The following is a 72,089-nucleotide window of genomic DNA, read 5'->3' as shown; positions in this document are numbered from 1 at the left end:
AGGAACCTGACTTCCTGACACGACCCATAGACCAGATGTGTGATGTCAGAACTGTACACCCTCACCTAATGATATTTAGCATCCTCTAACTAAGAAATTAACAGAAAATGACATCATGTTAAGCAGAAAAAAATAATTGTCACAGAGTGTAGCAAGGAGACAGGTAATGGGGGTTTGCCATTTATTCTGGGGGAACAATGGATGGCCTCAGGTTGCTCCAGGGGAGGTTTAGGTTGCATATTAGAAGAAACTTCTTCCCTGAAAGGGTCCTCAAAGACTGGAACAGGCTCCCCAGAGAGGTGGTTGAATCCCCATCCTTGGAGGTGTTTCAAAGAGGCAGAGATGTGTTGCTGAGGGACATGGTTTAGCACCAGCCTTGGTGCAGTTGGAAAATGGTTGGACTTTTTCAAGTGGTCTTTTCCAACTGGAATGATTCCATGGTTTTATGACTTTTTATATATATATATATATATATATATATATATATTTCTACAGGGATTATGCTGAGCTGGAAACATATGTGTCATGTGAGGTACACGAAGCACAAGCAGCTTGTTCCCTGAGAGGATCCAGGGACTTAGCATTTCATAGAATTACAGAATCACAGAATGGTCTCAGTTGGAAGGGACCTCCAAAGGTCATCTAGTCCAACCCACTCTGCAATAAGCAAGGGCATCCTGAACTAGATCAGGTTGCCCAGAGCCCTGTTGAACCTCACCATGAATATCTCCAGGGATGGGGCCCCAAACACCTCTCTGGGCAAGCTGTTCCAGTGTTCCACTACCCTCATGGTAAAGAATTTGTTCCCAACATCCAATCTAAGTCTACTCTTCTCTAGTTTGAAACCATTGCCCCTTGTCCTATCACTACAGGCCTGTGTAAACAGTCTCTCTCCATCCTTCTTGCAGGCTCTCTTCAGGTACTCCTGATTCAAAGCATCTTATGATATTGTGTCTAGTTCTGGGCTCTCGAGTTCAAAAGGGACAGGGAACTACTGGAGAGAGACCAAAGCATCAGTGTGAGGAGGAAAGTCTGAGAGACCTGGGGGTGTTTATCCTGGAGAAGAGCAGCCTGAGAGAGGGGAGCTGAAGGGTGAAGGTCGTGAAGATGGGTCTAGGCTGTTTTTAAGTGGTGATGAGTGACAGCACAAGGGGCAATGGGTCCAAACTAGAACACCCGAGGTTTCACTTCAACTTAAGGAGAAAATTCTCTGCTATGATGGTGCTGGAGCCCCAGAGCAGGCTGCCCAGAGAGGTTGTGGAGTCTTCTTCTCTGAAGAGCTTCCAGACCTACCTGTGATCCTGTTCAGCCAGCTGTGGGTGACCCTGCTTTAGAAGGGGGTTTGAACTGGATGATCTTTGGAGGTCCATTCCAAGCCTTGCTATGTTGGGTTTCTGTATAACACTGGACTATATACTAAGGCCTCTAGCCCATGTTATTTTCTCTTTGGAGACTTGAAAGTACAGAGAAAAGAATGAAAGCTTCAAATTGGGGAAAATCCAAACAACCCAAACCCCCACCTTCTGTTGAAATATTTCTTGTTTTCTGCCTAGCTTCACTCTGTAAGTGCCAGTATGGTTGCTTACTGTGTGCATGTTAAACAAAGACAGGAATTTACATGGACACTCCTTTGTTCTCAGAATCAAAGCACATAAACAAGACACTCTAAATGTAGTTTCTGTCAAGGCAGATAGAGAGTATGTTTACACTGAGTCAGTCATGATAACTTTATGGAGAATAAACTCTCTAAGGACAATTTATTGGACTGCGTTCTGCTATCTTTTGTTTAGCAGCTCCCTTTGTATTTGGGATGTCAGGAGTTCAGGAAGAACCAAGAACTCTGAGTTTGGCCCAACGCTTGGAATCATGTATTCCTTGAAGTACTTGGAGTAGTTGCATTTAAAAGCTAAATAAAAGGGCTTGCAAGCAACTGAAATATGAAGCAAGTAGCTTGGCCAATAGCTTCCTCCTGTGAGAGTGCTTTAGTAAGTGCCATTTGCTTGATTTACGAACCCGTTTGGAAATAAAAATAATTAGATCTAATAATAAATGTTATATTAGGAAACATGATTGCTAATTTTACAGCTGTATCCTGAGCTCAGTCACTTTGACCTTGATGTGCAGTGCAACAGCTTCAGAGAGGCTTTTTTTGTTGTCATGCAGATGATGAAATATTTCAAAACCCACTGAAGAGGAAAGAGAGGCAGAGAAATGGACTTTCTGTCAAGTTCAATCTTTTATCTCTGCTAAGTGCCCTGTCAGGAGCCTTTGTTTTTTCTACTGTCAGGATGGTGGAAAGATCAAGAATCATGTTAGAAAAGGGCAAGCATCAATCATGTGTGAAAAAGGATCAAAATCAAAGTAATCAGACAAACACATGTTCTAGGTGAAAGTGTAGTTTGGGTGAGAACCTGAAGATAAATGAGGTGAGAATAAAGATAAACCAGAAGGGACCCTGAAGCACTAGAGAGGAGACATACAAGCAGAGAAAGAATGAGAAGGGAGCGATAGGTAAAAATCTCCTGGGAAGCCATTGGTCACGCCATGCATTTAAATGGATGGATCGGGACAACCAGATCATAGAATCATGGAATGAATAAGGTTGGAAAAGACCTCAGAGATCATCAAGTCCAACCTGTCACCCAGCACCTCATGACTAACTAAACCATGGCTCCAAGTGCCACATCCAACCCCTCTTGAACACCTCCAGGGATGGTGACTCCACCACCTCCCTGGGCAGCACATTCCAACAGCTAACAACTCTTTCTGTGAGGAACTTTCTCCTCACCTTGAGCCTAAACCTCCCCTGGTGCAGCTTGAGACTGTGTCCTCCTGTTCTGGTGCTCATTGTCTGGGAGAAGAGACCAACCCCCACCTGGCTACAACCTCCCTTCAGGTAGTTGTAGAGAGCAATAAGGTCTCCCCTGAGCCTCTTCTTCTCTAGGCTAAACAACCCCAGCTCCCTCAGCCTCTCCTCATAGGGCTTGTGCTTGAGGCATCTCCCCAGCCTCATTGCCCTTCTCTGGACATGTTCAAGAGTCTCAATGTCCTTCTTAAATTGAGGGCCCCAGAACTGGACACAGGACTCAAGGTGTGGCCTCACCAGTTCTGAGTACAGGGCAGAATGACTTCCTTGCTCCTGCTGGCCACACTATTTCTGATGCATGCCAGGATGCCATTGGCCTTCTTGGCCACCTGGGCACACTACTGGCTCATGTTCAGCCAGCTGTCAATCATTACCCCCAGGTCCCTTTCTGCCTGGCTGCTCTCCAGCCACTCTGACCCCAGCCTGTAGCACTGCATGGGGTTATTGTGACCAAAATGCAACACCCAGGACTTAGACTTGTTGAATGCCATCATGTTGGACTCTGCCCATCTGTCCAGCCTGTCTGGAGAGCCCTTCTACCCTCTAACTGATCAACACCTGCTCCCAATTTGGTGTCATCTGCAAATTTACTGATGATGGACTCAATCCCCTCATCCAGATCATCAAAAAAGATACTGAACAGGATTAGGCCCAGCACTGATCCCTGGGGGACACCATTAGTGACTGGCTGCCAGCTGGATGTGGCACCATCCACTACCACTCTCTGGGCTCAGGCCTCCAGCCAGTTCCTAACCCAGCACAGAGTGCTGCTGTCCAAGCCATGAGCTGCCAGCTTGGCCAGGAATTTTCTGTGGGGAACGGTGTCAAAGGCCTTGCTGAAGTCCAGGTAGACTACAGATCTCTTAGGCTCAGCCCCAAAAGAAACATGGATATTGCTTGCAATGGGACAGTCACCCACTTGAGGGAGAATCAAACCAAAGACTGAAATTCAGAAGTGGTGAGGAAATAGCTGGGAGAGGAGGTGCAGGAAGGGTGTCTTCATTTTGTCGTGAGAGTGTGTGCTCATCAAATAAGCCACTAGTGAGGCCTCCCTTTGAATATTGGGCTCAGTTTTGGGCCCTTCACTACAAGAAACATATTGAATTGCTGGAGTGTGTCCAGAGAAAGGCAACCAAGCTGATGAAGTGTCTGGAGAACAGGTCTGGTGAAGAGCAGCTGAGGAAATGGGGGTTGTTTAGTTTGGAGAAAAGGAGGCTGAGGGGAGACCTCACCACCCTCTGCAATGACCTCAAAAGAGGCTGGGGCGAGGTGGGGGTTGGTCTCATCTTACATGCAACAAGTGATAGAACAAGAGGAAATGGCCTCAAGTTGTGCCAGGGGAGGTTCAGGTTGAATATTAGGGGAAAAAATTCTTCACAGAAAGGGTTCTCAGGCACTGGAGCAGGCTGCCCAGGGAGGTGGTGGATTCACCATCCCTAGAGGTATTTAAAAGCCACATGGCTGTGGTGCTGAGGGATGCGATTCAGTGACAGTAGCTTAGCAGTAGTGGTGTGACTGTGAGCTCTAGGTGAACAGTTGGACTTGATGATCCCAAAGATGTCATCCAACCTCAACAGATCTATGATTCTAGCTGAAGTTCTTGAAATGTCCTATACCATATCTTCATGAAAGCACTGTGTGTGTGTGTTAGAAAACAGCAGTCTGTGCAACAGGATAGAAAATACAGAGCAGGCAAGTAGTTATAGTTCCTACAGCCAGGACCCCTCCTCACTGCTGAAGATGTGCAATGAAAAAACACCTGACCTGCTTGAACTGTGTGCAACAAGGAACATCTATTCGAAGGAGCTGCTGCTGCACAGACAGTTTGTGTATGCCACCAGACTGTTTCTGCTCTCTCTAATTTCTCTCTGTACATTTTGTGAACCTTGATCTCAGTGTTTCAGTTTGCTTCTACAGAATCATTCTCTTTTTGCTTTTGGCACAGGAGTCATAAATGAAAACTTGCTGAGGTTCTTGGGAGCACATCTTTGGTATTTGCATTGAGTAGGTTAAGAGTGGAGTAACCAAAACACGTCTGTATTGCTCTTGAATCATGAGCAAGAAGGATAAAGAGTGTCAAACTTCTAAACCTCTTCCATAACTTAACCCCCTCCATTAACACAGGTTGGTATTAGGATGAAATCAGCTTTTAGTTTATTCCATAAGCCTTAGCTGGTGTTTGGTTCTCTGGGAGTTACATGAGTTGCTCTTTTCACCCACAGGCAGATGTACTGTCTTCCTACATCTGCCTCAGGAGTGAAAGAACAAGTGGAGGATGAGAGCACAGCCCTCTCTTCAGCAAACCTCTGGCCAAGGCAAACATGCTGCTGTTTCCTGTTTGCACTGACCTCAAGTGCTGCCTCTATGGTGTCCTTCTGCAGGATCAGTTGGAGCAGTGGATTCCATTCCCAGCCTGTGTCTGCTGGGAACACTTCTTCCTTGCACTGTCTTTGATTTATTCCCCTCAACCACGCAGCATGATTCCCCTTCATCTCAATCTAACTGGAAGATATAGGGGATCATAGCCACCTTCCCATTCCATGCCCCACCCACTAGTGCCAGAGGAGGTTTAGGTTGGAAAAATTTCTTTCCTGCATGAGTGATCAGGCATTGGAACAGGCTGCCCAGGGAGGAGGTGGAGTCACCAGCCCTGGAGGTGTTCAAGAAACGTGTGGACATGGCACTTTGGAACGTGGTCCAATGGCCAAGATAGCGCTGGGTTGATGGTTGGGATTGGTGACCTTAGAGGTCTTTTTTCAACCAAAATAATTCTCTGTTTCTATGGTTTGTGAGAAAAATACGAAGTTCGTCACCTGGGCTGGGGAGTGACTTACTCTCACAGTCACCCACAAAAGTAGTTATGTAATCTTTTGGACAAGGTCTATTTGTGCAACATTAATGAAGAAACCTCTGAAGTGTTGATTCTTCTGAAGAGAGCCCTGAGGCTGTTTAGCTTAGGGATCTTCTCAATGCTGATCAATAGCTAAAGGGCAGAGGGCAAGAGAATGGGTCTGGGCTCTTTTCAGTGGTGCTCATTGATAGTACAAGGGGCAACAGGTATAAACTAGATCACAGATGGTTTCACTTCAACTTAAGGAGAAACTTTACTGCTGTGAGGGTGCTGGAGCCCTGGAGCAGACTGCCCAGATTGGTTTTGGAGTCCTTCTCTGGAGAGATTCCAAATCCATCTGGACATTGTGATCCTTGGCAAGCTGCTGTGGCTGACCCTGCTTTAGCAAGGGGGTTGGACTAGATGAGCCCCAGAGATTCTTTTCAACCCTTCTGCTGGGATTCTTGTTGGTGGAAGTAGACTCCCCTCATTATCTGCTCTGCCTGTCAACACAATGTTTTACAAGCAGGCTCATTTTGGCAGTGCACAAAAGGATATGCACGTGCACATTGAAGAGTGAAATCAAACCCCATGGCTTCAATTCTGGAGCAAGAGGTTTTGTTTTACTAACAAAGCTTATGGGCATATAATTACATTTTATTGTTTGGTAACAAATGGCAGCCTTGTCATACTTGGCAGATTTGTGAGAAAAAAACACACAAAATGGTAGAAAGGCAGTTTAGGGAAGGATGATGATTCAAGTTCCCAGTTGTTTTCAAATCTGAAAACAATACAGCTTTTTTTTCTTCTTTCCTTTGGTATTTTTTGTTTTTTTTAAAAATATAGTCCTCCAAGTCACCCACTCTCATACATTCAGAACTGGAATTCTTATGCATCCCTGAAGCAGGGAGGGGTTTAGTGCCCTTTTCAGCACAGGGAAATTAAGAAAGGAAGGCAAATGATAATAATAATAACAGGCAGAATAAAAGGGATGATCTAATTTAGAGATGAAAAGATTATAGAAGGAAGAATGACAGCTGATGAAAGGCATGAATGAAGCCTGAGGAGATCTCATCTTCACCTTGAGCACTGGAAGCTGTCTGCAGCTGAAATGTCAAGGGTGAAAAAAGTGTTGTGTGATCAGGGGGTAAATGCTTCCTTTATAAGACTTAGTCCGAGCTGGGAAGGCACCAGGTTTTGTTTCATTTCAGCTCCACACAAACATGTTGAGTCCTTTGGGTTGCCAACCCTCCTCCACCACAGTTCCCACTGCTTTCCCCATTCTCACTACCTTCATCTCTTGATTTCCCCTGCTCAGGAGCAGGCAATTTCTGTAGCACTTCCCCAGGAGTTTTAGCAGAAAGGTAGAAAGAGAAGATCCCAAGGACAGGAGCAAATGGGAGGTGTTTTAAGTCCTTGGTCCTGGGATTTGCTAAATGTTTGGGCAGTGATCTTGCAAACTCTGATGTAGTGTCAGACTGAGCAGGTCTGTTAAATTACAAGAAGAACTTCTGTTCCCTTATGGATGTTTCTCTCAGGCTGCTTCAGCTAACAGAATAAATCATTATTTCTCTTACTCTCTTATTTCTCTTCTCTTCTCTGTTGCACGAGGCTCAACAAGGCCAGGTGCTGTGTCCTGCACTTTTTTGTTTGTTTGTTTTTAATTTGTAAATGACATTAGAGTCTTTTCTTTTTTATAGTAGTAATAGTAATAAGCTCACTCAGTGAGACTGTTCTGCCTGAACACTCTTCTAATAACTCCTACAGTTTAGGGAGTTGTTAATCTTTCATCTTCTTTTTCATTTTAACTCCACTTAAAAGTAGCAACTACAAGCTATGCAATAAGGAGTTGCCTCTGAAAAGAGCATTTTTTTCAGACTGCCTTGCCTGAGGCTCCTTACTTTTGAAGCAAGGCAATACCAATATTTCAAGACATGCAATTTACAGTCGCCAGACCTATTGAAAGAAAAATGTATCACGCAGTATCACAGGACATTAGAGGTTGGAAGGGAACTCCAGAGATCATTGAGTCCAACCCCCCTGCCAAAGCAGGATCACTTAGGGTAGCCTGCACAGGAATGCATCCAGGTGGATTTTGAAAGTCTCCAGAGAAGGAGACTCCACAACCTCCTGGGCATCCTCACTGTGAAGAAGTTTCTCCTCATGTTGCGGTGAAATCTTCTATGTTCAAGCTTGAACCTGTTGTTCCTTGTCTTATAACTGTGCACCACCGAAAAGAGCTTGGCCCCCTCCACTTGACACCCACCACTCAGATGTTTATACACATTGATGAGATCCCCTCTCAGTCTTCTCAAGACTAATGTATTGATTATTTGTACTTCCCACAGGGAAGAAAAACCAAGAAGTCTGACATATTAACAGAATAAACTAAAACACGGATTTTCTAAGTGCTGTACTACCTGATTCACTACCCAGTATGCTTTTGTGTGATAGTGCCACCCAGCTTTAGCAGGAATCATAGAATCAATAAAGTTGGAAAAGACCTCAGAGATCATCAAGTCCAACCTGTCACCCAACACCTCATGACTACCTAAGCCATGGCACCAAGTGCCACATGCAATCCCTTCTTGAACACCTCCATTGATGGTGACACCACCACCTCCCTGGGCAGCACATTCCAATGGCCAATTACTCTCTCTGTGAAGAACTTTCTCCTCACCTCAAGCCTAAACTTCCCCTGGTGCAGCTTGAGACGGTGTCCTCTTGTTCTGGTGCCAGTTGCCTGGGAGAAGAGACCAATCCCACCTGTCTACAACCTCCCTTCAGGTAGTTGTAGAGAGCAATAAGGTCCCCCCTGAGCCTCCTCTTCTCCAGAATGTGTCAATGAAAGGGAAAAGTTCTGTGAGAAAGTAACATTGTCTACAAAACTTCAGCTGATGGGTGGCTTCTTAGCTTCAGGGTAGGTTTTGTAACTCAGACAGGAGGATTTGTCCCAGAATAGTCAATGCTCTGAAGTCAGAACATTTACTGCAGATGTGGGAATATGAGTTTGAAGTCTTAGGCCTTAGGCACGGCAATCTCAGCCTCAGAGGACTGTTACAGTTTGTCAGCCACTGCTCAAGAGTGTGGTGCTTGTGTGAAATCAGATATGGTGCTGTACCCTCTCTCTGACAGTGGCAGACAGCTAGGGAAATAATAACAGGCAAATATTGGACACACTACAGATTCTCTGTTCCAGTGGTTTGCTGAGATAGAATCATAGAATATTAGAATCATAGAATGGCTTTGTTTGGAAAAGGCCTTTAAGGTGATTGAGTGCAACCATTCTCTGCCTATACTAAGGTTGGTGCTAAACCATGTCCTTTAGCATCACATCTCTGAATCTTTTAAACACCTCCAGACACAGGGATTCAACCACCTCACTGGGGAGCCCATTCCAGTATTTCATAGAATCATAGAACTATTGAGGTTAGAAGAGACCTTTAATATCATGAAGTCCAACTGCTTCCCTAGAGCTCACAATCCCACCACTACTGATAAGCTACTTCCACTAAACCATGTCTGCCAGCACTGCATCCATATGTCCTTTCAATATGTTTAGAGATGGTGACTCCACCGCAGAACTATACAATATAATCTGGTTGGAAGAGACCTCCAAGATCATCCTGTCCAGCCCTCGACACAGCTCTAAAGGATCCATATTAAACCATGTCCCTAAGCACCAGGACCACACACTGCTTAACACCCCTGGGAATGGACTGCCCTGGGCAGACCTTTCCAATGTTTGATAAGCCTTTCAGTGAAGAAGTATTTCCTAATATCCAGCCTAAACTTCCCCATGTGCATCTTGAAACCATTTCCTCTAGTCCTGTTGCTTGATACTGAGGAGGAGAGGCTGGCCCCCTCCTCACAACTACCTTCAGGGAGTTGCAGAGCTGTGAGGTCTCCCCTCAGCCTCCTCTTCTCCAGAGTGAACAACCCCAGCTCCCTCAGACTCTCCTCATAGGCCATGAGCTCCAGGCCCTTCATGAGCCTTGTTGCCCTACTCTGGATACCCTCCAGCACCTTGATGTCCGAGTTCCTGCCCTCTGATTTTGGACTCTGTAAGTAAGGAATAGAAAATCCAGTACTTGCAAGTGCACAGCTATTTGCTCCTTCTCTTCCGAGAGCTGCCACCAGCTGGCTTCGTGGCCCTGCAGCTGAGCCAGTCTATGAGAAGGACACAGAGCTACTTATCTTCCATAGCCTAGCCCTAAAGCAACACTGGCTGTATTGTCAGCATCAACACGGTGTGCAAACAAAATTTATTTCACAGGCTTTCTTCTTGAGAAGACAGAAAGAGGCCAGTGGGTGATGCTAAATCAAAGGAACATCTGAGACTGCTACTTGCTTTAGGAAGATGATGGTAAGTGCTGTGTGAGCTGAGAACTGTCAGATCAGATCCAGACCGATGTCAGGTACTGATGGTGAAGAAGACGGACTGCAAAGACCAGTGACAAAATAAAAACTTCTTTTGCTAGTGCAAGCATTCTGACTGTGCCATTTCTGCAACCCCGGTGGTTGGTTTTGATGGGAAACACTACACAGCGTGGGTCTTTTATCTTGATAGCTTATTACTTGTGAGCAGATTCTGCCAAGCATACAAACCATCCAGAAAATACTGGATATGCCTGTTTCTGCTTGGAAATCTTGCAGGACTGCCACATTTCCCTGCATCTCTTGGATAATAAAATTGCCCTTCCCTGCTGTAACATCCCAGCACTACAATCTCATAGAGTGGTTTTGGATGGAAGGGACCTTTAAGATCATCCAGTTCCAACTCCCCCGCCATGCGCAGGGACACCTTACAATAGATCCAATTGCTCAAGGCCTTATCCAAACTGGCCTTGAACACCTCCAGGGAGGGGGCATCCACGACTTCCTTGGGCAACCTGTTCCAGTGTCTCACCATCCTCACTGTAAAGAATTTCTTCCTAATATCCAGTCTAAATCTACCTTCTTCAAGCTCAAAGACATTGCCTCTCTTCCCATCATTCCAGGCCCTTCCAAAAGGCCCCTTCACGTACCAGCAAGGTTCTCTAAGGTCTCCCTGGAGCCATCTTTTCTCCAGGCTTAACAGCCCCAACTCTCTAAGCCTACGCTCACAGGGAAAGTGCTCCAGCCCTCTGATCATCTCTGTGGCCTCTTCTGGAGCTACTCCAGAAGTTCGATATCCCTCTTATGCTGGGGTCACCAAAACTGGACTTCAGGTGGAGTCTCACAAGAGCAGAGTAGAGTGGGACAATTGCCTGCCTCATCTGGCTGATCACAGTTCTTTTTTTGATGCAGCCCACCACATGGTTGCTTTCTGGGCTGCCAGTGACCATTTCCAGCTCATGCTGAGTTTTTCAACTAACACCCTAAGTCCTTGTCCTCTGAACTTCTCTTGAGCCACTCTTTGCCCAGCCTGAATTTGTGCTCGGGAGTACCCCAACACAGATGTAGCACTTGGCCTTGTTGAACTTCATGAGACTGGCATGGTCCCACCTCTCAAGCCTGTCCAAGTCCCTCTGGATGGCATCCATTCCCTCCAGTGTGTCAAACAGACCACACAGCTTGGTGTCATCCACAAACTTGCTGAAGATGCCTCTATCCCACTGTCCATATCACTCTCAAAGATGTTAAACAGCACTGGTCCCAGTACCCACCCCTGAGGGATGGCATTTGTCATTGGCTCTATGTGGACATTGAGCCACTGATCACAAGTCTCTGAGTGCAGCCATCTGGCCAATTCCTTATCCAGTGTCTCACCTGTCAAGTCCATGCTTTTCCACACTGGAGACCAGGATGTTGTGTGTGACAGTGCCAAATTCATTACACAAGTCTAGGTAGAAGACATCACTTGCTCTTCCCTTATCCACAGATGCTGTAACTCTGTCATAAATGGTCACCAAATTTGTCAGGCATGATTTGCCCTTGGAGAAACCATGTTGGTTACCAGCAATCACCTCCTCTTGAAGAGTTCTGATGCTTATGCATTGCAGCTGCAGAAAAACCTCAGCTCTCCACAGCACAATGTTTGAGACATTGCCTTACTGCTCACAAGACAGGCAGCACACCTGTAATGGGACTGTCCTAACCTTGCCAAACAGATGAACTCTCCTACACACTGTATCCTGTAGTGGGGATGCATGAGGCATCGTTAATCAACGCCATTATTTGAGATCTGTAAGGCTGTCTCCTGCCACTGTCTCACAGCTTGCTAGAGTAGTTTATTTCATTATGTCATTCCTGGAGGTGAAATGTCTTATGCTCACTTTTATGAGTAAATGATTATTGCTGACCCTGGGCTCCCAGACTATTAAGTCTTAACAGCATCTCGGAGATTGTCTCGGCTAATGCAGAAATGGGAGAGATGGGAAGGCCATTTTCCTAGGTCAATGGCAAATAGAGTTTCTGAGATAAATGTGTGTTCAATAGCAGAAGGTTGGGGCTTTGCAGCTCTTTCTGGCAGCTGATGGAGCATGTACTTTCGAGTATAACTCAATGTTCTTTTTGGCCACATCCTCTTTCAGAACTAAGTGCCCCTAGTTTGTATTTCCATCCTGCACTTAGTGTCATTCACTCTCTGTGATATGTTACCTCAGCGGGGCTGCAACCCACTTGCTTGCTATCAAGAGTAAGGCAGGCTTCCATTAGTTTAAAAGAAGCTCTTTACAGCACACCTAGTCTTTGGTACCTATACATCCCGGCGCATCCAGTCCAGCCGTGGGCTGTAGGCCACCAGCTGCTCTCAGTCATCCAGCACAGCTGAGCTGAGCTGGCTCCAGGTGTATCCTAGAACACAAGCACCACATTCAGTGTAAAAGAGGAAGTTTGCTGAGGAGAATTGGGCTTTGTGTTGGAGTATCCTGTTTGGGCTTCTTCTTACCTGCTATCTCCTCCTGCTTCCAAGGATGGCTTTCTCATTTGTGGCAGCCGCACGCTCACTGAGCTAAGTATAGCTTTGTAGCACTTCTGTTGGGATTGGTTTTGTTATTCTGTTAAATCCATTTTCACAGGTCTTCTCTCCTTTTCCCAGTTCCCCTTCTCTGTTGGTGAGAGGCCATTGGTGACAGAGCAACTGCTGTACTTTAGCCCTAGATATGGACTAAAGGCAAACACAAGCACTGCAATAAAGTTTTAAATATCATATATGAAAATCATAGAATGGTCGAGGTTGGAAGGGACCTCTGGGAATAGAGTCCAACCCACCTGGGAAAGAAGTATCACCAAGGGCAAGCCACAGAGAAACACATCCAGGTTAGTTTTGGCAGGGCACAAACTAGAACACAGGAAGTTCTACCTAAACATGGGGAAAGAACTTCTTTGCTGTGAGGGTGTGGGAGCCCTGGAGAAAGCTGCTCAGAGAGGTTGTGGAGTCTCTTTCTCTGGAGAGATCTCAAATCTCCCTGGGCATTGCTGTGGGTGGCTCTGCTTTACCAGGGGAGTTGAACTAGATGGTTCTGTATGGTCCCTCCCAACCCTGGTTCTGTGGTTTGCATTTTTAATTTTTCTCTTAATTTTCTAAACCTGACAGGCAGTGTGTTTTGCTGTGGAAAGTTCTTTGATGTCATTAAATGCCTGAATAATGTATAACATTTTTATGTGTGTGTGTAACATCTTGTATAGCATGAACACTTCTCAACTGTCAGATTTTTCTGGGGGGTAAAGTGAGTTGTCATTGAGGGGGAGAATGAGAAGACAGGCATGGGATAGGCAGTAAGCAGGCAACAGCTGCAGTCTCTGGGTAATGGCAGGAGCAAGAAGACTGTGGGGAGGCCTTCAAAAGACCTTCCAGCTGGGAGGAATCTTACAAGGGCTTGTACTGATAGTACAAGGGAGAATGGATTGAAGCTTGAGAAGGGTAGACTTAGACTGGATATTGGGAAGAAATTGTTTACAGTGAGGGTGGTGAGACACTAAACCTGTTGCTCAGGGAAGTTGTGGATGCTCCTTCCCTGGAAATGTTCAAGGCCAGGTTGGATGATCATCCTGGTCTAGTGGAGTGTCCCTGCCCATGGCAGGGATTTGGAACTAGATGATCTTTAAGGTCCCTCCTAGACAAGTAAGGTGAGAAGGTGGTAAGAGTAAAGAGCACTATGGGCAGTTTGGGGAGTTGTTGCTCTAACCTGTGTTGTGGACCCTGTAAAATTGTGTCAAGGTCCTGAGCTGTCACGAAGTACCTGCTGAATTTAGGATTGCAGTGAAGCATGCAAATGTTGGAGAGACAGGTGGTATTTCAGACATGGTGTCTCCATGGCAATAGAGTGACATTTAATAATGTTAAGTGGGACTATATAATTTTAACCAAGGTGTTTACTGCTTAACATCTGCAATTAGCTGTAATTTTACTTAGTGAGGGGCATCCTCGTACGTGACGGTTTTAAGTCTTGGGTAGTGGGCGAGAGACAAAGTCTGAATGGAGAAAACAGCTTTTATATAACAAGAGAAGAAAGAACATTTCTAGCTAAGTCCCTGTCATGATTTAGCACCAAACTTGGTAGGATGGGAGAGACCTTCTTGCTCTCTACAACTCTGTGAAAGGAGGTTGGAACCTGGTTCATCTCTTCTCTTTAGTAACAAGTGACAGGATGGGAGGAAATGGCCTCAAGCTGCACCAGGGGAAGGTTTCAGTTGTATACTAGAAGAAACTTCTTCACTGAAAGGGTTCTCAAAGACTGGAAGAGGATCCCCAGGGAGGTGGTTAAATCCCCATGCAAGGTGTCAAAAAGCTGCAGAGATGTGGTGCTGAGGTGATTTAGCACCAGGCTTCACAGAGTTAGAGAGCTGATGATTGGTAGAGTTGATCTTGATGATTTTAAAAGTTTTTTTTTTTTTCCCAACAGAAATGATTCTGTGACTCTATGATTTAAAAGTGCTAAGCATCTTTGATGCCCCTTGAAGCTTGGCTCAGTGAATATGACTTTTAGACTGAAATGATATGACTGAGAAATGTTTATTCAGAGCAAAAAAAAAATGATAATGTGTCTCTGAACTGTGATGTGTATCATTACATGTCTCTGTTTCAGAAGCTCCCCCTTCCCATCCAAAAGCAGGGCTCTCATACATCTCTAGCATCTGAATTTTATTTACACTGGGACAGAAACATTATCAATGTACTGCAACAGAGCACAGCTGAAAGGTTAGAGGAGGGCAGATAAGAGAAATGTCTGCAGAACCATGCCTGTGGCTTTTCCCTTGACCTCCAGCATGTCATTGCTCCCTCTGACACAGGGCCGTAATTTCTTGTTGCCTTTCAAAAGCTGAAGGAGAACAGTAGCGACATGCTAGTTCTATTTGTGTGTTTAACAAAGTTGCAGTGAACTGTGTCCTTTCCACCTTGAAGAGGGAAGACAAGGAATACTTCCCTTGGTGTATTGTGTTATGAAATCCTTTGGACAGGAACTCAACCTTCAGAAATACTGGAGAACCTTGCTGGTGGGTATGAATTCACCTCTATCTCTAGCAGTGAGATTTCACCTGATACATTCTAGCATCATATCACAGTATCACAGTATAACCAAGGTTGGAAGAGACCCCAAGGATCATCAAGTCCAACCTGTCCCAACAGACCTCACGACTAGACCATGGCACCAAGTGCCACGTCCAATCTCCCCTTGAACACCTCCAGGGACGGTGACTCCACCACCTCCCTGGGCAGCACATTCCAATGACGAATGACTCGCTCAGTGAAGAACCTTTTCCTCACCTCGAGTCTAAACCTCCCCTGGCACAGCTTGAGACTGTGTCCCCTTGTTCTGGTGCTGGTCTTTTCATCACTATGCTGTTTTGGTAGCTCATACTTCTCTTTGGCTGGCATACACTCAAATTAATTTCCTCTTCAATTATTTCCTGTTGAGGTAGTTACCATTTATGGTAGGATTTCTCTTGTTAATGAAAAGCCCTGCACTTAATTGTATGTTCAGCACGCCTTACACCTCTCCTTAAGGCCATGAATTCTTACACCTCTCTGATCTTTTTCTGTGTTACCTACCTGAAAGGAGGTTGGAGTATGGTGGGGGTTGGTCTCTTCTCCCTAGTACCAGGTGACAGAACAAGAGGAAATGGCCTGGAATTGTGCCAAGGGATGTTTAGGTTGGGTATTAAAACCAATTTCTTTCCTGCAAGTCTGGTCAGGCATTGGAACAGGCTGCCCAAGGAGATGTTTGGAGTCACCACCCCTGGAGGTGTTCAAGAACTGTGTGGACATGGCACTGTGGGACATGGTTTGATGGCCATGGTGGTCTTAGGTTGACAGGTTAGATCTCAGAGGTGTTGTCCAACCAAAGCAAATTAAGAACTGTTTATTATGTTGGCAGGTCTGTTAGGGGGAAAATGGCAGGTAGCCTCAGCCTCAAAACAAGCTGTTGAATAACTCTGCCAATATGATTTCTTCCAGTTCAATACTTCTCCTTTTAATACCTCTTCTTCAACTAACTCCCTTATATATAATTTACAGCAGCTTTATTTTGTCATACAATCCCATTTGTTACTCTGGTGGTTTCAAGTTCTATTAATAAGAAGTCTTTCAGGTAGGTTTTACTAATAAGAAGTGGTTTTCATTAAGAAGTTATTTTGGTGGGTTTTGGTTTCAATAATAACAAGCAAGTGTCAATGCAAGTGAGACAAGGGCCAGAACCTTTGTTTTACTTCATGGAAGCTTGAGTTTTAAACCATCCAGAGATCTGAAACTTGTGGTTTTAGTCTGGATACACAGAAAGCTCAAGGGCTTATCAGAGCACTTCAGTAGAAGGAGCTGCATTTGTAAATCATACTACAGCTTAGGAAATTTTTTTCCTATTTTGGCAGCATTCCCCCTGGTGAAGTTAGAAGCTTTTTGCATAATGCTGCTGTGACCATTTTTTTGAAAGTCCTGAACACTGTGAAAAATATTTGGAAGAAAGGTCTGAAACGTAAACAACTTCCAAAACTCTCAACAAGGCTGGGGAGAGGCCTTGCGCACAAGCCCTATGAGGAGAGGCTGAAGGAGCTGGGGTTGTTTAGCCTGGAGAAGAGGAGGATCAGGGGTGACCTTATTGCTCTCTACAGCTACCTGAAGGGTAGTCACCATCACTGGAGGTGTTTAGGAAGAGACTGGATAGGGCGCTTGGTGCCATGGTTTAGTTGATAGATGGTGTTGGATGATAGGTTGGACTCGATGATCTCAAAGGTCTCTTCCAACCTGGTTAATTCTATTCTATTCTATTCTATTCTATTCTATTCTATTCTATTCTATTCTATTCTATTCTATTCTATTCTATTCTGTTCTAAAAAGGAATTTCTTTTGCTTGCTAACAAATATGCTAACAGCTATCTTGTTTTCTTTTGCATTTACTGAATGTCCACACAAAAGCAATCTTTTGTACCTTCATGGATTTAAAATTTGACATCACCTCCGAATTTCAGGAGCTGTGGCTAATACAGAAAGAGAAGGGAAAAAGAAGGGAAGTGGGATGTGGCTTTCTTGGAAGCAGAGAGTGAAAGGATACAGAATTTATGTGCTATTAATTGTGGGGAGAACAAACAGCCAGAAATATTATATTCTGGCAGTTGCCTAAAGGGCTTCTTGGAAGTGTCTGGAAAAACAACAAACCAACAAAGAATTGCTATCACTGAGTAATTAAGGGTCAAGTTTAAATGGAAGCTTGGCTTTAGTACACATTAGAGTAGAAACAGCTTTAGCCATGGATGAATCAAGATTTGGTATCTTTTCTCAGATACTTTGCCTTTCTCCATGCACCCAAATAGATATTATTAGCTTTTTACCCTTGAATTAAAGGTTATGGATCTAGAAACTGTAGCCTAGGTGAGATAAAACTAGTCATCCCAATTATCCCTTTCATTTTCTTTCAGCTGTGGCTATATTTCAGAACTGATAATGTATCTGGAAGTCTGGCTCTTTTAAAACTTGTCAAACAGACAGCTGTTTTTTTTCCTGCTGTTTCCTGTAGACTTGTTTTTCCCAACTGAAGTTTTGTATCCAGCAGAAGCCATATTTCATGTTATGTAGTTTTGTTTTGAACCTCTAAAGGCCCCTACTGAACTTGCAATAGGACTTAAACACACTGGGACCACTTGGCTTGGAAATTTCCTAATGCTCAAAGATTCCTACTTTGGAAGATGCAGCCTTGGCCAGCCTGTTTGTCCTGTTAAAGGTTAATAAGACAATGGTGATGTTTAGTGCTATTTCAGAATTGGAAGAGTCAAGTCAGAGATTTGCATGATTGTTTTATTCCCATTTTTAACAAGCTTGAAAGGGAAAACTCACTTTGCATGGCTTCTGGTCAAATGCTGTTCTGACTGTGTAATCTCTGCCTTTCTCACTGGGAGCTCTGAGGATAGGAAGACTTCACAGAGGGACCTACCTGGACAGCCTGGGTCAGGGGGCTGAAGCCAATGGGATGAGACTTAAGATCTGGGTAATGCGCTGGGGTAACAACCCCATGAATGCTCCAGGCATAGAGAACAGTGTCTGGAAACAGCCCAGCAGAGGAAGATCTGGGGGTGCTGGTTGACAAAGGGTCTAACATGAACCAGTGTATGACCAGGTGGCCAAGAAGGCCAACAGCATCCTCGCCTAGATCAGCAATAGTGTGGCCAGCAGGACCAGGGCAGTGATTATGCCCCTGGACTCAGAACTGATGGGGCCATGCTCTAAGTATTGTGTTCAGTTATTTGGGTTCTCAAGGACTTGAACAGGTTTCCTCAGGTAGGTGGTTGAATCTCCACTCCTTGAGGTGTTGAAAAGACACATATGTGGTGCTGAGGAACACGGATTAGCACTGGGCTCCTTTCCAAGAGTTTCCTCTCCAAACTAAACAACCCCAGTTTCCTTTGCTACTCCTCACCAGCCCTTTTTTCCAGACCTTTCACCACCTTTGCTGTCCTTCTCTGGACCTCCTCCATCACTTCTATCTCCTTCTTGGAATGAGGGCCCTGAACACTGAACCCAATACTCCAGGTATAGTCTCACCAGACCTGATTTCAGGGAGAATGTGTCATGTACTTGCAATATCTCTTAGTCAGCTGAGATGATGATTGGCAGGAACAGAGATGCAAATGTTCCTTTGCACATAAAAGTAGCACTGCTGAAATGCCAATCATTTACATGAAAAGGTTTTGTATCTGCAAAAAGAGAGACAAAGGCAACACAAAGGAAGACAATTTCAGGATTTGAGCTCATGTTCTTCTTTCTCTACAAAGTGATTTCATTGCATACCTGCTTTTTGCAGCAGGAATAAAGAATATATTTTTTTTAAAAGAATGAATTTCAACAAAGGAGTCAATGCCCTGTGCAGTTCTGAAAATACTGGAGGTGACTTGTGCTTCCAATTAAGTAATAACAAGTAATCATTAGTAGTAAATGAGTGCATGTTAGAGCATACTCTGTGTGGCCATGCAGCCAATTCCTTTTCCACCCTTCAGGTCCACGTTTTTCCAGTCTGGTGACCAGGATGTCATACAGGACAGTGTCAAATGTTTTACACAGGTCCAGGTAGGTGACATCAGTTGCTCTTCCCTTATCCCCTCATGCTATAACTCTGTTACAAAAAGCCACCAAGGACATTGAGACACTTGAACACGTCCAGAGAAGGGCAACAAGGCTGGGTAGAGGCCTTGAGCACAAGCCCTGTGAGGAGAGGCTGAGGGAGCTGGGATTGTTTAGCCTGGAGAAGAGGAGGCTCAGGGGCGACCTTATTGCTCTCTACAACTACCTGAAGGGAGGTTGTAGCCAGGAGGGAGTTGGTCTCTTCTCTCAAGCAACCAGCACCAGAACAAGAGGACACAGTCTCAAGCTGTGCCAGGGGAAGTTTAGGCTGGAGGTGAGGAGAAAGTTCTTCACTGAGAGAGTCATTTGCCATTGGAATGTGTTGCCCAGGGAGGTGGTGGAGTCACCATCCCTGGAGGTGTTCAAGAGGAGCTTGGATGTGGCACTTGGTGCCATGGTTTAGTCATGAGGTGTTGGGTGACAGGTTGGACTTGCTGATCTTTGAGGTCTCTTCCAACCTTGGTGATTCTGTGATTCTGTGATTTACCTCATGACCTGGAGGTGCATCTCATCAGATCCCATGGACTTGTGCACCTTTTGTGTTCCTTAGATGATCTCAAAAGTTTTAGTTACTGGTGGTAGAGGTGATTCTCCTTGGCTGCATTTTAGGAATTTTTTGTATGGATTTCTTTTCCTTCCAATAATGAATGGGAAAAACAAAATTGCAGTTCACTGATTTAGACCTTGGAGTCCAAGTTATCCATGGGTGGTCAAGAAGTCCAATAGCATACCTGAGTGTGTTAAGAACAGTGTGTCCAGAGGTTCATCTCTCCCTCTGTTCAGCCCTAGTTAGACCACATCTGGAATCCTGTGTACAGTTCTGGGCTCTGCAGTTCAAGAGGGACAGGGAATTATGGGAAAGAGTTCAATGGAGAGTGATGAGAATGGGTTAAGGGGCTGTTTGGTCTAGGGAAGAGAGGCTGAGAGGGGATCCTATCAATGCCTACAAGTATCTGAAGGGTGGCTGTCAGGATGAAGCCAGTCTCTTTTCAGTGATACCCAGTGACAGGACAAGGGGCAATGGATTTAGTCTCAATCACAGGATATTTCATCTCAACATGAGAAGAAAGTTCTTTACTGGCAAGCTGATGGAGCCCTAGAGCAGGCTGCTCAGAAAGGCTGTGGAGTTCTGCTTTGTGGGGGGCTGGGACTCTGATCTCTGAAGGTCCCTTCCAACCCCCAGCATTCTGTGATCTCTCCACTTTTGATTTGGTTGTTCCATTCACTGGAAACAAAAGTGTTGAAATGTATTTTCAGATCAGCTTTGGAAACCCTTTTCCAACGGTCTGTTCATAAACAGATTTACTCACAGCTTTAAGGAAAATCTTTAATTTTTCCCCTGACTTGTTTTTCTGATGGGAATTTGAAGCAATTTAACAGCCTGAAAATCCTGGAGTTACTGCCCCTTCCTTATAAAGAGCAAAATAATGATTCTGAGTAGTTCATTTAGCTCTGAGGCATATTTTTTTTTCCTTCTTAAGAAATTATAATTAAATGTCTTTTTCATGAAATAGTTTGCACTGATGGAACTTAACAGCAGGTAGAGCAAGGAAATAAAACACTACACCTCTGCATTTTGTTTGTAAATCCCTATGTCATTTCTGGCTCTTGGCAACCATGAAATGGGTTTTTTGCAGCAAATGTCCCTTGCTGTCAAACAGGGTATTCCTGTGTTTTGTAGATGCAAAACAATTATTTTGTAGGATTGTTTCAGCTGGAAAAGGCCTCTAAGATCACTGAGTCCAACTGTTAACCTAACATGGCCATGGCTATTAAACCATGTCCCAAAGTTCTGTATCTGCAAATTTCTTGAACACCTGCAGGGATGGTGATGCCTGGGCAGCCTCCCTGGGCAGCCTGTTCCCATGCCTGACCGCTCTTGCAGGAAAGAAATTTTTCCAAATCTCGAACCTAAACCTCCCCTGGCACAGTTTCAGGCCATTTCCTCCTGTTCTATCACCTGATCCTAGGGAGAACAGACTTACACCCACCTCACTCCTGCCTTCTTCCAAGGACCTGTAGAGAGCAATGAGGTGTCTCCTCAGGCTCCTCTTCAGCAGACTAAACAAGCCCAGGTCACTCACTTCTCACCAGACCTGTTCTCCAGAGCCTTCACCAGTGTTGCTGCCCTTCTCTGGACCTGCTCCAGCATCTCAATGTCCCTCTTGGAATGAGAGGCTCAAAAACTGCACCCAGTACTCCAGGCGTGACCTCACTGGTGCTGAGTCAGCAATCCTTTCCCTAGCCCTCTTGGCTACACTACTGCTGATCCAGGCCAGGATGCTGTTGATGTTCTTGGGCACATGATGGTTCATCTTCAGTCAGCTGTCAACAAGCACCTCCAGGTCTTTCTCCACTGGGTTGCTTCCAGCCACTCTGCCCCAAGCCTGTACCATTCATGGGGGGGTTGTGACCCAAGTGCAGAACCCAACACTTGGCCTCATTAAACCTCAGGTAATTTGCTTTGGTGTGTTGATCCAGTCTGTTCACGTCCCTCTGCAGACCCTTTCTACCTTCAACATACCCTCCCAGGTGGCTGTCTTCTGCAAACTTACTGAGAGTGCCTCCATCCTCTCATCCAAACCAAAGCACTGAGTCCTGGGGAGCACCACTTATGACTGGATGCCAACTGAATTTAACCTAATTCCCTGCTATTCTTTGGGGCTGCCCATCAACCAGGTTTTTACCCTTCCAAGCCATGAGCAGCCATTTTCTCCAGGAGGATGCTGTGGGACACAGTGTCAAAGGCTTTACTGAAGTCCAGGTAAAGAACACCCACAGCCCTTCCCTCAGCCACTAAGAGAGTGTGTGTCTCCTAAACTGAGCTTCATGATGCAACTGAGCCATCTCTGCACACTGATTTATTGGAATGAGCTCAGTCTCTTTGCTTGACGTGTTGCTCTTTGTGGTTTAACTAAGAAATGTGACACTTAAGGGAATTCAGTCAATAGTAAGTGTATTAGAAACTGTAAACTCTCCCATGCAAAATATAAACAGTAGGGCTTTAGATGGCAAAAGCAGACAGCTCATGAAGACAAAATAAGGAAGCACACACTCTAATTGAATAATTTCTTCCTGACTAATAGACACATCCCAGTTTCCAGACCTGTGAGGAAGGGAAACTCTAGGAGTTGGATGAAGCACACGCTGAGCGTCAGTGTGTAGTGACCTGGACTAGAGATTCCATCCCAAAGATGAGTAAGGACTGTTGTGTTGGTATGTGAGAAGGCTGCACATTAATTTCCCATGTTCATTTACATAAGAAGAGAAAACTGTCAAGATCTATTTATTGTTTGTTTGTGTGTCCTAAGTGCAATTTTAATTAACAACCTCAATTTTAGGGTGTATTTTCATTACTTTACTTTTAATTACACTTCTGCCCTGACTGTATTATTTCAAACTTTGTGCTTGCGTCTCATCAGAGGCATTTTGCATTGCACTTGCAAACAGCAGTGAGGTCCCACTGGATGTGTTCTGCTGCAAATCAAGTTGGTAGAAATACCCATTTTGGTGGAAGCTCTAATAACCTGTCACTGGGATGGTAAAGCAAAGATGGATGACCTCTCTGCTAATGAGTAGCGTACAAATCATGACCACAGACCTTTCAAGCTCTGCTCTGCTGCTGGGGAGAACTGAATGAACCCTGTTCTTATTAAATCCTGCAAAATTTAATATCCTACCTTGAGTCCTATATCCAGCTCTGGGTCTAGAGGAGAGTCTTAAAGATGATCAGAGGGCTGAAGCATCTCTGCTATGAAGAAAGGCTGAGAGAGTTGGGGTTGTTCAGCCTGGAGAAGGCTCTTGGGGGACATAGCAACATTCCAGTATTTGAAGGGGGCTACAGGACAGCTGGAGAGGGAATTTCTACAAAGATATGGAGTAACAGGATGAGGGGTAATGGCTTCAGATTGGAAAAAGCTTAATTCAGAGGAGACATTATGAAGGAATTCTTCCCCACAAGGGTGGTAAGGAACTGGAACAGATTGTCCAGAGAAGTTGTGGAGGCTTCAAGCCTGGAAGCATTGAAAGCCAGGTTGGATGGAGCCTTAAACAAGCTGGTCTAGAAGGAGATGTCCCTGCCTACAGCAAGGGATTGGAACCAGATGATCTTTAAGGTCCCTTCCAATGCAAACCATTCTCTGATTCTGTAAAAATTCAATATTTAAAAATAAAAAGCCTAAAAAAAATAACTTCATTGCTGTGAGGGAATGTAACTCTCTCTCCTACTCACTGCCATTTGGCCATTATGAGCACTGCCCTTGATGAAGTTGTTTTGAGGCTAGGTGAAAGGTTATGTAAGACTTCATTCTTTCTGCTGTGCAGCTGGCACTGCCTTTCGATTACCAGACAGATGAGAATCTGGTAAGATGCAAAACATGCTAAAGCTAACTTTCAGACAGAGTGAGCAAGCCTCAGGCAGCTTGAGACTTCAAGCATAAACCTCTGCATTCAGAACAGTTGCTATCCAAGCCTCTTCTGCAGAAGTACACAAAATGCTGTGGTGTGGAGTTTTACATATTCTTTTTATTATTAATTTGTTACTTCAAAGGGATGGGTTCAGAACAGTGCTGTAAATCAGCCTCCCACTCTGCCTATGAAAAGAGCAGAGCACCACTGCTATGGTCCCTTTATACCTGCTGTAGGGCTAATGAATGACAGTAATTCTGTCCAGCATGTCTGCCTGCTGCATTTTCAAACAGTGTTCTTTGTCCCTTGAGCCAGAGCACCAGAGTAACCTTGTCAAAGAGGACAGTCCCCATGCTATCTGCTTGTCATTATAAAGAAATGTTTGTGCAAAACAAAGTGATACTGAGAGAGTTTTGCAATTTCTAATGGCACCCTCAAACTGGGAGGAAACTGTGAATGTTTTTCCAAAATGGGAAAAAATGCAATGTTTCACTGCTGTTGCTATGGGAACCAAAACTGGTACAGTGTGTGCTGCTTCTTCCTCTGTCCTTTTGCCTGATGTGCAGCAGTTGCTTTTAAGAGGCCTCTTAGGAATAACATCAGGATGCCAGAGAAAGATGCAAGCCTGTTATCTTCTACCTTCCTCTGCTTCACAGCTGGGCAGAGCTCTGTGGGTTGGGCACTATAGAAAAGTGAACGGCTACTGCAGAACTGTACAAATCTGTGAGCACTGAGCAAACAGAGAAAACAAACAATTCTCACTTGAACCCCACAATAACCTCCCCCTTGGGGCGGGTGAAAGGACACAATCACAGAATCATTTTAGTTGGAAAGGAGCTTTAAGATCCAACCGTCATCTAACTCTTCCAAGTCTGGGGCTAAACCATGTCCCTCAGCACCACATCCCTGCATCTTTTCAACACCTCCAAGGATGGGTATTCAGCCACTTCCCTGAGGAGCCTGTTCTGGTCTTTAAGAACCCTTTCAGGGAAGAAGTTTCATAGAATCAAAATCACAAAATGGTTTGGGTCGAAAGAGAGCGTAAAGATCATCTAGTTCCAATCACCCTGCCATGGGCAGGGACACCTTCCGCTAGAACAGGTTGCTCAAGGCTTTGTCCATCCTGGCCTTGAACACCTCGAGGAAGAGGGCATCCACAACCTCCCTGGGCAACCTGTTCCAGTGTCTTACCAGCCTCACTGGAAAGAATCTCTTCCTAATCTCCAGTCTAAATGTGCCCTCGTCCTATCACTACAAGCCCTTGTGGAAAGTCCCTCACCATCTTTCTTGTAGGTTCCCCTCAGGTCTGTACCTGTACTAGAGTTTCTTCTAATATCCAACCTAAACATCCCCATGCAACTTAAGGCCATTTCCTCTCATCCTATCACTTGTTATTAGGGAGAAGAGAACCAACACCCACCTTGCTCCACTCTGTAAGCAATTTTGGGCATAATGTATTAAACTACACGGCCACAGAAAAATAAATCTGAGGCTTGGTAAGTGATATTAGAACTCACACAGGCAAAGAAATGTAAAATACATAAATGACCTAATTATTCTCTACCACTGTCATAATAAAAGCAGCAGTATCTTTACAGGAATTACTGCTGTCTCCTTTATGCCATAGATCATCCCTGGTGGCAGTGAAGGAATTTAACTGCAGAGCAATTTTTATGTATGCAGCATGAACTATGAGGGCTGAAAGTGGGGAAAACACTTTTGATAGAGTAATTAAAATCTAATTTTAAACAGTGTCTATGCAGATCTTAGGATTAATTATTCTTTTCTGAATTTCTAATTTGGTTAACCTCATTACTATTGTAGACTTAGCACAAAGTATATTCCTGGCACAGTAACATTACATTTTGATCTCCTCCAAAGACTGATGTTCTGGAAAGGCAATCAGTTAAAGTTGAAGGAATAGAATCCATGTTTGTCTCAAGGGTACAACTGTATAGTTGGTTTTGTTTCCTGTTTCCTTTTAAGTCCACAAACTGCCTCTACACTACAAACCTTTTGGTGGCCAGGCTCAAATAGTGGTGTCTTGGTTTGAGTGGACAGAAAGGTATTTCACAGTATCACAATACATTAGAGTACATGGAAGGGACCTCAGGAGATCGAGTCCAACCCCCCTGCCAAAGCAGGATCACTTAGGTTAGTCTGCACAGGAATGCATCCAGGTGGGTTTTGAAAGTCTCCACAGGAGACTCCACAACCCCCCTGGGCAGCCTGTTCCAGTGCTCCGTCACCCTCACTGAAAAGAAGTTTCTACTCATATTGAGGTGAAATCTTCTATGTTCAAGCTTGAACCTGTTGTTCCTTGCCTTGTTACCGTGTACCACTGAAAAGAGCTTGGCCCCCTCCACTTTACACCCATCCCTCAGATATTTATACACATTGATGAGATCCCCTCTCAGTCTTCTCAAGACTAAACAGGCCCAGGTCTCTCAGTCTCTCTTCGCAGGGGAGATGCTCAAGTCCCCCAGTCATCCTCATGGCTCTCTGTTGGATTCTCTCCAGCAGCTCTCTGTCTCTCTTTTATCCCTCCAAAGGAGTAAAATAAAAATGCTATCACAGAACTGGAAATTTAAAAGGAAGTACTATTCACAAGTTTATACAACAATACAAAATACATAAATTCACATTGAGCCATAGCCCAGTTCTCCACCTGGGCTTTCCAAACCCTCACTAGGTCAAGCAAAGACAGAATAGAATAGAATAGAATTAACCAGGCTGGAAAAGACCTTTGAGATCATCGAGTCCAACCTATCATCCAACGCCATCTAATCAACTAAACCATGGCACCGAGCACCCCATCAAGTCTCTTCCTAAACACCTCCACTCATGCTGACTCCACCACCTCCCTGGGCAGCCCATTCTAACGGCTAACAACTCTCTCAGTGCAGAAATTTCTCCTCACCTTGAGCCTAAACCTCCCCTGGCACAGCTTGAGACTGTGTCCTCTTGTTCTGGTGCTGGTTGCCTGGGAGAAGAGACCAACCCCCACCTGGCTACAACCTCAGAAGAGACCTCCCACTTCCCCAGAGCTCACAATCCTACCACTACCAATAAAGCATACTCCTCATCATCCCATCCAACCCCTCTTTTAAACATCACCATGGATGGTGACTCCACCACTTCCTTGGGCAGCCTGTTTCTATTCTATTCCTAATATCCAATCTGAAACCCCCCTTGGCACAGCTTGAGGACATTTCCTCTTGTCCTGTCACATGTTGCATGAAAAGAGACCAATCCCCACCTGGGCCCAGTTTCCTGTGAGGAAGTTGTAGGGGACAATGAGGTCTCCCCTTGGCTTGCAGTTCTATCTTCATGTCATTGCAGCATGTTTGTATCTACATTAGCATTCACTCCCAGAAGCAGGCAACAACTTTTTTTTTCATCTTTAATTGATTTGTTAAGAGTTCTGTAAAACCTATTCATTATTGTGCCTTGTCAGCACAGTTAGGGTGGACCGATATGACTTGACTCAGCATGAGGATCAAAAATCAATAAAATGTTGAAAACTAGACTAAACCTGCAGCTGTTGCTAGATTTCTAACGAAATTCAGTAAGAGCAAGTGTAAAGTCCTGCATTTGGAGAAGAACAGCCCCATGGATCAGTACAGGCTGGGGGCTGAACTGCTGGAGAGCAGCTCTGGGCAAAAGGACCTGGGTGTCCTGGTGGACAAAAGGATGGCCATGAGCCTGCGATATGCTCTCATGACCAAGAATTCTATGTCATCCTGGGGTGCATCAAGAAGGGTGTGGCAGGTTGAAGGAGGTTCTCTTCCCTCTGTGCTCTGCCCTGGTGAGACCACATACAGAATATTGTCTTCAGTTTTAGGCTTCACATTTCAAGAGAGACAGGGAACTACTGGAGAAGGTGGAGAAAAGGGCTACAAAAATTATTAGGAGACTAGAACATCTCTCTTATGAGGAAAGGTGACACAACTGGGGCTTTTTGTTCTGGAAAAAGGAAGACTTGGGGAGAATCTCATAAATGTTGATCGATACTTCAAGGATAGGTATCAGGAGGATGGGTGCAGTCTTTTTTCAGTGGTGGCCAGTGACAGAACGAGGGGTAATGGTCACAAACTTGAGCTTAAGAAGTTCCATCTAAACATGAGAAAGAGCTTCTTTAATTTAAAGTTGATGTAGCACTGGACCAGGCTGCCCAGAAAGGTGGTGAACTCTTCATCTCTTGAGACATTCAAAACCTGCCTTGACATGTTCCTTTGAAACCTTCTTTAGGTTACAACCTAGGAACCTGCTCTGGCAGGGAGGGTGGACTCAGTGACCTCCAGAGTTCCCTTCCAACCCCTACCATTCTGTGATCCTTTGACAAACATGGTTGTAACTATGGCTCACAGACACCTCAAAAGCAGTGACTCTATTATCTAAATAACACCTTTGAGGGTATTTAATTGTATTTAAAAGAACATAGCACTAAGGAAGATTTTGACTGAGCTTGGAACTCCACCAGAGTTCCTTGAGTTATATGCAGTGACCTATTGGCCTCAATATCCACAGTCTCCTGAGAATGATAAACTGCTAATTACAGTTACTTGGAAGAGACTGAGCTGAAAAGCCAAATCGCTGAACAGAATTAGTTCTGGTGTAGCTCAAACCAGGACATTAAGTTACAGCCTTACAGAGCCATTAATTAAAGATCAAAGTATTGCTGCCACCCTCATTTTGCTGTTCCGTTGCAAATATAGTCCTCTTGGAAGAGGTTTTGTGATTATTCTGAATAACCTCTGAGCCAACAGAAAGGGGCAAGTTCCCAGCTACACAGCGTGTTTTAGACAGCTGGGTAGACTCAAAATTAGGACATTATTATGTGTGCAGAATTTAATATAAAATAGAAAAAACTCTTTTTATTTCCTTTCATTTGTACAGCTACACACTGTTGGTACACATTTTGAACTGAGATTGTAACAATGCTGCTGACACTTATACATTTCTAGGTGTTTGCAATCAGTTTTACTCAATGTAGATACTGAACCGGTTTCCCACTCTAGCACAACTAACATTATTAAGAATCACACTGAATCCCAGCATGGCAGGGCTTGGAAAGGACCTCTGGAGATCAAGTCCAACCCCTCTGTGAAAGCAGGTTTACCTAAAGAAAGTCACACAGGAATATGTCCAAGGAGGTTTTGAATGTCTGCAAAGATGGACATGTCCAGTTCTGGGGCCCTCAGTTCAGGAAGGATGTTGAGTTGCTGGAACGTGTTCAGAGAAGGGCAAAAAAGCTGGGGAGGGATTTGGAGCACAAGCCCTATGAGGAGAGGCTGAGGGAGCTGGGCTTGCTTAGCCTGGAGAAGAGGAGGATCAGGGGAGATCTTATTGCTCTCTACAACTTCCTGAAGGGAGGCTGTAGCCAGGTGGGGGTTGGTCTCTCCTCCCAGGCAACCCACACCAGAACAAGAGGACCCAGTCTCAAGCTGCACCAGGGGAGGTTTACACTGGGTGTTAGGAAGAAGTTCTTCATAGAAAAAGAGATTGGCCATTGGAATGTGCTGCCCAGGGAGGTGGTGGAGTCACCATTACTGGAGGTGTCTAGGAAGAGACTGGATGGGGTGCTTGGTTGCATGGTTTAGTTGATTAGATGGTGTTGGATGATAGGTTGGACTTGATGATCTTGAAGGTCTCTTCCAACCTGGTCTCATCTCTTCTCTTCTCTTCTCTTCTCTTCTCTTCTCTTCTCTTCTCTTCTCTTCTCTTCTCTTCTCTTCTCTTCTCTTCTCTTCTCTTCTCTTCTCTTCTCTTCTCTTCTCTTCTCTTCTCTTCTCTTCTCTTCTCTTCTCTTCTCTTCTCTTCTCTTCTCTTCTCTTCTCTTCTCTTCTCTTCTCTTCTCTTCTCTTCTCTTCTCTTCTCTTCTCTTCTCTTCTCTTCTCTTCTCTTCTCCCACCTCTCTGGGCAGCCCATTCCAATGCTCTGTCACCCTTAAATCAAAGAATTTCTCCCTCAAGTGCTCAGTGTACTTTTGAAAGAAAACCCAACAGAAAATGATGTAATAAAATCCATCTCACCAGCTTCAAAGTATGCACTCAAAGCCATGAAAGAGAAGTCATCATTCTGTCTTTTGTTTAGGTTTATGTAATTGTGTTCAGTGAACTTTAAATATCTTAGCTTTGTTTATGTTCCAAACAAAGGCCTTGAAGAGCACCTGCTTGAACAATAGATAGGATATCCTCTGGAAAACATCCTCCTCTCACATCCTCCCTAATCAGATTGATTTTCAACAGAAACAGCATTCATATAGAGCATGGATTGCTTTTCAACAATTTACACTGACTGTTGGTGCACAGTACAAACCCCAGAATCTGAAAAGTTAGGATGCTTGGAAATGTCCAGTGGTTAGGAAATGTTGGTATCTCCATAAAATTTCACTTTGTTAGTTCTGGGTCCCAGATATTGATGCATAGTGTTATACATTGATGTTTGTCATGTTGAAATGTTGCTGTTTGAGGTATACAGAATCATAAGAATGGTTTAGGTTGGAAGGGACCTCAGAGATCATCTACTCCAACAACCCTGACATGGGCAGGGATGCCTTTCAGTGAGACTTGGTTGCCCAAGACCTCACCCAATCTGGCCTTAAACACCCCCAGGGAGGGGGCATGCACAACCACTCTGTGCATCCTATTTCAGAGTCTCACCTCCCTCCTACTGAAGATCTTCTTCCTAAGATCCAGTCTAAACCTACTCTTCCTCAGCTTAAACCCATTCCCTCTAGTTCTGTTGCTAGACACTCCTATGAAAAGTCCCTCTCCGGTCCTCCTGTAACTCCCTTCAGGTATTGGAAGGCAGCTATAAGGTCCCTGTAGCATCTTATTTTCTCTGGGCTGAACAACCATAGCTCTCCCAGCCTGTTTTAGTAGGAGAGCTGCTCCAGCCCCCTGATTCCCCTTGTGGCTCTCCTCTGGACTCGCTCCAACAGTTGTGTGTCCCTCTTATGATGGGGATGCTAGAACTGGATGCAGGATTCAAGGTGGGGGCTCACAAGAGCAAAGTAAAAGGGAAGAACCATCTCTTTTGACCTCCTGGCCACAGTCCTCTTGATGCATCCCAGAAGGAAAATTGTGTCCTGGGATGCGTGTCAGGGCTGCTCTCAACCCACTCTGCGCCCAGCTTGTATTTGTGCCTGGGACTGGTCCAACCTGGATGCAGGACCCTTCAATTTGAGTTGTTAAACTCAAATTGAGTTTGCACTGGCCCACGTCTCAAGCCTGTCAAGATCCTTCTGGATGGCATCGCTTCCCTCAAGTGAGTCAGCCACACTGCACAGCTTGATGTCATCAGCAGTTATGTGTGCTTATGTCAAGGGTTAGAGCTGAGGTAATCACTAAATAATAGGTGCTCTCAATGAATCCCTCTGCCTTCCCAAAGAGAGGAGAATGACAGTAATGGAGAGAGACTGATGGGCTGGAAAAGTAACTAAAACAGCTGGGAGGGAAATAATTAAAATAGACACAAATAGCTACAAACTGATATCCAATCCAATGCCAATCCCTGATGGCAATTAGTCACCATCTCCACTGATGCTAAGGGCAAGTACTGGGGAAGTCCCAGACTGGGCTCAGTGGCAAATGGGAACAAGATTCAGGAGATGGATTCTGGAATTGGATTCAGGAAGACACAGGTCAGGATCAAAAGTGGAATAGACAGAGTACTTCTTCCTGGCCATTGAAGAAGAGGCTTGCTCCTGGTGATGGCTCAGTTTTATACTGACTGTGACATCCACAGGATGGAATGCCTTGATGGTCAGTTCAGTGTTGTCTGTCCTGTCCCCTCCTCCCCACAGATGTGGCCTGAAAGAGTGGTCAGGCAAAGGAACAGGCTGCCCAGGGAAGTGCTGGAGTCACCATCCCTCAAGGTGTGTAGAATAGAATAGAATAGACTAGAATAGAATAGACGAGACCAGGTTGGAAGAGACCTTCAAGATCATCAAGTCCAACCTATCATCCAACACCATCTAATCAACTAAACCATGCAACCAAGCACCCCATCCAGTCTCTCCCTAGACACCTCCAGTGATGGTGACTCCACCACCTCCCTGGGCAGCCCATTACAATGGCCAATCACTCTTTCTGGGAAGAACTTCTTCCTAATATCCAGCCTAAACCTCCCCTGGTGCAGCTTGAGACTGCGTCCTCTTGTTCTGGTGCTGGTTGCCTGGGAGAAGAGACCAACCCCCACCTGCCTACAACCTCCCTTCAGGTAGTTGTAGAGAGCAATGAGGTCTCCCCTGAGCCTCCTCTTCTCCAGGTTAAGCAAGCCCAGCTCCCTCAGCCTCTCCTCATAGGGCTTGTGCTCCAAACCCCTCCCCAGCTTTGCTGCCCTTCTCTGGACACGATCCAGCAAGTCAACATCCTTCCTAAGCTGAGGGGCCCAGAACTGGACACGACTCAAGTAGACATGGCACTTTGGGATATAGTTTATTGGGCATGGTGGTGTTGGTTTGACAGTTAAACTTTATAGTCTTAGAGGTCTATTCCAAACTTCATGACACTATGATGCTATGAAAACCTGTTGTACAGCTGCATCACTGCCTGTTCCTGAACCATACCTCCTCAACCCACCTCAGAGATATCAGCACAATATCTGCCTCAGGTGTAGAGCATGAAGAGGGATCTATTTGCCATAGGACTTATTAATGACTCCAAATTAAATGCTTCAAGCTCATTGGTTCTCTGTGTAACACCGAATTTAATTTAATAACGACTTTTTCAAGGCAAGATTCTACTCTAAGCCTCAGGTGTTCCATTTGCTTAAGCTTTCATGACAGTAGTAGTTTGCTGCTGCAAACTTCATCTCAAGACCTCTCCTGCAGAATTCCTCTCCACTTTAAACTGATAGCAGAAGGAATCATCACTTTGCAACAGAAGAAACTTTAAAGATCCTCTTATGCCTGGTGTTTGCTGAGATCTGTCAACTATGCCTTAAAAAAGTGCTTATATGCATGTCTAGTACTGTTTATGGAAGACAGTTTTCCCAGAAGGAAACTATGGTTAGGAGCTCAAGTATTTCACTGGGAAAGTTGGGACTGACAGCTGTGAAGCAGTGTAGACCTTTAGACTTGAAAGCCATGAGTTGCCAAACAGAGAATCATAAAATCATTTTGGTTGGAAAAGACAGTTAAGATCATCAAGTCCAACCATTAGATCAAGTCCAACCATTAGATCATTGAGTCCAATCACTAGAGCATAGAGTCCAACCATTTACAACATCTGTGTATCGACAAGGGACATTCCTGAGACAGACTGAAGAGTGTGTGACTTCAGCCTGTGTTGTTTGTGTGCTTGATATCCTGTGTTAACATTGACTGTTTGGTTAAGGAAAGATGATAATGTGATGATAATATCTTAGATGATGATATTTCTCAAGCAGTACTTTGACACTATGAGAAGCACACCTCTGGTAAGTTCCTTAGCTCTGAATCACAGAATCACAGGATGATAGATACTGGAAGAGACCTCTGGAGATCATCTAGTCCAACCCCCTGCCAGAGCAGGTTCACCCAGAGCAGATTGCACAGCGTGGTGTCCAGATGGGTTTTGAATGACTCCACTACCTCTCTGGGCAGCCCATTCTAGTGCTCCACCACCCTCGAAGTAAAGTTCCTCCTCATGATTAGATGGAACTTCCTATGTTCAAGTTTGTTCCTGTTACCTCTTGTCCTTGTCACTGGGCATCACTTTTATGAAAAAAGACTGGTCCCACCCTCCTGACAGCCACCCTTTAAGTACTGATCTGCATTAATAATATCCCTTCTCAGTGTGCCTTTCTCCAGGCTAAAAAGCCCCAAGTCCCTCAGCCTTTCTCCAAAGGCCAGAAGTTCTAGTCCCCTAATCATCTTCATAGCCCTTTGCTGAGCCCTCTCAACCTGTTCCCTGTCCTTGAACTGGGGAACCCAGAACTGGCCACACAACCCCAACTCAGATGAAAATGCACTGTCTGGACTCATTGCAAAGTAGAAAGCATTGTTTTGGTAAATGACACTTCAAATGAGTTTTGTTGATATTAAAAAAGTGAAGAAAATAAAGGAGGGTCTCCAAGATCAACAATGATAACAAATGGCTGGAGAGCCACAGCATCATGACAGCTAATTTCAAATTCAAAGATGCTCAATTCTGCACTCTCATGGTGCAGAACTTCCTCCTAATGTCCAACCTGAATCTCCCCTGCTCCAGCTTCAAACCATTCCCCTCACCCTATCATCACAGGCTCCTCGTAATGGTGGAAAACAGGAAAAATCATGGAATCAACCAGGCTGGAAAAGACCTCAAAGATCATCAAGTCCAACCTATTACTTAATATCTAACACCTCATGACAATCAAAGAGCTGTTATGCAATAATGGACCTTCTGGGCTGCTCACAGCGATTCTGTCCACAACAGAAATCATTCTATGTCAATTACACATAAGGATGATTGAAGGGCTGGAGTACCTCTGAGCATAAGCTGAGGGAGTTGGGGTTGTGCAGCCTGGAGAAGAGAAGTCTCTGCAATGACCTTATAGCTGCCTTCCAACACCTGAAGGGAGTCTACAGGAAAGCTGGAGAGAGACTTTTCATAAGGGCATCTAGCAATAGGACTAGGGGTGGTGGAACATATCCATTGAAGGGCAACAAAGCTGTTGAAGGGTGTGGAGAACAGGTCTGGTGAGTAGCAGCTGAGAGGACTAGGATTGTTTAATCTGGAGAAGACGAGGCAGAAGGGAGATTTTCTGTCTCTCTACAGCTCCTGAAAAGAGGTTGGTGCAAAGTAGGTGTTGGTCTCTCTTCTCTAGCAGCAAGTGAGGGGACTAGAGGAAACAGCCTCAGGTAGCATCAGGGGAAGTTTGGGAGTTGGACATGAAAATGATTTCTTTCCTGCAAGAACAGTCAGGTGTTGGAACAGGCTGCCCAGGAAGGTGGTGGAGTCACCTTCCCTCGAGGTGTTTCAAAGAGGCAGAGAGGTGGTGCTGAGGGATATGGTTTAGAACCAGAATTAGTAGAATGGATGATCTTAAAGGTCTTTGCTAACCAAAACGATTCTATGGCTCTGTGAAAACAATGAAATGTCAGTAAACAAAAAGTTTATGCTAGAACTTCTTTTTGGAAGATGTTAGCCAAGCACTTTGGGCTGCCTGCAATTACTCGTTTGAGATAGCAGATCCGTGCACAGGCCCAGGGAGGGACTGGATTTCGTTAACTCTGGGGTTAGGTTTTGGAAAACATTTCACATCATAAAGCATGCTGGAAATATTGGTCCTTTTAATCCTCATGTCTTGTCCTCTGGTTCAGCAGCCCATATTTTTCCAATTTGAAAATTCTTATTCTTTTTTTTCTTTTTCCCTAAAAGGAAAAAATGAGGTCACATTGTTTTTAGTAAATTAGTTCCAGAAAGTATTACTTGAGAAAGGATTGTTTTGAAAGGAAACAATAGCCATAGTATTTTTTAAAAAATTATTATTACTATTATGATTATTATTGTGGATATTTTAGGATTAAGGTTACTAATACTCAGCCTCAGGGATGTTTTTTTTTTCTTCAGTTGCAAAACTTTTAGAATAGAAAAGAATAGAATTAACCAGGTTGGAAGAGACCTTCATGATCATCAAGTCCAACCCATCATCCAACACCACCTAATCAACTAAACCATTGCACTAAGCAGTCCTTCTAGTCTCCTCCTAAACACCTCCAATGATGGTGACTCCACCACCTCCCCGGGCAGGCCATTCCAATGGCCAATCACTCTCTCTATGAAGAATTTCTTCCTAACATCCAGTCTGAACCTCCCCTGTCACAGCTTGAGACTGTGTCCTCTTGTTCTGGTGCTGGTTGCCTGAGAGAAGAGACAAGTCCCTGCCTGGCTACAATCTCCCTTCAGGTAATTGTAGAGAGCAATAAGGTCTCCCCTGAGCCTCCTCTTCTCCAGGCTAAGCAACCCCAGCTCCCTCAGCCTCTCCTCATAGGGTTTGTGTTCCAAACCCCTCACCAACTTTGTTGTCCCTCTCTGGACACGTTCCAGCAACTCAACATCACTTTCCATTTAAAATTCCTCTAAGTGGAATTTCAAGGTAAAGCCACGAAACTCATTTACATTGCTAAGTTTTCTGTCTGTTATAAGGCAGGTTAAACCTCTTTCATATCTGTGATGAAAACAAGTGCTCCTTTTAATTTTTCTTCTCATTATTAATGATGTTTTCTATCAACTCTTTGTTACTAGGGTAACGTATTGTGTGTGTATTAAGGACTAGAGATGATGAGTATGTGGGTTTTGAGCTTCATTTTCCTTGTGAGGTCCTCCAAACCAAGGCAGCACTGGTGATCTTGTGGCTGGGAAAATGCAATCAAATAGTACATAATTACTTAGGAGGCAGCACAAGCCAGAAGCTCCTAATTCCCACCTTTGCTCTCTACTTGACTTCTTTGGCTCCACATAAGTTTCCCTGACTCTTTTCATAAGCCTCATTGACTGTTCTGCCTTAGAATCATAGAATCGTTAAGGTTGGGAAAGACCTGTAAGATCATCACGTTCAACCTTCTACCCAGCACCTCCATGAACATTAGACCATGTCACATAGTGTCACATTTACTCATTCTTTGAACACTTCCAGGGATGGTGACTCCACCACCCCCTGGGCAGCTTGTTGCAATGCCTGACTACTCTTTCAGTAAAGAAATTCTTCCTAATATACAACCTAAACCTTCCCTGGCACAGCTTGAGGCCATTGCCTCTTCTCTTGCCTTGTGTTTCTTCTTCGTGATGCATGGTCACATATGCAGGTACATCATGGAGATGCTAATCATGGTAAAAGAGGACAGAAAACTCTCTCACTGTAGGGTGGGCTACCCATTCATAAAATTGGTGAATGAAACTTTTCAGAGCTTTTTCTTTCTTCTTCCAATGGAAGTATTATCATTCCATGGACATCTTCAGCTGCTTTCCTACCTCAGAAGACATAATCAGTCACCATATGCAGGCCTGCTGCTGTGAGAACTGAAAACCAGGACCTGCTGTGCTGTTAAACCTGGCAGCATTGTTGTTTCATTGCACAGCACTGGTGGTGGTTGCCATGAAAAACAATGACCCTGAGTCTTGCCTTCTCTAGGTTCATATTTCTGCTTGGTATCACTTAGCAATGCTTAGAATTACAGATTCACAGATTACATCATGTTGGAAAAGACCATTGAACATCATCTTGTCCAACCCCTCTGCAGTCAGCAGGGACACCTCTAACTAGATCTGGTTACTCAGGGCTGCAACAAGTCTGACCTTGAATGTCTCTAGTGATGGGGCCTCTATCACCTATCTGGGCACATGTTCCAGTGCTCCACCACTCTCATTGTGAAGAACATCCTCCTAATGTCCAGCTTAAATCTGCCCTGCTCTAGTTTCAAACCTTTACACTTGTCCTGTCAATACAAGCCCTTCTACACAGTCCCTTCCCAGCCTTCCTGTAGGTCCCCTTCAGATGCTTCAGGTCCCTCCAGAGCCTTCCTTATCCATGCTGAACAGCCCCAATGCTCCCAGCCTGTCTTTGTAGGAGAGGTGCTCCAGCCCTCTGAACATCTTGGTGGCCTCTGGGCCTGCTCCAGCAGGTCCATGCCCTTCTTGTGTTGAGTTACTTCTATGACCCAGTAAAGTGCTTAATGCATGCAAAGAGCTCACCACCAGTGGCTGACTTCATTTTCTCTTTACACTTCAAGTGCTGAGACCATATCTTTGGACACAACAGTAGCAAAATTCCAGAACTGCAGTAAAAATTTCTGGCTGAAAGCCTTGCCATGACAGGTGGTTAAACCTAAGTGATCTTTAAGGTCACTTCCAACCCAAACCATTCTATAATCCCCTAATTCTATGTGACTTGGGCAGGAGAGATATTTGCATGCATTTAAGCACAGAAGTACTACTGTATTTCTCTTCAGTATTGTGTGAGTATAGACTAGACTAGACTAGACTAGACTAGAATAGAATTAACCAGGTTGGAAAACACCTTTGAGATCATCGAGTCCAACCTATCAACCAACACTATATAATCAACTAAACCATGGCACCAAGCACCCCATCCAGTCTCTTCCTAGACACCTCCAGTGATGGTGACTCCACCACCTCCCTGGGCAGCCCATTCCAATGGCCAATCACTCTTTCTGGGAAGAACTTCTTCCTAACATCCAGCCTAAGCCTCCTCCGGTGCAGCTTGAAACTATGTCAGTAAGGTGATCTTACTTTGGAGATCCTACCTTGATCCCCAAAGGTCAGCATCATGCCATGGGAAGTACACCTCATAATTGCTTTGCTGTTGACTTGCTGGAATGTGTCCAGAGAAGGGCAAGAAAGCTGGGGAGGGGTTTGGAGTACAAGCCCTATGAGGAGAGGCTGAGGGAGCTGGGATTGTTTAGCCTGGAGAAGAGAAGGATCAGGTGAGACCTTATTGCTCTCTACAACTACCTGAAGGGAGGCTGTAGCTAGGTGGGGGTTGGTCTCTTCTCCCAGGTAACCAGCATCAGAACAAGAGGACACAGTCTCAGGCTGTGACAGGGGAGATTTAGGCTGGGTGTTAGGAAGAAGTTCTTCATAGACAGAGACATTGGCCATTGGAATGTGCTGCCCTGGGAGGTGGTGGAGTCACCATCACTGGAGGTGTCTAGGAAGAGACTGGATGGGGTGCTTGGTGCCATGGTTTAGTTGATTAGGTAGTGTTGGATGATAGGTTGGACTCGATATCAAAGGTCTCTTCCAACCTGGTTAATTCTATTCTATTCTATTCTATTCTATTCTATTCTATTCTATTCTATTCTATTCTACCATTACTATGTGGGTCACTGGGTGCTAATGTCCTTTCTGCCTTGCTTACTGCTCTTCCCAGAACACATGACTGTCTTGACCAGGCACAGGCCAAAAACATAGTGCTTCAAAATCATGTCTGGGACCACGTTCAGGTACCTGCAGCAGTGTAACTAATGTTGTTGCTGTGTAGAAGTTCAGTGACTGAAGACTGGTGTATGGACTGTGCAGAATGGGCAGATCTCCACTGGAATTGGCAGAGCTTTAATAATTAGCACCATCTGACACTCAGCTCCAGGGACTCAAGTGTTACAATTTGGATGTCTCTAAGGAGCAGCGTTTACAATGTGTGTGCTTCCATTGTGTGCACTGATGTAATTTGTGTTTCCCAGATGCACAGATCTTTGGATGAAATCCAAGTCTTATGTCTTGCACCCAAGTAAGTCCTTTTTTTTTCCACCAGAAATAACAGTGTTGGATATTTTGTTTGGTTGTGAGGTTTTGCTGTTGTTGTTGTTGTGGATTTTTTTGGGATTTGTTTTTGTTTCTTGTTTTTGTTTTTGCTTTTTCCCCAGAGGGTAGGAGAACAGAAGGAAAAGAACATGAAGAGATGTTCTTTGTGCCTGAGCTGAAAGGCAGTATGTTTATGTTGAACAGCCTTAACTCAGAGATGTGTTCCAGCCTTCTCTTTGTGTGGTCTGAGTTCAGAGAGACGATTTGCTTCTGTTTCCCACAAGGCAAAGGACTAGCTGAAGATGTTATGGAAAATGTCACAGGAAGCAACACGCTGAGATGGGGAAAGAACACAAGAACATTGTGATTAATTGTGATGGAAACTGAACAGCAGTATCTCCAGCTTGGCTGGAAAACAAACTTGGCCAGTGAAGCTCAGAGGAAGATGCTCAGAACACAAGACACCATTGTTTATGCCCACTGTAAGCTCTGTCCCACAAGGTGTGGAGGAAAGTGTGTTTGAAATTTAGAATGAACACATTGGTTGAATGATCCAGACTTAATAGCTGCACTTACACTAAGCAGAGCCTGGTCCAGGCCCATTGTCTACTTACTGAATTATGAGAATACCCCTGGTATGACTTTTGCTTATATCAAATCCTTCTGTTTCTCTACAAGTCCCTAAAAGGAGGTTGGAGCCAAGTGGGTTTTGGACTCTTCTCACTAGTAGCAAGTGACAGGACAAGAGGAAATGGCCTCAAGTTGCACCAGGAGGGAGGTTTAGATGGGATATTGGGAAAAATTTCTTTACTGCAAGAGTGGTTAAGTATTAGAAGAAGCTGCTCAGGGCAGTGGTGGAATCACAATCCCTGGAAGCATTCAGAAAAGGTGTTGATGTATCACTGGAGGGACATGGTTTAGTGGAGGACTTGGCAGTGTTGGGTTGATGTTTGGACTTGATGATATCAGAGGTCTTCTCCAACCTTAATGATTCCCTGATTCTGTGATTCAGTGTATACATCAGACATAAAGCATACTAGCAGAATTTTTTGCAAGCTGTGTGTTCATGGAATATCTGTGCATTTGGGACCTCTGTAGTCATGTGAACATAGTGAGGTCAAAATAAGAAAGAAGCTAAATGGCGACCCACAGAGATGAGCTGCTGCAATGATGAGGTGAAAGAAGTGACAGGAAATGAAAGGAACTAGTTTGTTTAGTCTGGCAAGTGTGTGAGGAAGGGGTGTGATTGTTTTATATAAATATATCTGGGAAGAAACCAACAGGAAAGGAAAAAAATGATTCAACCAAGAGGGTTGGCATGAGGGAAAAGGCTACAAACTGAGCATTGATAATTAAAGGCTGAATGCCAACTAGTGAGATTCTCCATTCCCTAAGAGGAGCCCCAAAGGCAAGAAATCAAACATGTTTGAATGATATGCTCTCATGCTGTAAAAGGGTAGGAACTTTTGGTCTGTCATAGATTTAGGAGATGAGAAAATATCCAGATAACCACTGTACGAAATTCAGTGGTATCTTGTGGTCTTGCTCAGTGATAACAGCCTTGACAGACAGGAAGACATGCTGAACAGGAAGGAGAAATGTTGCCTGTAAAGGGTCTGTAAGCATAAGAAGCTTTTTAGCTTTTTCCATTTTCGCTTGCCCTGGGGATTGAAGACCAGCTGCACAGTGAGTAGCCACTGAGATGTGAAATTGTCCACATGCCTCCCTGGTCCTAAGATGGAACCAGTTCCTGGACAACTGATTCAGAAGATACTCTGAAAACAATAAAGAATGGTTACCATTTTATGTCTAGACTTCAGGTGTTGAAGTTCATCTGTGGAAGAACTTGGAAACTTTAATCTCTGTAAGAAAACTTTCTTTAAATTGACACCCAGTTGTTACTACTCCTACCTGGGAAACTGGATGGTTTGTTAGGTTATATACACTGTATTTTTAACATGCTATGTGTGTCACCTTAATAGATTAGTCACACATTTAGTTGTATCATGTACCCATTAGGAAATATCCTGTAGTCATCTAGTGTTTGAACTCATCTGGTGTGGAACTTGTTTACAAATGGACTTGGCTGCAAAAAGAACAGAAGATTTTTTTTTTAAATTATTATTATTATCATTATAATTTTTGAATGTAGTAAACAAATCTAAGATGAAAAATAGTTTCCATGATAAAAGGCAGTAGTCTTGTTCCAAGAAAACTTCAAGTTTTGCAAACTTATCAATTTAGAGCTGATTTGAACAGTTCCAGCTCAAACTTCCTGACATTTTTGTTTCTAATTGTGTGTTTTATCTTTCTCTGTGAGTATCTCGGAAGGTTTTCTAGTGCAATGAGACCTGGATATTAGGAAAAAATTCTTTCCTGAAAGAGTGGTTATTGATTGGGACAGGCTGCCCAGGGAGGTGGTGCAGTCACCCTCTCATGACCTGGGTATACTGTACCAGCCCTGGTCAGCAGCAGGGTTTGTGCTAAGAATCAAATAATTCCCTTGGAGTAAATATTCTGGACATTAGGGAAAAATATTCACAGAAAGAATGGTCAGGCATTGGAATGTGCTGCTCAGGGAGGTGGTTGAGTCACCAACCCTGGCTGTGTTTAAAGGTTGTTTGGACGTGGTGCTTGGGGATATGGTTTAGCAGGTGGCCCTTGTGGAGCAGGGTTATCTGGAGAACTTGATGATCCTGAGGGTGTTTTCCAACCTGAATGTTTCTGTGATTCTGTGAATCGATGCCAAAAGGAAACTGGAGAAGAGAGAAAATGGGAAGCAGAGAGTAGCAAAAGAAAGAGAGGAAGAGAGAGTCATGGAGCAAAAGGGAAAGACATCAGCAATCTCTGCATCCACTGAGAATTCTCATAGGAATAGTGCCAAGTTCTTGGCAGCAGGTGCACACTTCATATGAGTGGGCCCTTTGTGGCAGTGGAGCGGTGACAGCAAGAAAGGAGCTGTGCAGGCTGTGTGGAGTTGGAGCAGCATGAGTGCAGGGAGGCATGCAGTATGGCCTCTGCTCCTCACATCATCTGCTCCTCGCAAAACCTGAACTGATCAGGCTGAATACAGAGATAATATAATGACGTTATTTGAACTGTGATCATACACAGCCATACCAAACAAAATTACGTAGTAAAAATGTGGAAACATAAGATTTTTTTTTCCTTAATCACTAAATTAACCAATCTATTCTGTTGAAATCTGACCATGTTAAACATCACTGCTTGTAACCCTCCCAAAATTTACTCTTCTCCCACAGTATTCTAATTCAGCCTAAAAGTCAGAAACCTGCACTCATGTACTAGAGGCTTTGAGCACAAGCCCTACAAGGCTGAGGGAGCTGGGATTGTTTAGCCTGGAGAAGAGGAGGCTCAGAGGAGACCTTATTGCTGTCTACAACTACCTGAAGGGAGGTTGTAGCCAGGAGGGGTTTGGTCTCTTCTCCAACCTTGGTGATTCTGTGAGATAGGGTTTCTTCACAATGCACTACTTTTGCCCACTGCTTTCCTGGTTTATGCACCAAGGAACTTGGCACTGCAAGGTATAATGTGATGTTTTCTATCCTGAAGTAGTATTTTTATGATAATTCAGGAAAATTTCTATTTAAAACTTTATAGGATGGTAGACTTTTGAGTTTTGGATCAGGTGCTGTTTCACTTTTCCAGTCAGAAATTATTTCAGGATGCCTTGGAGGGACCACACTCAGACAGCTTGAATGCCAGCAAAATCCCTCTCTCCAGTGTTGTCCTCTCTCTGGCTTCAGATTTGCAGACAATTCTAAATGCTGGAAATGGAGAATTATCTTGCAACACATGGTAGATTACTCTGAATGAGCAAGGCACCAGGATCTCTTTGAACGACTCAGTTTTGCAAAGATGTAAATAGGAAAACATCCCTAAGCACCATTTAGAGCTGGCTTCTAGTGCTTTTGTTCCACAATAGGCTTTCAGGAGTGCTTAGAGCAACAATTTGATTTAGCTTAGATGCTTTCCATAATTTTCATTGTTTTCCTATAATTTACTGTTAGAATGTTGTTTACTCTTTCATTATTAACTTAAAAATCATCTTAATGACAGGAAAAGTATGAAAAATGGAGCCATTATCATTCACTTACTATGAGAGCTTAGATACACAGGAATGATCTAACAGTTTCTCTCTGCTTTACAAGACAGCCTAGCTGAGTATAAAAGATAATAAGAATGATGATGGAGTTCATTTTAGAACCATAGAATGGTTTAGGTTGGAAAAGACCATTAAGTTCAAGTGTAAATGTGATGCTACTAAATCCACCGGTAAACCATGTCCCTCTGCACCACATCTACATGTCCTTGTATGAAGTTCATCAAGGCCAAGTAGCAGGTCCTGCACTTGGGTCTCAACAAGCCAAGCTACAGATTTGGTTGGAAAGCTGCAGCGTGGAGAGGTACTTGGGGGTATGAGTTGATAGTTGACTGAATATGAGTTAGCAGTGTTCCCAGGTGGCCAAGAAAGCCAATGGCATCCTGGCTTGTATTAGAGACACTGTGGCCAGCAGGGACAGGGAGGTGCACATCCCCCTGTACTCAGCACTGGTGAGACCACACCTTGAGTACCGTGCTCAGTTCTGGGCTACTCACTATAGGAAGTATATTGAGATGCTGTAGAGTGTTCATGGAAGGGCAGCGAGGCTCATGAAGGGCCTGGAGCACATGGCCTATGAGGAGTGTCTGAGGGAGCTGGGGTTGTTCAGTCTGGAGAAGAGGAGGCTGAGGGGAGACCTCATTGCTCTGCAACTCCCTGAAGAGAGGTAGGAGTGAGGAGGGCTCAGCCTTTTCTCCTTTGTGGCAGCAACAGAACTTGCTCAAGGCCTCATCCAAGCTGGTTTTCAATGCTTCCAGGCTTGGAGCCTTCACAGCTTCTCTGGACAACCTGTTCCAGTGCCTCACCACCTTCATGGTGATGATTTTCTACATAATGTCTCATCTAAATCCAGCTTCTTACTGTTTGAAGCAATTACCTCTTGCCCTGTCACTCCATGCCTCCGTAAAAAGTCCCTCTCCAGCTCTTCTGCATCCTCTTTCAAATACTGGAAGGCTGATCTACGGCCTCCTTGGAGCGTTCTCTTCTCCAGGCTGAACAGCTCCAAGTCTCAGTTATTGGGTAGAACCCAAATAAACTCTTTTTCCCCCTTTCACTTCATTTAATTATTCCTTTGAGCTCTTCATTCTGCCCCAGAAAGTGATCTCTCCTTCCATCTGAATTCAATTAATTCAACAATTAATCAGGAATGCTGTATCTTAATGAGCCTCTACCACACAGTGGCTTTCTCCTGGCTGCAGTTCTCCTGTTAAACTCGTAATTAGCACAACAAAATGAGTTCCTGTTTCTTTGCAACATGTTCCCTCAAGGATCTTCTTGCAAATGAGCACTATGGCTCACGGATTTTCTGCAGAAGCACTAAATTATAAAAGTCAGGAGCAGAGTGTTTTCCACAGATATGGTTTCTGCATCATGAACAGGACGATGGTGATGGAATAAGAAACAGAAGTCACAAGCCTCCTCAGGTGCAGTGTGAAGGGATAACCAAAATCTATTTAAAACCTAAGGGCATGTGGATTCAAATAAATGAATGTAAAGAACTGATGGCAGCTGCTAAATTCTATCAAAGGATCTGAACATCCAAAACTTCTGGGCTGGTGTAAAGAAGTGGAAGAAAAGTGCACTGCCCAAGCATCCAGCCAAAGCCACATCATGGGAAGAAATGAAATGGAAGGTGTCTTGCTTGTCAGGCAAGAATATTGAATCCAGAACAGAATTCAGATGACATGCTTAGAAAGCCCTCTAGCTTTTGGTGAAATGGGGTGATTTCTGAAGGGATCAGATTGTCACAGAATCAGGCTTCCTCATGGTGTGGAAAACGAAGAGGCTGAAATGAAGCCACGACATTCTTGTTTTCTCTTCCTTCCTTTACAGTTGAGCCCCAAGGTGAGCTACAGAGTCTGTGCTGAGCTTGTCACTGTGCTGTGGGAGAGCTACCAAAAGAAAATCTCCTTTCTTACTGATTACTGTTAACCACTCTGGATAAAATATCATAGCTAAGAGTTTGCAAGTGGCTTGGAAAGATGAACTCCAGCTTTGGTGAATTCTGGTGTTTGGGTCTCTGGCTTTGGACCTCACTATTCTGCCAGAGCTTGATACAAAGAGGTGAAGGGCTATGGGAAGGTGTATGTTATTCCAGCTGGACACTCCAGTTTTAAATAGCTGGAAAAATATGGGTGTGAATTAAATGAGCTGTCTGTAGTGTGGTGTACCAGAGCCTTCATCGTGATCTCCTTCCTGTCCTTTAGCAATGATGACCTCATGCAGCAGGGCCCTGTGAACAGCAGCAACATCTTGACCTTTACCAGAGCTATTTCTGATGATTCCTCTGCCCAGAGCCCTGATACATGTGCTGGTTATTGTCACTCTCAAGTAGTCTAAGCTGTCACTTGTGATCTTCAGATTGTCTTGCATTTTCTTCAAAGGGAAAGGTGATGACAGATACCCACTAGAATTCTCCTTTGAGGAAACTGGAGTAAGAGCAGAATGAGATGTTTTGGGGAGGCCTTCTGTTGTGCTGTGCTGCTTTTGTGCTATCCTTTGGAATGACTGAGAATGAGATTTGAGCACTTTACCTAAACCAAGCATTAAAGCCAATTTGACATCAAGATTCCCAACAGAAAATGTGGAGTAACAACTTAGGTGCTTATGAATGCTGTATCAAGAAACCAGTTCACACATGATTAAAACTGACTAAAACTTGCAGTGTATAAACTTCATCTATATTTTTTTGTCCAAAGCAAAAAATACCCAACCAACCAACCACCACCACCACCACCACTAACCCACAAAAACATCATTTTACTCAACTGTTGAGCCTGAGTTTTAAAGACAAATAAGTGGAAATGTGATTTCCTTCTGCTGGTCGGGCATCACACAGAGCTGAATTTAGAATGGCTCTAATTTCTATGTGCCAAGCCTTGGCATTGTGCACATCATTTCTGCCAGCATCTGAGAGGCTTAATTTATAAATCATTCTTTCTGAGCCACTTACACAAATCTGTATAACTATTATAGACATTTTCTTGAGTTCAAAACTAAAAGAGGGCACTTGTAGACCTGGCTATGAATGTGTACACAGCTGCTTTGGTATAATGGAAACGATTTAACTGGAGTAGATGTCCAGGCACCACCAAAACACTTGGTCTATTATCAGTCAACATTAAGTTTCTGGGTCAAATCAGTATAAAGTATATGTAAATAGTTCTTATCTTCTTATCATATTTATAATGCTTCAGAGTTATTATAAAGTATGAGCCATCCCATTCAAGTAAGAAAAGTTCCATTCTTCTCTAACATACTTATCTAACATTATCCTATAGCTTCATACAATAAAGAATGTTTTTTTCACAGGTCAGGGTAAGATCCTGGCAGCAATAATTTTCAGAGGTTTGAAGTTTTTGTAACTTATATACATACAGTGCAGGGGCACCCAGAGTGTTGATGGGTACAAAAGAATCTCTTGTGATTAGAAGAGCATAGCATTGCAGAACCATTAAGGTTGGAAGAAACCTCTAAGATCATTTAGGCTGGACGTTAAGAAGAAGGTCTTCATAGAAATAATGGGCTGCCAAGGGAGCTGATGGAGTCACCATCACTGGAGGTGTTTAGGAAGAGACTGGATAGGGCGCTTGGTGCCATGGTTTAGTTGATTAGATAGTGTTGGGTGATAGGTTGGACTCCATGGTCTCAAAGGTCTTTTCCAGCCTGGTTAATTCAATTCTATTGTATTGTATTCTATTCTATTCTAACAAAACCCATGACATATATTGTACTCAGTCAGTAAATGAATATGAGTGATGGGAGGAAATGGGATAGCTTTGTTTATCAATGCATGCAGCACACTAAAATAGCTCGAGATTTTAATTGTCTTTTCCCATCAGTTTCCCAGTAACTCAAAGGTACAGGCATGAAAGCTGTAGATTTTTTGGTGTACCTTTCTATTTGAGTTTAATGACACTCCCAGTAGACACACAGGTGTTTTGTCAATTTGTCCAGTTTTAGTGGGCACTAACCAGTTTGGTCAGTGATTTAAACTGGAGAATTATTTGGCCTCAGCTTCTAGTGCTCTCCCTAGTTACAGGGGAAAGCAGGCATTATGACAAGTTTCCTTCAACAGCAAAAGAGAATGAAGATCTGTTTCATCTCTTTTATTCTGTTTGATTAGCATGTGTGGAAGGCCTCCAGCTGGAGGCAAGATTTATACCTTTCAAAGTCTGCCTGGCTTTGGAGAAGTGTTTATGCTGGCTTAGGATAAAATGATCACTTGTTGCTTGGCATTTATTTCAAGGAGGGATTTCCAAGTGCAAAACCAAATGTGACTACTTGGGTTTTTTGTGTAAATAGGTTAAAGAAAACTGTCTCTGTGAAAAGACTCTCTTTCCCTTTCCTCTTGTCTCCCTCATCCCATGTTTGGAACAAACTCCCAGTTCTCTTGGCAGTGTGGCAAATGAAGCATGTGCTATTTGCTTTAACACTGTTCTACTAAAGTCTGTACTTCATAGAATCACAGACTTGTGGAATGGTTTGGGTTGGAAGGGACTTTCAAGATCATCTATTTCCAACCCCTGTGTTTGGGGCTTCAGACTAGATTCAGTGCTCCAGGTGGGGTCTCACCAGAGCTGAGTAGAGGGGCAAAGTCACTTCTCTTAACCTGCTGGCCATGCTTCTTTTCATGTAGCCCAGGACATGACTGCTAGTTCATGCTGAGGTTCTCATCATCCAGCCCCCCAGGTCCTTCTCCTTAGCACTGTGCTTTATCCACACAGTACCCAGCTTGGATTTGGGATTCTGCTGATCCAGATGCAGGACCTTGCGTTGGCCTTGTTGAACTTCATGAGGTTGGCATGGGCCAACCTCTCAAGTCTGTCCAGATTGCATCCCTTCCCTCCAGCATGTCAACTGCACCACACGGCTTGCTGCCATCAGCAAACTTCCTGAGGGTGCTCATTCCCACTGTTTATGCTGCTGACAAAACTATACCAGGGAACTGGGAACTGGTGCAATTTAATGAACTGCTGATCCAAGTCCCTCTGCCAAAAAAAGCTGCTTCTTCCCATGGGAAATGGGAAGACCTATGAGAAGTAGAAGGCTGCTCACAACATGTAACATTTTTATTTGGAGGTATAGATTTTCTTCTGTTTCTAATGACTGTGGTAACACCATCACCTGAACACTTGGTTTAATAAGTGCTAGGTAGCATGACAGAAAAGCACAGGGGCAGTGAGTGAGTCAATACACTGGTACAATTTATCATCTAGTTCCAGCTTGTTACTAGTGGTAGCAATTTCAGTGTTGGATAATTTTGTGTCATTTGTCACCATGCCTTATTTTAATGTGCGTGATACACTAATTAATCTCTCTGTCTTTTGTAAGAGCAAGGGGATTTTTGCATTTTGCAGACTCCAAAGTGTGTTGACCATTGAAGTTTTGTGATCACAGTATCACAGAAGTGACCTCTGGAGGTCATCCAACCCAACCCCCTGCTAACGTAGGATCACCCACAGCAGGCTGCCCAGGATCACAATGTTCAGGTGGGTTTGTGATCTCTCCAGAGAAGAAGACTCCACGGTCTCTATGAACAGCCTGCTCCAGGGCTCCAGCGCCCTCAAATTAAAGATTTGTTTTCCTTAATTTCAAATGAAACCTTCTGGGTTCTGGGTTGTGCTGGTTGCCCCTTGTCCTGGCACTGGGAACCATGGACAAGTCTGTATAGTACCTTCAAACACAGAGGTGTTGGAGGCAAAGACTGTTCACAGGACTATTAAATAAATAGCTGTCAGTAATTGACAATCTGGGTTAGATATAGACCCATGATTCATCACAGTAACTCAACTGCTGTTAGAGTTTACATTAGGAGTGAGGCTTGGAGACAGCTGAAGTCATGGTTGGTTGACGAAAAACTCAGCGTGAGCAGGCTATAGTCACTTGCTGCCCAGAAGACAGCTCTGTCCTTGGCTGCATCTAAAGAAGTGTGACCAACAGGACAAGGGAGGGGATTCTGCCTTTCAGCTCTGCTCTTGTGAGACACCACCTGAAGTACTGCATTCAGTTCTAGGGCCACTACCACAAGAAGGACACAGAACAGTTGAAGCAGGTCCAGAGAAGGCCGTGAAGATGATCAGAGGGCTGGAGCAGCTTCCCTATGGGGTCAGGCTGAGAGCTAGGGCTGTTCATCCTGGAGAAGAGGAGGCTCCAGTGAGACATTTGAACAGCCTTCCAGTACCTGAAGGAGGCTATAGGGTAGCTGGGAAAGGGAGTTTTTGCAATGGCTTTGAGCTGGAAGAAGGGAGATTTAGACTGGATATTAGGAAGAAATTCTTTACAGTGAGGGTGGTGAGACACTGTAGTGGGTTGCCCAGGGAGGTTGTGGATGCCCCTTCCAGGGCGGTGTTCAAGGCCAGGTTAGATGGGGTCTTGAGCAACCTGGTCTAATGGAAGGTGTCCTTGCCCATGATGGGGGTGTTGGAAATAGATGATCTTTAAGGTCCCTTCCAGTCCAAATCATTCTGTGAATCTATGGTCATCTCTCAGCCCAGGTGGGAGGTGCAGAAATCGTTGAGACACCAGGATGGTCACCAAGGAACTCTACGAATGCCTGCAGCAAAGACAGGATGGTGTATTGCAAATGCTGAAGAGTAAATTAAATTGGGGTAATTTTTTTCATCACGCCTTATTATGGGAAAATTTATTTCAAAGAGTTCTCCTGTCTTGAGGGAAATGCACTAATTTTAGATCCTGAATGTTTTCCGCTTGAACTGTGAGCAAGTGGCCTTGAGTGGCACAGGAAATGGTAAAGAGCAGCAGCCAAAGCTCCTGGAAAACAGCTGATGGCTGATTTTTCTGAGCAAAAAGTACAGCTGCATAACACACTCAACAATGTTTAAAACACAGGAGGATTTGAGCCAGCTCCTCCACAGATGTAAATCAGCCTATTACTGCAGTGGCATTCCTCTGACTTACACCATTGTAAACTCGGGGGGTGGGGGTGGGGAAAGTAGTCAAAACATCTCTCAATTGTTTTTCATCAGCTGAAAATCAAGATGCTGAGTCTTCTTTAGTTTTACATAAACTAGCTCTGCTTCTTTGGCATGACTTTCAACTCTCACGGCTGTGACTGTGAAAAGGATCAACCCAGTTCATGTTGTCTCATTTTAGATTGTCTTGATTACTTTTTTTGGCATGAGTATGATAACCTCTACCAATGCAGTTACTTTTGCCAGAAACTCAGGTAATCTACAGGTGGTTATTTTCCTTACAGCTCATGCATTTCATGGGCGTCTATGCATTAAAATACCCCACAACAAACAAATAAATAAAAGGAGGATTTTCTGTCTAATTGTGAGTTCTTTTATAAACAGGATAATGAACACATACATCCCATCATGAATTGGGGAGAGATAATAGCTTTAAGCTGGAAGAGGGAGGATTTAGACTGGAGATTAGGAAGAAATTCTTTACAGTGAGGATGGTGAGACACTGGAACAGGTTCCCAGGGAGGTTGTGGATGCCCCCTCCCTGGAAATGTTCAAGGCCAGTTTGGATGAGGTCTTGAGCAACCTGATCTAGTGGAAGGTGTTCTCTGTTCATGGCAGGGTGATTGGAACTAGGTGATCTTAAAGGGCTCTTCCAACAGAAAAAATTCTACGATTCTATGAATTGTCACTCTGTAGCTGGAAGAGCTGAAAATAATCAGAAAAGGAGAGCAATTGTGCACAAAATTAACAAAATTAACTCAAGACCTAAATTGTCATCTGAGTAGTGTTTAGCTGCTGGATTGCAGCTACCAGTGATACTAATACTAGGTTCTTGTTAATTGGTAGGACCAAGGAATACAGGTTTTTACTGAAGGACAGAAAATAAGTGATGCATTGACAGCCACATGCATATTCAGGGATATAATATAGCCACTGAGGGATCTGTGTTAAATGTCTAGTAAGAACTAGATAGGGAAATTTCTGATGAGCCCTTTTTACCATAGAGTGTATTCTTAGATGAAAGTGAAACATTTTGGAAGCAACTTCCCAGCTTTTCATTAAATATTTGTCAGGAAAAGTGTCTAAGTGTCTCAGCTCCAGAACACAAACCCATCAAAACCAGAGAAAGGAATCCTGAAGGTGCCCCTGCCCATGGCAGAGAGGGTGGAACTAGATGATCTTTAAGATACCTTCCAATGCAAACCATTCTCCTCTGATTCTCTGAATCAAGGATAACACCTAAAGAGAAACCTTTGGGCATGACAACAAGGAGATGACCTGCTACCTTGTTTTGAAACTCTTCTTTAAACACCTTTTGAACCTCTAAAGGTAGGTAAATGAACACCTACCTCCAGGTGACAAGCATCTCATTCTGCTTCCACAGGCATTAATACAGCTGTCTAGGTTGCTTTCTTTAAAGATACTCTCTTCCTTAAGTTTCAAGTGTAAAGTCTTAAAATAATCCTGTCTTTAGGAAAACAAAGCCTCAAGTGTCATTTCCAACTGATGGGGTTTAAGCTAAAGAGAGGAACACTTTTTAATAGTTCCAGGTTGGACTTGATGATCTTTGAGGTCTTTTCCAACCTTATCGATTCTATGATTCTGTGGTAAATTGCTGTTGGAAACCTGCAAGGATTGCACTTAGCTTCTTCTTTTGCATGTGGAATGAATGAGGTAGAAGCTATATACTGGAGAAAAGACAAAAAGAATACATTGTCACCAGCCCAAGGTAGAGTATTTCTAGATACGAGTACAAAGAATGTGGAGATCACAGGGAACTTAGAATTTGGCCCAAATTTTCCCTTACTTACAATATCACCTAGATGCCCATCAGCAAAAGTAACTTTTGGAAGCAAGATTCATGTTTTGATGTCCATCCCCATCTAGTGTCTGTAACTGTTATCAGCAAACTCATCCACCTGTTGTATCTTCCTGACTCCTTTAATCTCCAGTCTACAGCATAGCACAGAAAAGAGTCTGCTTTTCCCATAGCATTGACATCTAGCTGGGGATGTTGACTCTTATGGCATGGAGGTTGGACTAGATAGAACACAATAGAATACAATAGAGTAGAATAGAGTAGAGTAGAATAGAATAGAATAGAATAGAATAGAATAGAATAGAATAGAATAGAATAGAATGGAATAGAATTAACCAGGCTGGAAAAGACCTTTCAGATCATCAAGTCCAACCTATCACCCAACACCATATAATCAACTAAACCATGACACCAAGCACCTCATCCAGTCTCTTCCTAAACACCTCCAGTGATGGTGACTCTACCACCTCCCTGGGCAGCCTATTCCAATGGCCAATCACTCATTCTGTGAAGAACTTCTTCCTAACATCCAGCCTAAACCTCCCCTGGTGCAGCTTGAGACTGTGTCCTCTTGTTCTGGTGCTGGTTGCCTGGGAGAAGAGACCAGCCCCCTCCTGGCTACCCTTCAGGTAGCTGTAGACAGCAATAAGGTCTCCCCTGAGCCTCCTCTTCTCCAGGCAAGCAAGCCCAGCTCTCTCAGCCTCTCCTCATAGGGCTTGTGCTCCAAATGCCTCCCCAGCTTTATCTTCTGTATCTACAAGCTGCATCAAAAATCTAAGCTGTGGGGAAGAATGAAGAAAAAAACAATTAGGCAAAAAAGCAAGAGGAAATATGCATATAAAACCATGCTTGGAATTGTTGTGCTTAGTTCACTCTGCCTACTCCAGAGAGAGAATTATGATGAATTTTATTCCTTAGTTACATTACATTGTCATTCAAACAGAAAGAGCAATAGAGATAACAGCTCAGCAAGGGATTTAAAAACCACTGTTATTATTTTTTTTATAATATGAAGCAGTTGTTAAGCCCAGGGGAATTTTCTTGGAAAGATTGCCTGAAAATTCAAATCTAAGATTCTTGTTTGGTGTGAGGATTCAGCACTGACCAAAACAATTGAATTGCCACAGAAGTGCTGGAGCTTCTCAGTAAATTGTGATAGTAGCAATCTTTACACCTCACAATATGACATTTTGTGGCTTCTTGGACACTTTCCAGCACCTCAGTGTTTTTCTTCTAGTGAGGGTCCCAAAACTGAACCCAGTGTTCAAGGTGTGACCTCGCCAGTGCTGAGCCCGAGGGGAAAAATCACTCTCCTGGTTCTGCTGGTCATGCTAGTGATGATTCAGGCCAGGATGTTGGTGTCCATCTTGGCCACCCAGGCAGACACTGACACATGTTCAGCCAGCTATTGATCAACATGCCCAGGTCTTTCTCTGCTGGGCAGTTTCCAGTCAAACTGCCCCAAGCTCGGAATGTTCACGGGGTTGTTGTGAAACGAGAAGGACCTGTGTAAAACTTGTAGCAAATGTCTGAGTTAAAGCCTTATAGACATCCATAAAATACAGACATACTATTACAAAATATAAAGATCCATAAGATCACTGTCCATGATGCCCTCAGCAACACATGGAAAACCTAAACCTCCCCTGGTGCAACTCAAGGCTGTTCCCTTTTTCCTGTTGCTGGTTACCAGGAGGAAGAGTCCAACACCCATACAAGTTCATACAAGTACCTAATGACTCTGGGAAGATTGTGGTAGCTAAATGCAGGTGGACATCCAAAGCTGGATCTTCAGCTGGTATAAATCCAAATTGCCGTAGCTCTGCTGATTTTGCAATTTACACCACCAGAGTCCCTCTCCCATCACAGTGTGAATTGGTAGGATGAAAAAATGAATAATATTGAGTATTTATTTGTGTGTTGGATGAGGTCTGCTTTTAATTGGACTGATTCTAATTTGACATGATTGTTCTGTATAAGGTTAGCATCAGAAAAGCTGCCCAAGCAGAAACTGGCTCTTCAACAATAACTTTTGTTAATGAGGAAAGAGCCATGGAAATCATTCACTCTGTGTGTGTAATTGAACAGAATAATGCAGTAACTGTCTCAAGTTATTGCTCAACTAAGTTTTTGTCCAGTGTGGTATGCCCACACACACTCTGGTACAGGCATTTTACAGCAGGCATCTTCATATTCTATTGTTTTGTTAGAAAGTACCCCAATGTTAAATGGACTCACTGAAAGATCAATATTAACAAAAATCCCCCAAACCATCAAGAATGCATCAAGAAGAGTGTAGCAAGCAGGTTGAGAGAGGGGCAATGGTTTGAAATTGGAGCAGGGTGGATTTAGGTTGGATGTTAGGAGGAAGTTCTTCACTGAGAGTGGTGAAATACTGGAACAGGTTGCCCAGAGATGTTGTTGAGGCCCCATCCTTCATTCATTCAAGATCAGACTTGATGTGGCCCTGGGCAGCCTGATCTAGCTGGAGATGTCCCTCCTGGCTGCAGAGGGGCTGGACAAGATGAGCTTTCAGGATGCCTTCCAACCCAATGCAATCTGTGAATCTGTAAAGAAGAGGAACTCACTCAGGGAGACATTAAACATCACCTTCTGAAGCTTAGGAAGACCTGAAGTCCTGTTCCACTGATTTAGTTCTGCAACTATTAGGAATCCCTGTGAGTTTCCCACTGATTAAACTAAGATATTGTCCTGTCTTTAAACCATAAATTCCTAATTCAGCTCAGTAGTGCATATTAAAGGAAACAATTTGTTTCAGATAAGATTGTGCTTCAGAGAAACAGCAATAGAGAAAATAGAATAAAAGTGATCTTCTAATAATTTGGAATAATTTGCTTAATGACTGTTTGAAATTTGCTTCATCTTGCATTCAGGTCTACCAGTTTGCATAAAAATATCTTGCTTTAAATCTTACCTAAAATAGTTCTTGCAGTCTTGGAATTGTATCTCTCTAGTGTAAGACTGGCATCTGCTGGTAAGCATCATGCGGAGTCTAAGCCACAGGATAAGAGCCTTCCTTCTTGTTTTGGTTGTCCTACAGCTGAAGGAAGTCAGATAGCTGGCAGGGAAGGGAACCTTACTACTCTATACAACTACCTGAAAGGATGCTGTAGGGAGGTGGGTGTTGGTCTTTCTGCCTCTTCTGCCATGAGGAAATGGCCTTATGTAGTGCCAGGGGAAATTCAGGTTGGATATTGGGAAAAATTCCTTTCCTGCAAGAATGGTCAGGGAAGTGGTGGAGTCACTGTCCCTGGAGGTGTTCGAAAACCATGTAGATGTGATGCTTAGGAACATGGTTTAGTGGGTGTGGTGGTGGTGGGCTGACAGTTGCACTTGAAGATATTGGAAACCTTTTCTAGCTTTAATGATTTTATCTGTTTATGGGAAGAGAGAGAGAGAGGGATCAGACAGGGCCTAGCAGTTCAGATCTGTGGTGAAAAGGGATGGTGCTACTGCAGTAGAGTCCAAGCCAGAATGTTTATCCCTTTGTTTGCATGACTATTACAAAGCTCTCCAACAAAACTGTGCCCACTTGGACCTGAACCTGCATCTCTGAACTCAGCTTCTGTGTCCTGAGCTGGCAAGGAATTCCAGGAGATTGCTAGGCTTCTCTTTACCTGAAAAAGCATGTAAAAATTGTAGTTGAAGAGCTTTTTGTCTTTGCTGTCCCAGGCTTCAGTATTCATAAATTAATATCAAAGTTACTTTGCACAGATAGCTTTAGAAATAATTGATAACAGCCCACACCAATCCCTGGGTGGTTTCACAGGCTGCAAATGTGCTTTGCATTAATATTTGTCCCACATGCTCTGCTCATCACTTGCTAGAGGAAATAATCTACTCTGTAGGTTCAACTTGTGCAGCTCTTAAATATCTTATTAAATTGAAGTGAGGATAGAGAACCTTAGACATCAGCCAGTTCCAACTCCAGTGCCATGGGCAGGGACACTTCCAACTAGTTTCATATGCTCCCTAATGGTTATCTGGAGATGTTTCACTCTTTGGGCTGCTCTAGATTTTCCCCATGCATTCAGTATTACTTAGCCAGCTGATTGTGCAAGCAGCATGTCATAGACTAGACTAGACTAGACTAGACTAGACTAGACTAGAATTAACCAGGCTGGAAAAGACCTTTGAGATCATCAAGTCCAACCTATCACCCAACACCACCTAATCAACTAAACCATGGCACCAAGCACCCCATCACGTCTCTCCCTAAACACCTTTAGTGATGGTGACTCTACTGCCTCCCTGGGCAGCCCATTCCAATGGCCAATCTCTCTTTCTGTGAAGAAGTCCTTCCTAACATCCAGCTTTAACCTCCCCTGGTGCAGCTTGAGACTGTGTCCTCTTGTTCTCATGCTGGTTGCCTGGGAGAAGAAACCAACCCCCACCTGGCTACAACCTCCCTTCAGGTAGTTTAGACAGCAATAAGGTCTCCCCTGAGCCTCCTCTTCTCCAGCTAAGCAAGCCCAGCTCCCTCAGCCTCTCCTCATAGGGCTTGTGCTCCAAACCCCTCCCCAGCTTTGTTACCTTTCTCTGGACACGTTCCAGCAACTCAACATCTTTCCTAAACTGAGGGGCCCAGAACTGGACACAGGACTCAAGATGTGGCATAACCAGTGCTGAGTACAAGGGCAGAATGACCTCACTGCTCCTGCTGGCCACACTATTCCTGATAAAGGCCAGGATGACATAGATGACATTTGGAAGTGACAAAGGATGATCTTTTAAAGGTCCCTTCCAACCCAGTGCATTCTACAATTCTATTGTATATAATGTCAAACCCCACTGCTCCCCCTCATAGAAACATGACTTACTTTATCTGTATATAATTGCACTATAGGAATTAGTCTGCAACACTAAAAATAAAACAAGGGAAGACCTTATTGCTCTCTACAACTCCTTGAAGGGAGGTTGTAGCCAGGTGGGGGTTGGTCACTTTTCCCAGGCAACCAGCACCAGAACAAGAGGACACAGTCTCAAGCTGCACCAGGGGAGGTTTAGGCTGGATGTTAGGAAGAAGTTCTTCACAGAAAGAGAGATTGGCCATTGGAATGGGCTGCTCAGGGAGGTGGTGGAGTCACCATCACTGGAGGTGTTTAGGAAGAGACTGGATGGGGTGCTTGGTGCCATGGTTTAGTTGATTATATAGTGTTGGTTGATAGGTTGGACTCGATGATCTCAAAGGTCTTTTCCAGCCTGGTCAATTCAATTCAATTCAATTCAATTCAATTTCTATTCTATTCTATTCTATTCTATTCTATTCTATCCTATCCTATCCTATCCTATCCTATCCTATCCTATCCTATCCTATGCTGTGCTATGCTGTGCTTCGCTGTGCTATGCTATGCTATTCTACACAAAACTGTTGAGAACCATATTAATAATCTGCAGCACAGGCTCTTAAGTTATTAAAAACAAATAAGCCGAAACCAAACCTGTTGTGTTGCACTTCCAGATGTGGAGAACCATCACACCATGAGCAGAACTTGGTTTCTTGATGTTGCTTTGTGCAGCTATACATAGGAAATGTGGTTTCACCCATTTGTACACGAATACCTTCATTACTCAGTTGTGGCTTATTATCCACACAGGCTAAATTTGTTCTTCCATGTGATTGCAGAATGAAGATCCCTGTCAGCTATAATTGCTGTACGTGGAAGACAAGTGCTACACTGTTTTTCCCCAGTGGAGGGAATGTTTGCCATGTTTAAGATCATAAAATCTGATTTCCTCATGAGCAAATCAATAATCTAGGGCTAAATGCTGGCATCCCTTTCTCATTCTTCATTGTTGACAGGATGAAATCCTAAAGCCTTGATTCCTTTTTGCGAGTGCTTTTTGCAGCAGGGCCCACAGACGAGAGTGCCAAATTAACTGATGTTGACCATCTGTCAACATGTGTTTTCCTCCTGCTAGCAGCTCCATTCTGCTATGTGTATTAATTGTTTGCAGTAACTCTATCCAGGCAGGCCCTGCTAAAAAACTATTTCATCTGCCTTATCCTCTTTGCAGGCTGTCCACTTCATCTGAAACAGAGGTGCCCTCAGAAGTACTGGATGAAAGTGCCAGGTGCTGCACTTTGGCCACAATAACCCCATGCAGAGGGTTGGTCAATGCCAACCCCATGAAGCTCAACAAGGCCAAGTGCAAGGTCTGGCACCTGGGTCAGGGCAGTCCCAGAAGCCAAACTCGGCTGGGCTGAAAATGAATAGAGAGCAGTGCTGAGGAAAAGGACTTGGGGATTCTGGGTGATAAGAAACTCAACATGAGCCAGTAATGCATGGTTGCAGCCAAGAAAGTCAGCCAAATCCTGGGCTGCATCAAAAGCAGTGTGGCCAGCAGGTGATGGGAAGGGATTCTGCCACTCTGCTCCACTCTGCTGAATCTCCCCTAGATTACTGCATGCATCTCTGCACACTACCTGAAGGGAGCTACAGGAAAGCTGGGGAGGGACCATTTTACAAGGGCTTGCAGCAATAGGATGAGGCTGAATGGCTTTGGGCTTGGAAAGGGTATATTTAGACTGGATATTAGGAAGAAATTCTTTACAGTGAGTGTGATAAGACACTGGAACAGGTTGCCCAGGGAGGCTGTGGATGCACCCTCCCTGGAGGAGTGCAAGGCCATGTTAGATGTGGCCTTGAGCAATCTGATTGAGTGGAAGGCATCCCTACCCATGACAGGGAAGTTGGAACTAGATGATACTTAAGGTCCCTTCCAACATGAACCATTTCATTATTCTATGCCATAAAGTGTCTGGTTTAACAAGTCTCAAGGAATCATCTCCCTTTCCCTGTTCTAGCCAAGTTTAGCTCTTTGATTAAAAAACACACCACAGGGTTTGCTTAGAAATACTTTGCCAGCTCTGTGTCCACAAGATGTCAGTGTGGATTCTTAATTCACTTCTACTCTTACTCCCTGTCTTATAACATTGCTGAAACTAAAAGAGACAAATGTGCAACCCCTTGTGCAGAAATTGCCTTTGAGCCTGCAAGGGGGATTCATCATGTAAAAATCGCGTTACTGAGCTGGATCTGATCATTATCCTTTAAAGGGATGTTTGCAGTCTTCTAGGAGACTGCAGTGAGTGGGCTATTGAGTGGGTGCAAGTCTCTGCAGGGAAAGTGGGATGCTGGTTGGCCCCCATTCTTCTCACAGCATCCTCCTGTAGAAAGTGGCTACTCGTGACTTGGATGGGTGGACGCTTCGCTGGGTTAAATACAGGCTAAATACCAGAGTGTGGTGAGGAATGGAATTAAATCCAGTTCCTGGCAGGTCACAAGTGATGTTACACAAAGTTCAGTAGAGGATCCAGTTCTCTTCAATATCTCTATCAGTGGTCTGGATGAGGGAATTGAGAGCACGCTCTTTAAGTTTGTAGATCACACCAACTTTCATGTGAGTGTTGATTTGCTCAAGTGTAGGAGGGCTCTGCAAAGAAATATGGGTAGGCTGGATTGATGGACCAAAGCTGATAGGATGAAGTTCATCAAAAAAAAGGTACCTCAAGTGAGTACTTCTCCCCTAAAATGGAAGTCATGCTGTGGCGGGGTTGAATACATTTTCAGTAAGTTTGCAGGTAACATCAAGTGGAGCAGGAGCATCAATCTGCTTGAGGGTGGGAAGACTCTACAGCGGCATCCTAGCCAGGTTGGGCTAATGGGATGATTCCAAATGCTGAATCTGCCACTTGAGTAACAACAAAGATTGGGGCAGAGTGGCTGGAAATTGTCCTGCAAGCAAAGACCTGTGGGTGTTGGTTGACAGCCAGCTGAACATGAGCCAGCATATGATCAGGTGGCTAAGACTGCCAACAGCATCCTGGCCTGGATCAGCAACATTGTGACCAGCAGGACCAGGAAGGGATTGTCCTGCTGGACTCAACACTAATGAGGACACATCTTGAGTTCCTGGGTTCAGTTTTTGGGCCCCTGCTACAAGAAAGATTATAAGGTGCTGGAACCTGTGCAGAGAAAGGCAGCAAAGCTGGTGGAGGGTCTGGAGAGCAGGTCTTGTGAGGAACAGCTGAGAGGACAGGGGCTGCTTAGTTTGGAGAAGAAGAGGCTGAGTGGAGACCTTATTGCTCTCTACAGAAGTAGTATAAGGGCAGATGTTGGTCTCTTCTTCCTCGTAACAAGTGATAGGATGAAAGGAAATGGTTTCAAGCTGAACCAGGGGAGGTTTAAGTTGAGTATTAGGAAACATTTCTTTCCTTAAAGAGTGGTGAGCCATTGTAATAGGCTGCCCAGAGAGGTAGTGGTGTCACTGTACCTAGAGGTGGTGTGGGTTCTGTTACAACCACTATTCTGCAAGGAAGAGCCTCTGGGCTCACTCAATTTGTGCAGCTTTGGGACCCATTTAACAGATGCCAATAAGCTTGTTGGAAGGGTTTATATAAATCAATGCAAACCCAAACAAAATCTGTGAGATAACCCTCAAGCAATTGTTTAATCCCTGTTACTCCCTAGTGACTGGGCCAGGAGTTTAATCAGGCTTCTCAAGAGACCACCGTAGTGTTTGTCCCTGAAAATCAGTGTCATTGACATGGTGTTATTGGAACAATAATACACCTGTTGCTGCTGTAAATGACGACTTAATATCCAGAAATTGCTCTGGTTTCTGAGAGATCAATGAGAAGTAATTTATCTTCTGTCGCAGGGGAATTTATGATTATGCCTTTAATCTTATTATAGCTCTCAAGAAAATCAAATCAAGCCTCATTACAGCAATGCAGTGGCAGAGAGATAGCGTAGTTTAAGGGTTTGTTGGCATGTCCATCACAAAACTTGTATTCTTAAGAGGCATGTATGGCTTGGCTCTGAGCTAAAGTTTGGCAAAGTGGTCTTAGCACTGTGGGAGCTTATTTTCAAATACAGTTCCAAAGAAATAATGTTTGAGTGTGTGAATGGTAAGAGTCAGTATAATACAGATTTACCAGGGGCAGGTATCTATATTTAGGTTTCTGTTCATTAAAAACAGGAAAGTAAAAAAAAAAATCTGTTTCTCTTTCCACAGTTGCTGCTAAGGAGAACCGAACTCAGAAGGTCTTTGAGCACCTAAAGAAGCAGGTTTAATCCTGGTCTCACTGAAGCCTGACAAAAAATTTCAATTGATTTCAGAAGGGTGAAAATTTTAATCTAAATCACAGAATAATGTTGGTTGGAAAAGACCTTTAAGGTCATCGAATCCCACCATTCTCTACATCTACCAAGTCTGGGGTTAAACCATGTCCCTCAGCACTACATCTCTGCTGCTTTGAAAGAACTCCAGGGATGGGGATTAAACCACCTCCACGGGGAGCCTGTTTCAGTCTTTGAGAACCCTTTAAATCATTATATACTCTGTCAGAAACAGGATTTCTTTTCCACTCTCAGAATAGCTGACTGAATTTCCCTCACAGTTTGCATTTGGGCTGCATCAAGAGGAGTGTGGCCAGCAGGTCAAAGGGGGAGAGTTTTCCTCTTTCCTCTCCTCTTATGAGACTCCGCTTCAAATACTACATCCACTTCTGGTGTCTCCATAAGAAGGACACAGAACTGTTGGAGTGAGTCCAGAGGAGGGCCACAAGGAGGATGCAAGGGCTGGATCACCTCTGCTATGAGGATAGCTTAAGGGGGCTGGGGTTGTTTGGCCAGGAGAGAAGAGTTCAGAGGGACCCTGTAGCTGCCGTCCAATATCTGAAGAGGGCCTACAGGATAGCTGGAGAAGGACGTATTAGAAGGGTTTCTAGTGACAGGGCTAGCTGAGGGAGAGTAGGTTTAGGCTGGATTTTAGGAAGAAGTTCTTCAGTATGAGGGTGGTGAGACTCTGGAATAGGTTGTCCAGAGTGGTGCTGGATGCCCCTTCTCTGGAAATGGTTAAGGCCAGACTGGATGAAGGCTTGGGCAACCAAGTCTAGTTGAGAGGTGTCCCTGCCCTGCCCATGGCAGGGATGCTGGAGTAGATGATCTCTGAGGCACCTTCCAATGAAAGCCACACTGTGATTCTGTGGTTTGGTATTATTGGTGTACATAGTGTGAAGTGTCAAATCAGTGTCAATTGGAGAGGATGAGTTGCCTAGTTAGATACAAGCAGAATCTTCTCAAATTCCACTGAATTCATTACCAAAGGTCTCTTGATTCTGACACTCAGAAAAAACGGTGATCAGATATTAAGATATTGCAAGATATGCATAGATAGTAAAAATCAAGTAAGAATAAAGGATATTTCTGTGCTTAAGGATTATCTAATAGTTTGGATTGTTGCTGCTGATCCAGATGTGATGGCATTGTAAAGTTTCAGGACAGCAGCAAGCTGTTGCTTATCCTAAGCTCAACAGTTTTTAGGGAATGAAACGATACTGGGCACTTGCAGAGATGGGAAAAAAGAGGGTAAAAAAGAACCTTGGCAACTCTGTGTGCTTGTTATTTGGGGGTCAACAGGGAGTATTTCACCATGCACTGAGTTTAAAGGACCAAAACATTCCAATTTGATCCAGTGGGATTGCTGCAGTGTTTGAAACTGAGCATGTGCAGGGAAATGGATATATGGAGCAGATGAATTTGTATGACAGAAATTGAAAGTCGTCATGTTCAGTGAGGGCAAGATATTACCTCCAAAAGCAGATGACCAGGAAAGGTTAGGGGCACACTTGTTGGAATGCAGATCAGCAGGGAAGGACCTGGGAGTGCTGTTGGACAAGTTCACCACACCCCAGCAATGTGTTTTTGTGAACAAGAAAGTTAATAGTATTCTGGGATGCACTCTGCCCTAGTGAGGCCACATCTAGAATACTGGGTCCAGTTCTGGGCTTCCTAGCTCAAGAGAGGGAGCTACTGAATTGAGTTCAGCAGAGGCTACAAAGATGCTGTGAGGCCTGAAGCCTTAGTGACAAGTGATAGGACAAGAGGAAATAGAATCAGGTTACACCAGGGAAGATTTAGCTTGGATATAAGAAGAAATTTTTCACTGGGCAGGCTGCCCAGGGAGGTGGTTGAATCCCCATCCCCACAGGGGTTTCAAAGAAGCAGAGGTGTGGTGCTGAGGGACATGGTTTAGCCCCAGCCTTGGCAGAGTTAGAGAATGGTTGGACTTGGTGATCTTGAAACTCTTTTCCAGCTCAAACAATTCTATGATTCTAAAAGTAACCAGCCAAACATTTACATTTTCACAGATTCTAAGGTGAGAATCATGATGGGCCTCTCTGATCTGTTTTTTGTTGCATAGCTTTTATTTACATATATTGAAGTGAAAGGATGATAATAATGCTTAGAGCTCATGAAGGAAAGCAATAAGCAGATGAAACCTCAAGTGCATAGTTTCCCTATACCATATTGCATGTTCATTATGTATCCAGTTAAGCTGACAGGGGGAAAATTACCACCATCTTCTGAAAATGCAGACCGTTCATGCTAGGGAGAAGATAAGTTTGGGGCTCAGAGTGGAAGATTTGCTGCTGGGAAGGGCATAAACAGAGGTGCTATTCCTCCTTTTCACCACTTCCTCTGACATGTATATTATTTATTTTCCTTAGACATAAAAAGAACGCCCTTTACAATGAGGAGGGTGAAACACTGCCTCAGGTCGCCCGGAGATGTGGTAGAGGCCCCCATTGCTGGAGACATTCAAGGTCAAACTTGCTGGGGCCCTGAGTAACGTAACCTAAGTCTACTTTGTGGGCTTGCTGTATCACAGAATCACAGAATCCTAAAATGGCTTAGGTTGGAAGGAATCTTAGAGATCATCTACTCCAACCTCCCCACCATGGGCAGAGATGCCTCTCATCTAGACTTGGCTGCTCAGGATCTCATCCAATCTGGCCCTGAATACTCCCAGGGAGAAGACATCCACATCAGCCTGTTCCTGACTCCTATCAACCTTGTACCGAAGAACATCTTCCTCAGACACAGTCTAAACCTACTCTCCCTCAGCTTAAAACCATTCCCCCTAGTCTTGTCACTAGACACCCTTAAGAAAAGTCCTTTTCCAGCCTTCCTGTAGGATGCCTTCAAGTATTGGAGGGCAGCTAGAAGGACCCAGCAGAGTCTTCTCTTCTGTAGGCTGAACAACCCCAGCTCTCTCAGGCTATCCTCATAGCCCTCAGATCATCTTCATGTCCCTTCTATGGAATCACTGCAACAGCTCTGTGTCCTTCTTATGAAGACACCAGAAGTGGCTGTGGTATTCAAGGTGGGGTCTCACAAGAGCAGAGTGAAGGGGAAGAATCATCTCTCTTGACCTGCTGGTAACTCTCCTCTTGATGCAACCCAGGTTACAATTTGCCTTCTGGCAATACTGGCTCATGATGGGCTTCCCCATCAACATCCCCAAGTTTCTTCAGGGCTACTCTCAACCCACTCTGCACACAGTCTGTATTTGTGTCTGGGATTGGCCGCACCCAGGTGCAGGACCTTGCACATTGATGTGCTGAACCTCATGCAGTTGTCACTTGCCCACTTCTCAAGCCTCTCAAGGTCCTTCTGGATGGTATCCCTTCCTCTTCTGGGATTCTGTGTGATTCTGTGATCTTGCCCACTGTGGCCTCTGGCCATCAGTGATCGTCCTTCTATAACTACACCTAGCAGCTTTCTCTCCATCAATTCTTTCATCCTCTTATTTTATTTCTCCTACCTGTCTGCACAATACCCTTAGTCCTCTCCTAGTATCTGAAACATGTGGCTTCCTTTTGTGGACATGTTTGTGTACTATTTGGGTATCTAATTCCTTTGCAGTCAGGTGGTAGTCTTCATCTCTGGAGGCATTCAAAATCCACCTGGACATGTTCCCTTGTGACCTTTTCTAGGCAAGCCTGCCTTGGCAGGGAGGTTAGACTTGATGATCTCCAGAGGTCCCTTCCAACCTCTGCCATTCTATGCTTCTGTAATAGTAGCAAAGAAGGACCTAGACTTCCCTCAGTAGAATGATCATCTGTTGTATTTTCTTTTCCTCAGTGTAATCTTCACACTCTATCATCCCCCTAATCTCTTCTTTTCTCCTGATCTAGTGTTCTCTCTTAATGCTTCAAAATGTATATTGTGATAGCATTTTCTACCAACATTAATTATGGTGGGGAATATCTGACTCCTTGGAGAAACTGTGAAGACTCCTTCTAAGGTGAGCTGCCCAGGAGCAGGGCAAGAATAGCAGACCATTCTATCATATTTTTCTTGACCTGTGCTTCATGTAATGCATGAAGACAAGGACCATTCCTGGTGGGAAGCAAGGGAGCTTTTAAGAAATGCTAGAAAGGGCTAAAGTCTCTTTTCTAATCCCTGGTAAACAGCTTGCTGAATGCTTTTCTCAGTGATGATAAGTGACATTGAAAATGCTCTTTCACCCTGAGAAAAGGACTCTATTTTAAGGTAGAAAAGAATCCCACGTGTCATGACAGAGTCTTAGTACAAGAATGAGAAAATCTTTGGGTTAGGGACTGGAGCTGGAGAAGGTTTGTTCAGGAGGTATTAAAATCCCAGAGCTAAAAAGGGCTAACAACTGAATTTTTGCCACTGAGTAGTGCTGACTTTCCAGAGGATTAGAGTTAAATTTATAGTTTTGTATTTTATTTATGGAATAGTATTTTTGACTAAAGTGAACAGCTGGGTGCTGTTGCTTTTAGTTTCTGACAGATGCCAAATGAGGTCAGTTACAGAGTTTGAACTGATGCATGTGGGGTGAGCACTAGAACTAAGTCCCCTGCACAGAGCACTTAGATTAAAGGGCCACATGCAACTTTAAGAGGATTTGATCCACTTTGCAGGAGGAGCTGCTGTCTTAATTATCCCCAGTTCAGGCTGGCAGTGTGATTAATGCTCAAAGACAAGTGGGCAAATAGAATGCTGGTGGTGGTAGTTTATCTCTCTCTGTAGTTGGTTGTGTTTTTTGTTTGTGGTGTTTGGGATTTCTACCTACACCTATGGAATTGCTTGACTTAAGATTTTGGAAGTTATTGAAATTAAACTTGTGACAGAGAAATTCCCAGTAAGATCTTTACCAACGCTCATAAGTGCATGAGTTGTCCTGTCAACATGAGGAGAACCTTGTGAAGTTCAATAAGGTAAAGTCCTGTGTCTTTTTATGCACCTATGTCAGGACAATCCTTGATATCAACATAGGCTGGGAGATGGTGAGATTGAGAACAGCTCTGCAGAAAAGGACTTGGGGGTACTGGTGGATGAGAAGCAGAACGTGAGCCAGCAATGTGCACTTGCAGTCCGAAATGCCGATGCTCTTCTGGCCTGCATCAAAAGAAGCATGGCCAGCAGAGGGAGAGAGGCTATTCTGCCACTCTGCTCTGCTCGGGTGAGACTTCACCTGCAGCAAAGTTTGGTTTGCACTTGAGTCTTCTTTGGCTGAACACAACACTGACTTTTTTTAAGGCTTGCTGAACATAGCTTGTCTCTTCTCGTCACTGTCTTCATGTTTATTTTCTCATGCTAGTTTCATATAATTTCTCTCATTTAATGCCATCTAGATGCCTTATCTAATGACACAAGCTAGCAACACAGCAAAGGAACTTTCTTGTCTAGCTGACATCAAGCTGCATTAGAATTCTGGTTACAAATACCTGAATGGCTGTGGAGGATGAGGTCTCTGAGCCATCCTCCCAGGGGCTGAGTAATCAAATATAATTATTAATTAGTGTAAGGATGCTATTGTAGCCTGAGTGTTTGTGTGTATAATTTCAAAGTACATTGCACATAATCAGATGTTCAGGATTATTTCCATTTCAATTAGATTTCTTCTTCTCTAAAATACAGATAAGAAAGAGAGGAAGCTCTTCAAATAAGAGCACCCAAAAAAGAAAAGAAAAAATAGGGAAGAATTCTTCAATTTGAGGGTGCCAGAGCCCTGGAGCAGGCTGCCCAGGCTGTCCAGAGTCTCCTCTGGAGGGATTCCAAAGTCCCCTGGACATTGCTGTCCTGCGTGTTTTAGTCTAGGTGACCCAAATTTGGTAGGTTTGGACTTGATGATCTTTAGAGGCCCCTTCCAACCTGTACTATTCCGTGATGAAATATCAGGAGGCTGTTGTACCAAAACACATTTCACTGAAACAGGGCTGTTTCCTATGAATTTGATGCAGAAGGAAGTCTGTAGAGATAGTTGGATGTGTTGTTATTGTCACCAATAAATCAATACTTTAAGTGGCCTCTGCTCCTCTTAATATGTATTTCAAATTTCAAAGGAGATGATACTGGCAAGGGCAGATCATATCCAGAATTCATTCATGGTTCATGTCTGTTGATTATAGACACATAGGTTGAAAAGACCTCTAAAATGATCAAGTCCAATCATCAACCCATCACCACCATAGCCAGACTTCAGGCTAGGACAACTCAGACTAGGAACAAATGTGACCAAAACTGTATCTGCACTGGAATATGGTTTAATGGTCACAATGGTCTTAGGCTGACAGTTTAATATCTTAGAGACTTTTCCAACTGAAACAATTATATGATTTTATGATAGGGGGCAATGTTAGATTAGATATGCTGATTTCTGAGAAAGGCTGGCTCACCACAAGTGAGTCTAGATGATCTAGCTCTGATGTTAAAAATGCTGGAAAAGCAAGATACTTTACTATCACATTCAGCCATCAAGTGTGTTCTTTGAGAGACTTATTCCTGCTCTACATGTTCTAGCAATCTGAATTAAAAATCTGGCTGGTAGTTCAACATAATCTTTTATCTGCTCATGAGCAATTTTTCTGTCACTTCTTGATGGCACTTTAGCCTACTTATTTAATCTGATAGCTGCTTAATGTAGTTTGATTTATGCATGATCTACAAAAGATCAGATAAAAAAAATTATAACTTAATGCACTAAAATTTGTCTCCTCCATTGTCAAACCTGCAGCAAGAACAGTGGCTATAAACCAGTGAAAACAGAGCAAACAGGTCCTGAAAGACTGTGCCAGATGCTGTGAAAGTCCTGTGAGAAAAATAGCTGTGCTGAGGGACATGGTTTAGCCCCAGACTTGGTAGAGTTAGATAATGGTTGGACTTGATGCTCTCAAAAGTCTTTCCTAACGAAAACAATTCTATGATTCTCTGGATACAAAGAGGTTTTGATACAAATGTCTATCAAAACATATCTGAAAAAGCTTAAAACTGAGTCCAAATTGTGAAGCATCTTCTGGTTTGAAAAGTAACTGTTATAAAACTAGGCAGATGTATGGATTTTAATGGGATTAAATCATGCCAGTAAATCAATTTGGGAGTGACTTTCATATTTTGAGATGTAAAGAGCTCTCAAAATTATATTATCCTAGGTTATTCATCTCCCAGTTATTAATGTTGGCTCTGAAGAACACAACAGTGGTCTGAGCCAGCTGTTACACTGCCTGACCACCCAGTCTGAGGCTTTTCCCATGTTAAAACCTTCTGTGTGGTAAGCTGGAAACTGAGAGGAGCATTTTTCAACCACCAAAATATTTTCTATTTTTGTTCCTTTTAAGCTCTTTAACCTGCTGCTGCCTTAATTCCAACCAATATAAATAAGCTTGAGCGACGTGACCAACTTTAGTTTTGTGAGGGAATGGGGAGGGCAGAGAAAGGGAGCAATTTCTAGATAACCTGCAAAGTCACTGTAGTAAATTGGCAGTTACTGTGGCAAGTGGTGTGAGCAAAAAGAGAAATATTGCAGTGTGATCTCACTCAAGACATTTTACTCCAGGAAGAAAAAAGGGTTAAGGGGAATAAAAATAACCTTTTCCTAGGCAGGCTAGCTGATGTATGCCTCCATATACATTCATTTGCCTCCAGTAACAAGTGAGAGGATGAGAGGAAGTGGCCTCAGGTTGCACCAGGATAGTTTTAGGTTGGATATTAGAAGAAACTTCTTCACTGAAAAGGTTCTCAAAGACTGGAACAGGCTCCCCAGGGAGGTGGTTGAATCCCCATCCCTGGAAGTGTTTCAATGAGGCAGAGATGTGGTGTTGAGGCCAGAGTCGGTAGAGTTAGATAATGGTTGAACTCAATGATCATGAATATCTATTCCAATGGAATCAATTCTATGACTATTTTATCCTCATCAAACCTCTTTAGTCATGATAATTAAGAAGTCAAAACAGACTTTCAACTCATCAGCTGAACCAAACCTTTAATGAATATATTTTGAATACTGTCATGATATATTACTAATATTAGTCAGAATGCAGAGACTTTATTAATAGGAAATAACATTTCATTCTCAAAGCCATCCTTACCAGACTTGACAGACATAAAGTGCTGCAAGATATCAAGTGCTGTGTCTGAAAATTTATTGACTGATTTAAGATTGAAAATACAGTAGCAGTCAGGTCAATGACATAAATTGCATAAAATGCAGTGAATACAAGCATAAGATTCATTAGAACTTACGTTTTGATCTAGTCCTTCAGATTATTTGTGCAAGGTTTGTTGTAATTCAGTATTCAAAGCCAGGCTGGATGGGGCTTTGAGCAACCTGGTCAAGTAGGAGGCATCCATGCCCATGGCAGGGGGTTGGAACTAGATGATCTTTATCTTTAAGGTCCCTTTCAATGCAAACCATTTTATGATTCTATGTTTATACTTCTGCAGATAAAACATGCTGATAAGAACTTTCTTTAGGCAGTAAAACAGACAATGGAGCCAATCAATAAGCCCAGCTCTTGTTAAGGTAGTCTGACATTTCCTGCTCTAATTACTAAAGATATTTATTGTTTTTTTCATTAACAAGGTAAACCATTATGGACTTTTGGAAAGTCCATAAATGCAATGAGCAAAAGCAAGTTATTCACTTGTTCACTGGTATCAAGAAAGGCAACATAACTTCTGATGAGTCTAGAGAAGTGGTCTTATGAGGATAGGCAGAGGGAACTGGAGTTGTTTAGCCTGGAGGTTGGAGTGAGGTGGGGTTGGTCTCTTCTCCCTAATATCAGGTGACAGAATGAGAGGAAATGGCCTGAAATTGTGCTAGGGGAGGTTTAGATTGGATATTAGGAAAAATTTCTTTCCTGCAATAGTGGTCAGGCATTGGTTCAAGCTGTCCAGGGAGGTGGTGGAGTCACCATTCCTGGAGGTGTTCAAGAACTGCGTGGACATGGTTTGGTGGCCATGGTGGTCTTAGGTGGACTTGATGAGCTTAGGGGTCTTTTGCAAATAAAACAATGCTATAACTGATTCTATGATTTTCTTTTATTGTAAGGAAACAGAAGAAACCTTGTGCATCATGAATGTGGAGGAAAAAGAGGGGAAAATATCATTATTTGCATGGTAGCCAGGTACTTCTGCCACTTCCCTCCCCCCTCTCTCCTCCCAGTTTATATTATTGCCTTTTAACATTGAAGATAGCTTTAAAGCACCTAATAAACATCTAATTATGTGGGTGTCTGAGTTCAGAATTAGTTCTTCTCTGTGTAAGGTAATGGGCTGCTCTTTATAAAATAAGTATTTCAGAGGGAGAGCTCTATGCTATTCTATAGAATTAAGAGTAGGAATAAGGGAGCACAGGGAACTAGGGCTTTTTCTGCCAGGATTTGTTTTCAATATGAAAAAGTAGATGATCTGGATATTCATTAACATTTTGGCTGGACAATTCCTTGGAGAGTGTTACAAGGGAGGGGAATGAGTGCACAATCTAACCATCTTTTTATCCCTCTAGTTTCTTTGGGTCCTGCATGATAAGTGAAGAAGTTAGAAATGAATCTATTTGTGCCTCCCAATTACCCTTTTTCATTTTTGCTTATGCTGATGTATCCTCAGCAATTACACCTCCCAAAAGGGGAAAAAATATTAGCAGTGGTTGGCTAGAAACTCTGCAGGTGACAGGGTTAGCACCCTTTGATTAACTTGTTACTGTTCGGTGCCTCAGCACTGAAGAACAGACTGTTAGGGTTTCTGAGAATCACACAAACATAAAATCTTTTTTTTCTACTACTGCTGTTGCTGCTGCTACTGTTACTACTATTCCTGTTGCAACTGCTACTACTACTCCTGCTACTAGCGCTACTACTAATTATCTGAAGTCACAGGAACACCCAGAGTACTGTGTCCGGTTCTGGGCTCCCCAATTCAAGAGAGGCAGAGAACTACTGGGGAGAGTCCAGGGGAGCCTACAAAGTTGCTGAGGGTCCTGGAACATCTCTGTGAGGAGGAAAGGCTGAGAGCCCTGGGGCTGTATAGCCTGAAGACAAGCAGCCTGAAAGGAGATCTTTTCAGTGGTGCCCAGTGATAGGCTAAGGAACAATGAGCACAAACCTGAACACAGGAAATTCCATCTGAACATGAGGAAAAACTTTGCTGTGAAGATGTCAGAGATCTGGAGCAGTTTACCCAGAGGTGTTGTGGAGTCTCCTTCTCTGGAAACTTTCAAACCCCACCCGAACATTGCCACCCTGGGCAACCTAGTCTAGGTGAATCTGCATTAGCAGTGGAGTTGGACTGGATGATCCCCAGAGGTCCCTTTCAACCTTTACCTCAACCTTTACCATTCTGTGATTCTGTGACTGTTTTGTCCAGTTAAGTTTTGTTATTTTCAGCACTTCCTTGGTTACTTGAAAAATGCCCTTAGCTGAGCTATAATACTGGGTTTGAAAAGATGGAATCATCACCACTGTGATAAATATAAACACACCTTACTCTGAAGACATATCACCAGATTATTTCTATCTGAACCAAATGATCTACAAATTTGCTGTGGTGCTTGATGCCAGTGCAGAACACCAGGAGTTTAAAAGGGTCCATCTCATAGTGCCATGAATTATTCAGCCCCTGGGATTATTTAGGCATGAAACACAGTATGTTGTAAAATGACTTTTCCAGCTAAAATGGAGAGTGATGGATTTGCCTCTAGGATATGTGTTTTCATCAATATTTACTGAGAAAGCCTTCTGAATGATCAGACTTGAACTGCCACAGCCAAAAGTCTTCTACACACATAACTTTCACCTCAGTGTTCACCTCAGCCAAATAACAAGGAAAAGGCTAAGTTACACTGTGTGCAGGTAGGGCTTTTAAAGCTTTTGGCTCGTTTTGCCTCTCTGCTGGCTGTTATTAGATGAGATTTTTTTCTCTCTCTCTTCTGTTGTAAACATAGAAATGAATGAGTTCACTGGGCATGGACAGTGAGGTGGATTGAGAACTGACTGAAGCACAGAGCACAGGCTGTTGTGATCAATGGTGCAGGTTTTAGTTGTAGGCCTGTGGCTAGTGGTGTTCCCTCATGGGTCAGGATTTGGGCCAGTCTTGTTTGACATCTTCATCTACAAGCTGGATGAAGGAAGAGAAGTGGCAGACCCAGAATCAGGCTGTGCTACTGTTCAGTGAGACCTGGACAAGCCAGAGAGTTGGGCAGAGGGGAAACCAAGGAAGTTCAACAAG

Source organism: Dryobates pubescens, chromosome 4, assembly GCF_014839835.1.
Source record: "Dryobates pubescens isolate bDryPub1 chromosome 4, bDryPub1.pri, whole genome shotgun sequence".
Taxonomy (NCBI): domain Eukaryota; kingdom Metazoa; phylum Chordata; class Aves; order Piciformes; family Picidae; genus Dryobates; species Dryobates pubescens.
This window is presented reverse-complemented; position numbering follows the sequence as displayed.